Source organism: Rhinatrema bivittatum, chromosome 8, assembly GCF_901001135.1.
Source record: "Rhinatrema bivittatum chromosome 8, aRhiBiv1.1, whole genome shotgun sequence".
NCBI classification, from domain to species: domain Eukaryota; kingdom Metazoa; phylum Chordata; class Amphibia; order Gymnophiona; family Rhinatrematidae; genus Rhinatrema; species Rhinatrema bivittatum.
Genome location: NC_042622.1, coordinates 228,301,218 through 228,355,685, shown reverse-complemented (window position 1 = coordinate 228,355,685; position 54,468 = coordinate 228,301,218). Strand labels below are relative to the sequence as shown.

Sequence of the window (54,468 nt, the reverse complement as noted above, 5' to 3'; positions counted from 1 at the left end):
GCAGACAGTGGATGGATGGAGGGTTTGTCTGTATGTGCAGCACTTCCTCTCGCTGACACCCCACATTGCATGTTTGCTGCCTCTCTCTGTCTTTCTCATCCCTTTCTCCAACCTCTTCTTCCTTTTCCCTTCCTCTCAGTATCCTCTCTTGAAACAGGGCAGATTTTGTTTTGTGAGCAGAAAAGCTCCTTCTGGAAACCCTCATCCAGGGAGAGACACTCGGTCTTGGTATGTGGGTTATAATAATGAAGATTTCTGCACTTTGAGCCTCCAAACGTAAGGGATGATGCCCAGGCCCCCAACCCTACAGCTCCAAAGAGATGGTGGGGACTCCAGAAAACACCAGCCTTACCTGGCAGTCCTGCAGAGCCCATGGCTCCTTATTGCCAGCGCCTTCCTCCCGCTGACCAGGCCTGGTTTTAGGCACAGGCAACCGCATAGGGCGCCAAATATCCAGGCCAAAGGGGAACCTGCCTCTGCTTGCTTTAGGACCATGTACTGGCACAGCTTGAAAGGGACGCCGCCATGGCGCTCTGCCAGTGGGCACCAAGATCTGAAATCTGGCCTTGCCCAATGGCCTGCACTACTCCCCGCTGTGCCCATAAACACCTTATGGCTAATGCTGCAGCCTCTCCTCCCTGTTTTCAGCCCGAGTGACTCCATCTGCACAAGCAGCACTGAATAATGCAATCAGTAATGGTCTTACACTGGCCTGCTCCACCTGCTCTGCTCCGACATGCTGCCACTTGCATTGCCAGCTTCAAGTAGCTGAGCTGGCAGTAGCAGCGGAATGCACTGCTGGCGAGGCAGGCCAGATCAAGCTCCTTCGGTGGTTGCGGCTGAGGGCCAGATCAAGCTCCTTCTGCCACTGCCGCCGAGGGCTGGATGATTTTCAGCCAAGGGCTGCATCTGGCCTTTGGACCACAGTTTGGGGACCCCCTGGGTCTATTAGTTTAAAATATGAGTCTTTTTGATCCCTCATTGTTTGGATGGCAGGAGCCTGGGTCCCAGTCCCTATTTGGGCACATACTCACGCTGCAGACTTAACACCCTCCAGGGGAAAGAGTGGGGCATACATTCCTATTGTTAAGTTTAGCTCTTATGGTGACCTCTAGTGGTGAAAAACTAGTATTGTGAGAAGCTCCTGAAAGAGCAAGCAGTTTGCAGTCTATGGGTGAGTCTGGTACTGCAGCACTTGCATCTGTATGTGGGGGGGGGGAGAAGGTGCAGGAGAAAACAGGCAGGAGGGGGAGAAAGCTGGAGGCCTGTTGTCTCTGATAGGTCTCTGATGAGATCTAGATTAAAAGGAGTAAGCAGAAAAGTCTTGTAGAGGAGGTAACGTCACTTGTCACTCTTAATCTCCATGCACTCACCCTGGCGCACACTGGTCACAGAATAAGAAGGTACGGAATTTTCATCTAAGCTAGTCATGTGATAGGCTAAATCCCCTTGCTTGGGACCTTTTATTTTGTGCTGCAAAAATCACAGTGAAACTTCCCCAAAAAAACCGTGAATTCCACAGCATAATCCAGTCTGTGAGAAGGCCTTATGCAGGGACATGATAGCAAAACAATCAGAGAGGATCTGGGAGTAGTTCACGATCCTTTCTCTCTGCCACAACACATTCCGTCTGCTTAGATTATTTTTGACCTTGTGCAAATTTTTCCAAGAATTTATCATCAAACATTGTAGCAAGCTGAGGTAGAGGGACCCGTGAATCCTACAGTAAAAGCTGACAAAACCCAAATGAGAATATCTGAAGATAGAGCATGGAGGACACCATTGTGCCTAGGGATCTGTCCTACATGAGGCAGGCTGTGTTATGCACATATAAATCCCTGTCTCTTAAGCTTTGCCTTGCATAATAATATTTATCATTTTGATAGCACTGCTGGGTGTAATCAGGTGATATGTCCCTGCCTTAAACAGCTTACAATCTAAGTGGGCAACTGAGGCAATAGGAAGGTGATTTGTCCAAGGTCAAGGAGTATCAGTAGGAGAGCAGGATTTGAAGCTGGGTTTTGTTCACTATGAGCCCATTGCTCTAACCCATAGGCCACCATTCCTCATCTTTCATGGGTGTCCCTGATTGCAATGTCATTGAACAAAACCAGGCTCACCAGCTCTCCCATTCAGTGGGATCAGGGGTAAATAGAGACCACTATCCAGTTTCACTCGGGTCTGACGCTCAGAGGGTAGACAAGGGATGTCAGCTCTCCAGGAGAGAACAGGTAGTGCAAGAGCAGAGCCACACATATTGGTCATCGACCTCATTTCCCTGATGTGTCATGTAGCACTGGAGAGGCACTTGAAGGCGGCCTGATGATCTTATAGAAAACAAAACTGAGCACTCACAAATTATCTCCTTACCAGTCTTTTTTCAAGCAGGTGCCAGTCGCACTCAGGTTAGACTGTAGACTCTTTGTGATGGAGAATCCTTCAATTAGTGTACTAGTTTGACTTGTGTTACTTGTTCCTTGTGTGTCTGTACTTTTGCTGTACAGCACTGCGTATCAACACTATATAAAAGGGCACTGAGCCCAGTCAGCCTCCTAAATTCATCTTGCTAGAGGCTCCAGCACAAGCCACAGGAGACTCAGCACTGCTGTAGGCAGCCGCAGAGCAGAGACACTCGTGGTGGTCACTTTTGTTTGGATATTTTGCACTTTGGCAGGCTTAGATATTCACTGCAGCAATTCAGCCCCGTCAAGAAAACCCAATGTGCTGAAATGGGAAGTAGCACTACATAGCCTAGTACTATAAACCCTTGAGAGGCGTAAAATAACTGAACCATGAAGTCACTCCTTAGGTGTCTTTCTGAGTTCTGCAAACCAGTCTCCATTTTCCCAAGGGTATAACTCCTTAATGAACCTTCCTAAGGACACCTTGCATTGTAAGTGTCTCTCGGATAAGAAGATGTCAGACTCAAGACATCAATTAAAAGTAAAAATAAAATGACTTTAAAAAAAAAGTTACTTATGTTTCAAAGCATAGCACTATATGAGAGCACTATACCCCTACAGCTGTGTATTTCAACAGACTCTTCCCACTGGCTTGGGTGAAATGCTGTTTCCACTTGTGCTTTCTGGATTGTCTTTAACTCCCTATGTGTGTCAGAAATGTCCTAGGGACAGGATCTCAGGGCACCAAGGGATCCTCTGCATTATCAGAAATGTAAAATCAAAATTACTTCTCCCTATCACCTGCCCCCCCCCACCCCCCAAGCAAATCCATCCTGCAAACGAACCGTGTACTAAAGTATAAAAAGTAGAATGGTTTATCACTAGGTTTTCTAAAAATTAGCCTCATCAATGCAAGCAAAGATCATCTAATCTAGGATCTCCTAAATATTGTGTTCTACTGTTACCCACAAATCCTTTCCACATATCCCATTATGCAACAGAGCCTGATGCAGATGTCTGCAGCTAGTGCCGACAAGCTCCTTCTCTAGACCTGAACATCAGTGAGTCTCAAAGTGAGCAGAGTGCTCCTGCCTTCTTCGGGCCAAGCAGAGGCTCCAGCACCCTGCGCACCCCTTTGCAGCCGGAGAGCAATGACCGCTCCACAGTCTGGCGCTCAGTTGTTTTCCACCAGGCTAGCCAGGCCCTGCCGCAGCTCGCTCAGCTCAAAGATCTTGGTGTCCAGCAACTGTGAGAACTTGCTGACCTCACTCTGTGCACGGTCTCGCTCGGAGAGGGACTGGGAGAGTGCCTGTTCCGCACGCAGCAGCCTCCTCTCCAGTTCCGCATTCTGGCCTTCAGTCTCCTGTGAGGGAAAAATGCACAAAGTTCTCAGGAAATGAACAAAAAAAAAAACCCCTCCATAAGCAACACCCAAAAAGTATTAGTAAACTCTCTCAGCTGGGGTGCAATAATAGTGGCAGTGAGGGAAGAACAAGACCTAGATTCTAATCCCACTCCTGCCACCAATTACCATGCCTTTCAGCAAAACCCTTAACTTCCAAGGACTCAAACATTGTTGTTGGCAAGGAGCTCATTATCAGATCATTTATCTTCTCCTGCATTGCAGTATGTGTACTCACAACACCTAATAAACAGTAATTACAAAGTAAAGGCAGAATGTTGGCATGGAGGAGCCTAGTGGTTAGGGCAATGGGCCCTGAACCAGGGAAGCCAGGGTTACGTTTCCACTCAGTACCTTGGGCAAATTACATCTCTCGCTAGAATAAGGAAAAAAAAAGAGAAATATAATGGTGGACTTCCTCTGTGAAATGGGAACTCTCGGTTCCTGTTCTCTGGGCAAGGCTAGACAAGTGCCTATGCAGTCTCGTTGAGAAATTTGGTTACTTAAAGGAGGGAATTAGTGAATTCTAAAAGGTGGCCAATTGCATCCATAATACCGAAAAGGGATCAGTTTACCAAAGGGATGCACGCTGCACTCATAACCATGAAAAGGCAAGCACCCTTCAGTGATAACACTGTCAGGGTGCGGATTTACCAAAAGAAACGCAGATTGAGAAAAAAAAAAGGGGGCCAGTTTACCAGAGAAGCAAACCCTGCCCCAATAACACAAACAAGGCACCGATTTACTAAGAGTAGCAGCCAGATGCCGCAGCATCACTGCCTTTTGACCAGGGCTTTTGGGAGGGGGCTAAGCAGTGCCTGGAAAGCGAGCTTCCTGTTGGTACAGCAGCTCTCGAATCCTCCCTCCTCTCTCTCTCTGCCTTTCAAGCCAGGGCACTCATTACGGCCAGCGCCTCCTGCACTACGCTGAAGCACATTCCAAACCATTACTTATTAATTTACCCATAAATTTCTCGTTTCCTTAGAGGCTTTCCAAGCTGGCTTGGCAGAAGTGCCCTCTGGAGGGGGGGGGGAGGGGAGAGTCAGCATGAAATTTACTATCAGATGCCTTCCAAGGAAGAAAAGTACTTGAAATTAGGATTGGGGCTTGCTGTTGATAACCCTATAAAATTCTTGCTGGGTCAGGCTTAGGCAAACTACATCATGAGGGAGGACACAGGAGCCTCTGCCATGCTTCATGCCCTGCTGCTGCTGCTGTTGTTGTTGTTGAACTTGTATTTGTCTCTGCTGTTATTCCAGAGAGGATCAGCACCGCAGGCTGGCCCAGGGGATCCCATAACACTGTCTGTTGTTTGGGCCTCTCTCCTCTCTGGGAAGGTTGCTATCCCAGCCCAAGCAACATCAGCAAGTCAAGAGGCCAGCTGCATGCACACACACCCACACACACACAGTTACATTTCATGAAACAAAAAAAATGAAAAACCCAGAGAGATGCACAACTGAGGGGATAGGATTGAACATGGGCAGCGTTATTATACTGGACTTGATGAAGCTTTTGACAACTGAGATCTGACTCTTTCCCAAGTGCACCCTAACACTCTTAAACAATCAGCCCCATGCAAACCACCGCTGCATGCCATGCATGGACACGGCCACCCAGTGCCAAGGAACCAAACGTAAGGCAGCGATCCCCTCAAGATGTGTGGAGTTAAAAAAAGTGTATCTGAAGGTGTAGCAGCAGGAATGTAGCATGCAAGAAACCATCCCAAGCTGGAAAAAAACTATAAAAGAAAAAAAAAAAAAAGATCTGATTACTTCTTGTGTCTGAAAGCCTGACGTTAAGATGTGTTCAGATTCTATAATTCATGAGATAAACACATTTTGGTTTCTACAAAGAACAGAGGAAAGAAAGGGATGAAAAGAGAGAGACAGAGAGAAGGATGAAGGGGGAGAGAGGGGCAAAGAAAGAGAGAAGGATGGAGAGGAGAGAGGAAGTGAATGCGTGTCTTTAGTGAGGATGTGGCAGTAACATGAGTGGGAGAGAGAGAGTGAGAGTGTGTGTAAATGAGAAAGAGATTATGAGTGTGTCCATAGTGTGTGTGTGTGTGTCTGGAAAGAGTGGGAGAGAGAGAATGAGTGTGTGTAAATGAGAAAGAGATTATGAGTGTGTCCATAGTATGTGTGTGTGTGTGTCTGGAAAATGAGTGGGAGAGAGAAAGTGAGAGTGTGTGTATGAGAGAGAGAGATTATGAATGTGAATGTGTGTATGTGCGTCTTTAAAATGACTGGGAGAGCATGTGTGTGCGTGTGTGAGAGGTTGTGAATGTGTGTCTAGAGTAAGTGTATCTCTGTAATAGAGGGAATGTGTATGTCTGAGCATGTGTCTGAAGTGAAAGGGTTTGTAACAAGTGTGTGTGTGAGAGAGAGAGGAAATTATTGTATTTGAAATGTTAGAGCATGCTTGTCTGTGTATGTACTGTACATAAGAGAAGTATATATGTGTATGTGTGTGACAGAGAGAGGACATGAGTGTGTGTGAGAGAGTGAGAGTACCTCTAGTGACAGTGTGTCTGTAACGTGAGTATGTGCCTGGAATGTATGTGTGTCTATGTGCCTGTGTGAATGCATGAGAGAAAGCACAAACGAGTAAGTGCATGCAAGGCAGTTGCTGACTCTCTTTGCCTTTGGAGAAAGTGTGAAAGAGTCCCTCTCATTTTGCCACAGAGAGGGATGCTTTTTGGCTCAGTGGCACAAATTTCAGTGCAAGGCTGGTGCATGTGACTCACTTCTTCCAAACAATCCAAAAATGTCCCTACCATGACACTTACAAGTTACAAGGCTTGGGCAAGGCGGAGGTCGAGCAGCTTGCAGAAGACCAAACTGCTGCCAGTTGTGGGATTGGAACCTGGAGCTTCAGGTGCATCTCACCTCTCTGCTTTATCCCCCTAGGCTACAAACGCAGATTGAGAAAAGACATGATGGAGAGGCATAAAATACCTGCAGCTTCTGAAGCATAGCCTCCTTCTCGCTTTCCAGGTCCTGGGCATCCGGCTTCTGGTTCTTCAGCACACAAATTTCCTAAATTCAAGGACACAAAATACAAAAGGGTTTTATTCTAGGAGGCTGGAGGTGATAAATGACATCTTAAGGGCGGGGGCTGCTTCGCCGGGGTCAACTGCTGTTGGCTCAGTAATGCCTGCCTTGGAAGCTCAAGGACTGACAAGTGCTGCGTCTGCCCAGTGCTTAAATAATGCCTGGCAGTGCAGCCTTGTTCACAACTCTACCTGGGATAAAATAACCCAGAGCTATGATCAAAATATCTTCCTGCCTCCTTCTGCACTCTCTTGCTTCCTTTTCTGGCCGTCGTTCTTTCCCATCCTAACATTGTTTGGAATTTTACATTTACATGGGGTTTTTTTGGGGAAGGAATACTAGGCCTGTGGATCTGTGGGGAGGGGCCTGTATAGAACAGCGCCTCGGCTGAAGTGCAGGAGGTGAGAGTCCGGCTGAAATCAGGAGGATTCATCCTGCTCCATTTCCATGCCCTACCTCCTCTTTGGCCCTGAGTAGGCTCTCCATGTCCTCCAGGGTGCGGCCGAGCTGCTCCTTCCGGCCCTCTGCGGCAGGGGCTGGGCCCCCCTGAGATTCCAGGTCTGACACCTGCAACAGAGCCACAGATCATCAGACAAAGACAGGGACCGCCCGCTGGTGCTGGGGGAGGGGAGAACTGCTGTGTCTTCAGTATGAATCCCAGCTCTGCCACCAACTGTATAGGTGACTCCCTGTGCTGCTGTCACAGAGTCCAATCTCTGAGCTTTAGTTAGTCAGTGCTCCATCTAATATTAGATGTGTGAGAGGGGACTGGAGGGTGGTGGAGGGCAGGGGGTCTCCTCTAGTGTTACAGTACCAGGGTGGGGGGGGGGGGTTATAGGAACATTGGGCAATTCCTCTAGTGTTACAGTACAGGAATGTACTGTAATCAGATTCGCTGTTACAACAACCCTTTAAGTTACATTTGATTTACAAGTTATGATGAACAGTTTCCCTTCCTCTCTAAACAAAAGACGTGGTCTGGTCTCGCCTCTGTGGGACTTTACATTTCTGCTGCATTATCTCGTTTCTCTAATGACATCAAGGCAACCTTGGTGAAATGAGAGAAGAGCTGAGCCGAGCTGCGTCACAAGCCTGGGAACCCTCCTCAGTGCCTCAAGGTCAGTCCTCCCGACCACTGGGACTGGGGAGAAGGGGAGCATGGGTGTGCAAGACAGGGAGGGCATGGGTGTGCAAGACAGGGAGGGCATGTGTGTGCAAGACAGGGAGGGCATGTGTGTGCAAGACAGGGAGGGCATGGGTGTGCAAGACAGGGAGGGCATGGGTGTGCAAGACAGGGAGGGCATGGGTGTGCAAGACAGGGAGGGCATGGGTGTGGGGAACATAGTAAACAATGGCCGGGGACCTTCATTTTCAGCTTTTATTTTACTTTTCCTGAGAATATAATCAGAGTATATTACAATAAGAACAAACATTATGTCTACCTGGAAAAATGACAAGTCATTTTTCCCCCACTGATTTCTCCCATTTTTGTTCTTGTTTTAATAAAACAACAATAAATTCCCAGGTAAAATAAAATTAAAACTGGAAATGAAGGTCCCTAATGATGGCAGATGAAGATCAAAATGGCCCACCCAGTCTGCTCAGTGCAGTATGGGATTGGTACTGCGGCTCCATGCAGGTTCCCCCAGTGCATTCCTGGAAACACAAAGCAGCCATCGTATCACTGCTACTCCGTGCAGGCTACCTAGTGCTTTGTTCCCATCCTCTGTCTCCTCTGCAGTTATCCCACTGCTCTTTGAAATCTCTTACTGGTTTTGTCTCCACCACCCAGGCCCGGTGCGACCGCATGTGCAATACCGTGCATTTGCATGGGGCGGCACACCCAGGGAGGCAGCGGGCTGGCGGCAGCAGGAGAGGCTGTGGGCCGCTGGTGGAGCCTAAGCAGCCGGCGGCTGAAGAAGGAAAGAGCGCCGGCGACCAAAAGAGAGGTCCATCTTCCATGTATGGGTATGGGTGTGCTCACGCCCACGCACAGCTTCCGCTCCCTCCACCTCCCCCAAGCAGGAAGATTGGTGGGCCGAACGGCTCGAAGATAGCAGGAGGCCTGCAGGGCTGTGGTGGAGCTCATCCCGCCATGGCCCGATGATAACAGGAGACCATGTGTGTGAGCTATTATGTATGTATGAATGAGTGAGAGCCTGTGTGTTTCTGAGAGCCTGTTTCTATGTGCGTGTGTGTGTGTCTGTGTGAGAACCTGTGTCTGTGTGAGAGCTTGTGTGTTTGTGTATGTTTTGTGCCTGTGAGAGCCAATGTGTCCTATATAGACTCTCACAAGCACGCACACAATGTATCTGTGAGGGAGAGGGAGCCTGTGTATGTTACAGAGAGGGAGTGTGTGAGAGAATGAATGTGTTATTGTGCACGTGTGTGAGAGAGAAGATAAAATTTGTGCGGCCCTACCTCTCCCAATCCATGGCAAACTCAGGCAGACTGAAAATCTGATCCCAGGTATGGAGAGCAGATTTTAAAATCCTTATTAGTTTTAATTATTGTTTGTAATTTTATGATTCTGCTCTTTTGAAAATTTTTTTTTGGGGGGGGAGGGGGGAGAATAGAATATTTTTAATTGGATTTTTTATTCATCAGATTTTGAAATATTTTATTGGTGTTTGGGACATTTTTTATATTCTATTCATTAACTGGTTTTAAATATTCTTTTTATGAATATTCTTTTATTATTATGATTATTTTATTGTTTCTTGATTTTATTATTTAATGTTTTTATGAAAAATGGTAATGTTTGTTTTTCCATTATTGCTCTGCATATAGAGGCTGGCTTGTTGTGGGTTCCAGTTCAGTTCTTCTCAGCACATTTTTGTTTATACTTTCTGATCTCTTTTTTCTTTATTTGGTGAGGGTCTCTCTGTGTTCGGCATATGTGACCGAGGTGAGGTATTTTGCTGGCATTTAATTTCTGTGAAGGGATCTAAGGCAGCCTGGTTTCCTAATAAGAGTTTTATTGGTGTTCTAGGGCCTGGTGTAATATGTGCAGTGTGGCCTTTTCATAGATAAGGTTGTTAGGGTTGTTTTGGTATGGGAGGTTTAGTATATTGTAATGGTAATTCCATTTATTCAAGGCTTTCTGAGGGCCAAGCCCACACCTAGCATGCATTACAATAAATCTAATTCCATAGGAACTCCACGTGTCTTTTTTGCAGAGTTTTCTGGTTGGTACCACAGCAGTGCATGTAAATATAATATGAATGTTGCAAGTAATATTTTTGCCTCAGCAGACTGTACTTTTGAAAGTTCTTTTTCATGTAAAATTTGTTATAAATGCATAATTTAATTGTGTGTGTGTGTATGCGGGGCTGGCAAGTGTGCAAGGCTGTAAGTCTGCCTAGGGTACCTAATACACTTCCTTATCCATGGGTTCTGTGGCGGGGGTGGGGGATGTGTCAGTTTTAAAATATATAGGGACCGTAGCTGGATGTGCGTTTTGGACGTATCCACCACCGCTTACGCTAGAAGGGGATTAGCGCGTCCAAAACGTGCGTCCAGCCCCACCCCTCCGCCCCGCAAAACTAATAGCACTCATCACATGCAAATGATTGTTCACGCGGCTATTAGCTATCCTCTCCAGATCCCAAAAAAATGTGCACCTGACCCGCACATTTTTACGCTCAGAAATTAATGCCTCCCCAGAGCAGGTGTTAATTTCTGAGCAACCCAAAAAAAGTGTACAGAAAAGCAGAAAATACTGCTTTTCGGTACATCCTCTGACTTAATATTGTGGTGATATTAAGTCCGAGGAACCAAAACATTTAAAAAAAAACAAAACAAAACTGTGCCGGTGGTCAGGTTAGGAAAAGGGACGCTCGATTATCGAGCGTCCCTTTTCCTAACCCGTGGCTGTGCACAGGTTAGAGAAACGGACGCTCGTAACCCGCTGACAGCCGACTTCTCCTGGGCGCCCACTGCCAAGGCGGTGCTAGGGGGCACACATTTGTCCCTAGCGACCCCTCATTTAAATATTCAATCTCGGGCCCAGGGGAAGTGCTGGGCATGCTTTAGGAAAGCAGGCATGCAGCACTGAACGCCTGTTTTCCACGCTGATTTTTTTGCGTCGACTCTATAGATTGCAGGACGGAGCTGGGCTTTATTTGATAGGCCCGGGACAGGCACTGAATGAATCGGGGTGGGGGGGGGGGGGGGGGGGCAGCACAGTAATTTTTCACACAGAGCAGCAAAACAACTGGCACCAGCCCTGCCACCACTTCCTCCTGAAAGGCAATTCATCAACCTCTCTGTGAAAAACCCCCCCAACTTTATGACATTATTCCTGAATCAAGCCCTAGTGCTACAGCTACCTTTCCATTGGAAACGATTTGTTGCTTATGTATTTTTTAAACATCTTTCAGGTATTTAAATGTCTCTGTCTTATTCCCCACAACTCCCCTCTCTTCTAAGGTATACACATTGAAGTCCTTCAGTCTCGTCTCACAGGGCTTCTGATACAAACCGTGCCTCATCTTGGTTGCCTCTCTCTGGACCGTCTCTGGCCTTTCCATGTCCTTTCTGAGATATCGGCGGTAGTCCAGGGGAGGCCTTTTTCTCTATGCAGTCCCGCACTCATCTGGCCCTAGTCACCTCCTTGTCACCTTGCTTCTCTGCCTTCAGATCGTCAGACAATATCACTGCCAATCTGTGCACATCAGTCTCTTTCCCCCCCATCATCAACATACAATTCTTTTGGATTCCTAAACCCAAAATGCATAACTGCATTTTTTTTTTTTGCACTGAATCTTACTGCAAGATTTAGAACCTCCTCAAGCCTTCTTAGATCACGTCCCATTTTGTCTACTCCCTCAAGGGCATCTACTCTGCTGGAGATCTTTGTGTTACCTGCAAAAAAAAACAAAACAAAGACAAACTTCCCCCCACTAAACCCTCCACAATATCACTCTAAAGATGTTGAACAGAGCTGGCCCCAGAACTGACCCCCAAGGTCCATTAATTATCTTTCTCTCCTCTGATTGATTTTCATTTACCACCAGCTTCTGCTGTCTATCACTCAACCAGTCTGACTCCCAAGGATTCCTATAGCTCTTCTGCCTCCTGCTGTGTGCCCCCCTGAGGCCCTCTCTGGCTTATCACAATATATAGGTTATTCTGTTGCTCTGTGATTCATCCACTGCTGGAGACTGTATTTGTCTCCACTGCTGACCTACTTTGAGAAGAGTTGGGCTAGAACTTTCTAGCACTTTGTTACAGAGGTGCTGGTAATGGCACTATTTTCATAATCCCATCTAGCTCCTGTGTATTAGGGACAACATCTTTCTCTTCTGGGCAGGGGACCTTGCCATGTGCCACTACTGTGTTTTGGGTGCTGTGTTGCTTGTGTATTCCAGAAACCTGCAGGACATAGGACCAGAAAATTCCTGGGAATAAAATGTCAATATCCCTGCTGTTCGGTGACCTGTGCATTGAGGATATTAGGACAGATCTGCAGAGGGAATGGTAAACGTCGGCAAATGAGAGTTCAGGACAGACATATGTGCGGTGAAACAGCCGACATGAATGTCTAAAAGAGAGTGCAGAAAGGGACAAGTAACCCACCTTCCAGCCTGATATTATTCCGGGCCCTATCACATGCCACACTGAGGGACCACGCAAAGGGAAGGAGAGACATAAAGCTCCTAGTGAAGAGCTCTTTTGTTTTTTGATCAAGACAGAATGGAATAAAGACCAGTCTTTAGGACCACAATGAGGGAGTACGGGGCAAGAGGGATCCTGTAACCTGCTGTTCTGTGCCTACCCGCTGACGCAGTCTCTCTGTCTCATCTTGGTAAGCTGCCAGCCGTCTCTTCCACTGCTCCACGTTGGCGCTGGCCTCTTGCAGAGCTGCCAGCAGCTTGTTGTTGTTGTCTTGGAGGCTAAAGTATTCAGCTTCCCACTGTACCTCACACACCGAGCTGTGGAGAGCCCAGAACCAAAGGTCAGGTCAGGCCAGGCACTTATATCCCTTGCTTCATACAGTCCCATCCATGCATCAGAGCCTCCCTTTCAAAGCCTCCAATCCCCACCTCTCTTTCATGTACGTCTGGGGTGGCTAACAAGCTCCATGGCATATATGACTAAGTCAGTCCTGGTTTTGTGCCCATTGTTTCTAAGAACTTGTAGTTCCAGATTCATTAGAAGAACAGCAAGAACTACACGTCCATAGATGCACTGGGGTGAAACCAGTGACCTATGCAAGAATGGTGAGCTGACACACCTGACCTCGGAGATTAAACACACTCCCTTGCCTCTCGACATGAAAATCTGACAGAATCTGGTGCATGCAGGAATCTGCCTGGCCAGGAAAGTCCTGGCGAGAGAGGCCTTGGGGAGTTTGAGATCCTGGTGTCCACCTCAGGCCTTCACTGACCCTTCGGTCCCCTCAGATGGGATGACAGCTTGCTACTTAACAGAAATGTAGTAAGGACATCCAAAAGTTGCTTTAAAGTGGAAGGTTTGGGGGTTATTTAGGTTCTCTTCTCCGGTATAGTAAAGTACATCACCTGAGGAAGGGAACAACCTAGTCTGAAAAAAATGTCCAAACCCTTGTTAGCTTAATGAACTAATTTTACTACCTGGACTGAGTGCCTTTTGTAGTGGCTTAATTCACACTTACTGATTATCCCCAAATTATGGACACGTGTGTATGTGTCTGTATAGACACTCGATCACTCATGGCGTGTTTGCGTATTCTTTAGCTACACAGGTCGCTTTCTGTCTCCTTAACTTTGGCACACAGCTGTTAGAGGACAGCCTCTGACAGGGAAGGTGATTCCACTTTTCCCCAGTGTTAATCATAAAAAGCCCAGGGGAGACTGTGCCGGCAGATTTCACTGCTGCCTGCTTCTCCCCGACTCGTGCAGATTTCATTCACCAGCCCCCTGTCCAGCAGATCTCATGCCATCTCCCTCCCCTCTCCAGTCCAGCAGATGTCAACACACCATCCTCACCTCCACCCTGTTTAGCCCTCAGCTATGCCTTTTGTGCTTCTCTCCATTTCCTTTGGAAACTCCCTAGGACTTTCACCTCTTCCTTTACTCCCCAAAAGTGAAAGTAAACCACATTACAACAAGCAAAGAGAAGGGAGAGGGTTGTGGACAGATAGGGAGAGCGAGAGAGAGAGAGATGCACAGAGGGTGGGGGAGTGTCGAGTAAGAGAGAGTCCCAGGGGAATGACTACCTGAGCAGTTGGAAATTGGTCTCTGAAAGGGCTGAGCGGAGCCCAGGATTCATCGCCGTCTGTTCACTATTAGCACTGACATGACCTAGAGTCTCTCTAGAGGTCACAGCACCTGAGATGCAGTACCGACAATCTGTTCGCTTTTGGCACCATCACATATGTACACATTAATTCTCACGCATAGACACGTATACACAGCCAAACACACACGAACCCTCAGAGACACAAGTGTGCAGTCATGCGTGCATGTGCACACGTGTGCACAGCCATGCACATATGTATACTCTTGCCTACACAACCAAGTGTGTGTTAATTCTGTTCAAGTACCCACACACAAATGGAGCCTAAGAACATTCACATGGAAACACACACACGTACCAATGGAAATGCTAATATGTTGTATCCATATGTTTTATATCTGCAACATCCAAGACTGCATACTAATTTAAATAATTATATATAAATTATTTAGATCTATCCAGGTGCTTCACAGAGCAGCAGTTACTACCCTTAACAGAATACATCGGGGTAACCTACATGGAGTGGCAGTTATTACCCTTAACAGAATGCATCGGGGTAACCTACATGGAGTGGCAGTTACTACCCTTAACAGAATGCATCGGGGTAACCTACATGGAGTGGCAGTTATTACCCTTAACAGAATGCATCGGGGTAACCTACATGGAGTGGCAGTTACTACTCTTAACAGAAGGCATGGGGGTAACCTGTATGGCGTGGCAGTTATTACCCTTAAGAGAATGCATCGGGGTAACCTACATGGAGTGGCAGTTACTACCCTTAACAGAATGCATCGGGGTAACCTACATGGAGTGGCAGTTATTACCCTTAACAGAATGCATCGGGGTAACCTACATGGAGTGGCAGTTACTACTCTTAACAGAAGGCATGGGGGTAACCTGTATGGCGTGGCAGTTACTGCCCTTAACAGAATGTATGGGGGTAACCTGCACGGAGCGGCAGTTACTATCCTTAACAAAAGGCATGGGAGTAACCTGCAAGGAGCGGCAGTTATTACCATGAGCAACTTGTTGAGCAGACTGAATGGACCATTTGGTCTTTTATCTGCTGTCGTTACTACAATACTATGGTATACCTGGAAATGGACTTTTTTTTTTTTTTTTAATATATCCATATGTTGACCACAGTAAATCTATGCATGTCAAATTTTTCCCCAAGAGATTACAAAATAGGATCACCCTTCTGAACGCATTTTCTTCAGGCGTTCCTTCTCTGTCGTCAGCTCCACATCAGCGCTCTGACTCCTGAAGAACTTCTCATCCCCCGGGCCATTGGAACTAATGACTGGGGACGGCAGCACCTGGGGGGAGGAGCAAAGCAGAGACATAACACACCCCTCGATATGTTACACTCCTGTACGGATGGGCAAAGCAGAGACATAACACACCCCTCGATATGTTACACTCCTGTACGGATGGGCAAAGCAGAGACATAACACACCCCTCGATATGTTACACTCCTGTACGGATGGGCAAAGCAGAGACATAACACACCCCTCGATATGTTACACTCCTGTACGGATGGGCAAAGCAGAGACATAACACACCCCTCGATATGTTACACTCCTGTACGGATGGGCAAAGCAAAGACAGGGGACAAACAACAGCGCCCTTCCCCCCTCCCAATATATGTCACCTCTAGGCAAAGACATAAAGGGGCCGGAGCAGATCAGGGCTGCTCAGCCGAGCGCACCCTTTAACCCCTGGTTGGACGCGCGTCCACAGCCCCTTACGCTGTAAGGGGATTAGCGCGTCCAAAACCCATGCCCAACCCCCAACGAAACTAATAGCACTCGTCGCATGCAAATGCATGATGATGAGGTTATTAGTTATTCACCCCAGATCTTAAAAAAAAAAAAAAAGTGCGCCCGACCCACACATTTTTACGCTCACAAAGTTGTACAGAAAAGCAGATAATACTGCTTTTCTGTACATCCTCCGACTTAATATCGTGGCGATATTAAGTCAGAGGAACCAAAAGGTTTAAAAAAAAATGTAAAAAAAAAAAGTGCCGGAGATCAGGTTAGGGAAACAGACGCTTAAGTTAACGAGCGTCCGTTTTCCTAACCCTTGGCTGTGCACGGGTTAAGAAAATGGACGCTCGTAAAATTGAGCGTTCGCTTTCCTAACCCCCGGGCAGCCCACCTTTCCTGGGCATTCAGGAGAGGTGCCTGGGTGCGCATTAGGAAAGCGGACGCTCAAACACTGAGCACCCGTTTTCTGCGCTCGTTTATTGCATCGGCCCCCATCGTGCACATCTCAGGGCAAGCTCGTACCATCTGCCCTTTGTTTGACAGCTGTAGCCATGACTACAGGGGCCATGACTACAGGGGCCGATGCAATACAGTCGGACGCGGGATAAATGGGCGCTAATCCACCCCCTAATGCAATAGTGGGATTAGCGCCTACTTAACGCACGTCCCATGCGGAGTGAATGAGATAGCGCTCATCACATGCACATGCACGTGATTGAGCCTATTACTCATTCACTCCGCATGCAAAAAGATAAATGTGCGTTTCAGATGCACATTTATCGCTCAGCTATTAACGCCTGCCTGGAGCAGGCGTTAATAGCTGAGCGCAGGTAAAAGAAGTACAGAAAAGCAGAAAAAAAAAACCTGCTTTTCTTTACTTCTTTTTTAAAGTAAAAAAAATAAAATAACTTGGCAGACCGCCAAGTTATGAAGATAGACGCCGGTAAAGCTCGGCCTCGGTTTTCATAACCGGCCCGTCTGTTCGGCGGCCGTTTTCATTACTGGCAGACGGGCCGGTTATGAAAACCGAGGCTGAGCTTACCGGCGTCGGTCTTCATAACCGGCAGCCGCGGCGGGGTCACATAAGCAAGGAGGCGCTAAGGTCGCGCAAGCGACCCTAGCACCGTCTTCCTAGCGTGACTCCCTAATTTACATATCGCATGGTGCCCTTGCGGGAACCTGCTTGCGTTAAGAAAGTGGGTGCTGAAAAGTCAGCGCCGGCTTTCCGCAAACATTATTGCAACGGCCCCAAAGGGTCATAGCATCCCTTTCAGCCAGAGTGATGTCATTGCCACTCTCCTGCATCCTAATCCTAACTCTCTTCTGCCGTTTTCAAAAAGCAACTACAGCCTGAGGCTCTTGGATTCTTTGGGGTAGGGATGGTGGGGGGGAATGCAGAACAGACTGACACTACTATAGCCAAGAGGCTGTCGAGGTTATGCAACCCTCAAGGTAATACCAGGAGACAGATCCCTCTCCTGACTCGAGCTTTTGAAAGGAGAGGAGAATCAGTTCTGGAGAGACTGTCAAGGAAGCAGCGGTGTGTGTGTGCAGGGGGCCAGTGCTGTCTGATGTGGGAGAGCATGGGATGAAATGAAGATCCCCGTTCTTTAAACGTTCCAAAACACAGAGACGGTGCTATCCAGAGACAGGCGCCCAGCTGCTATCTGTGCAAACGGAATGCACATCTCTGGGGCAAGAAAGGTGCACTTCTGCAGACTCCAGGTTTACAGAGGCAGTTTCTGCATCCCGGCATGGCTAGCCAGACAGGAACGAAGAGAGGTAGAGAATTGTGCAGGCAGCTGTACAATTAATCCATCATGTGCAGACTGGAGTGCTACATAATTAGTGCTCCATTATGGAAACACAGAAATCGCTTCCAGTAAACTCCTCCTGGAATATTCAACAGAGCTCCATCTTGCCTTGCCTAAACAGACCATGTACCTTACCTGAAATTCTACTGTCTGGGTGCTAAGTTACAGGCAAAGGAATGAGATCTCATCCCCGTGAGCTCCTGTGCACTTTCAGTTAGGACAAGACTATGGTGCACTGGCAGGTGTGTGTGTGTATGTGTGTTCAGGATGAGGGTGTATCTCAGTAGTGGCCTAAAAGGGGACACTGTAGGGCAGGATTGAGATTTATGTACTTGGTTGGGGTTCAGACTCTCTCACATACTAATCTGATTTGGCATGCCAATACAAGGTTTTGGCCTTCACAGTCACTGGTGTGAATGTCAGAGTCAGCATGCGTGGAAAGACATTTAATAGCAGTGTTCTGCATGGTGAGAGAATACCAGGAGGCTGCGAACATTTCACCTTGACCAGTTAAGCTGGACTGACAGCTTTCACCTTTCAGCAATGTTAATTCCTGCAGGGGGAAACCCCCCCCCCCCCCCAATCCTTCCTTGTAATAGGAAAATCCTGTCTGGTTAAACAAGTGTAGCTGTGGAACATTTGACCTGTTCAGCTCTCCCACACCATAACAAAATCAGTAATGAGGCCTGCGGCTGACAAGACACAGCTCATCTGCAGAACAGCCCACTCAGACGACCTTGACACAAGGACACCGTGCTCTATGCAGATGGAGGGGGTAACTCAGCACAGCCTGTGCTCCAGTGCCATCTCTCATGAAGTCTGCAGGCATTCCACAAGTATACGAGCACATTCTGAGTGCCAAATCCTTGCACCTCTGGTTTCTTGTCTGCTCTGGGAGGCAAATATTTGCCAAGACTGGAGGAAGAGGAAGGGGAGGGGGGAAGAGACAGAATCATCAAGCAAAAATAATTAGCATAAGGTCTCCCATGTTCATTTTTTTTTTTCCTGCAGACCAACAGAAACAAGAGCCTGGTGTACCGAGTGACCAGCAATGAAACGTGAAAAGAGAAAGTGAGAGAGGCTGGATTTATGGGCAGGTGGTAGGACTTCTCTCTCTCTGGTTAGCTTGTCAGAGCTTGCGGGCAAGGAGCTGACACTGAGTTAGTTTCAGGCTGCCAGTAAGGAACTGCAGTGGGAATAGGGGGAAGGGCAGATCTGGGAGGGGTGGTGGCAACTCTCTGTGCAAGAGGGTAAGACAAGGAAACAAAGTCAAGGGGGAGGGGCGAACAAATGCTTTCAGCATTGCCCCCTTCTTTTCCATACGTCCCAACAGGAGCAGGCAGCAAAGCCCAATGTTACCATACTCGAGAGCTGGGGTCTAATCCCATCTGTGCCACAAATCATTCAGGCCGATGCAATACCGTGTGCTCAGGCTAACCCGCGGTTGGGTCCTATGCAATAAGGAGATTAGCGCGTCCAAAACGCACATCCAAACCAGCACGTAGTCAATAGCGCTCATCGCATGTAAATGCCATGTTGACGAAGCTATTAGCTTTTCCCCCCTTATGTAAAAAAAATAAATGTACGCCCGACGTGTACATTTTTACTCTCAAAAATGAATGCCAGCCCCGGAGCTGGCGTTAAGTCTTGAGGAGCCCCAAAGGTTAACAGAAAAGCAGAAAGTAAGGAGTAACGTAATAAAAAAATACATAAAAAAAAGTCAAATTTTACAAGTGTCTGTTTTCCTAACCCGGGCACAGCTACTTCTCCTGAGCATCTGATGACGAGGAGGCGCTAGGGATGCACAAATTTCCCCTAGCGCCTCCTTTTTATTAACACAGCGGCTCATTTGTCTACGGGATGGGCGTGCATTAGGTAAGCGGCCACTGAATCATGAGCACCCGTTTTTCACGCACGGATATTGCATCGGCCTGATTGTGTGTTAATGTCAGCAAATCACCCCTGTGCTCCACAGAGATTTTATAATCGGGGCATCATCTTATGAACACAGCCAGTTTTCTGTGAATGATTCTGATTTTCATAGTTATTAGAACCATAAACAAAGCAAATTCTAGGCTGAAACCACCCCTCCAGCTTAGGGAGACTCTGATGCAATATAAGTAATTATGTTATTGGATGCGTTTGCTGTTGCTTAAGCACCTTTGGCGAGCACATATCTCCCCCCGCCGTCACACAGAGTGATCGCTGGCAGGAACCATGGTGCCAGGCTTCATTAGCGTGGCTGCTGTCCAACAAATGGATCATGTTCCAGAGTGCCTCCTCTCTCACAAATGCTTTACTACAGCAGAATCTTGCAGGCCTGCGAAATACCGCATGAGGCTTCATCTAAGGGCAAGAGAGGCAAACTGCTCCTTATAATGGAGACTTTTATAAAAGGAGGCGCCAGAGTATTTTCAGTAAAACACTCCAGGCAGAATATATTGCCAGCTTGGCAACAGCAATGAAGGAACCCCAAAAGACTAAACTCAAGTCAGTAAGGTAAACACATCTGGAGCTTGTCTTCCCCAGGAGCTTGGAGGCGGATTCCCCAAATTTGCCACACACACACACACACAGGGATAGGTGAACATCTGTTGCTGGATCTTAGTTTTGCGTTTCCCCTCTCTTCTTCCTCTCCCCTTCACTGCCCTCCTTTTCTTCCAAGCTGTAGCTGTGGTATTTTAAGCCCTTCCTGCTGCATGTCATATGCTGCAGAATGATAAATGAACACAGGGACCCAGGTGGGTCCCTAAACAGCCTTCTTATGCTATATTTAGGGCAACAGCTCTCCAGCCTCCCCCCCCCCCCATATGCAGCGCCACAGATACGATCGCTGTCAGGAAAGGGACTAGCGAGAGAATGACCCATCCATGATCCGCCCCACGGGCTAAGGAGACCACGTGACTCGACAATGAACCACGCCCTCCCTGATCATGCACTAGCCAATGGCACAGGGGCTTTTCCGGTGCTCGACGGCGTCACCAAGCCGTTCTGCCACCTTGGAAGTATATTAGGAGGATCCAGCCCGGGACATGGGCCACGTGGTGCGTTCGGGTAAAAGTCTCCTGAAGGACAGCGCTGAAATTTCTTCATTAGCGCATGAAGCTGCTGCTAATCCTTATCATGGGAAGAGGGAGAGAGATGAAATAAGAGGACCCTGCTAGGGATGTGCTGGCATTTTTAAAGAGACATGAATACAGCAAACGAATGTTAAGTCGTTTGGTGCCCCGTCCCATCCGAAGCCACAAAAAGCTAAAGCAGTATCGTTTACCTCGTCTCAGCGTGCACTAAGTGCAAAATGAAATAAAGGACGTGCCTTGGGAAAATACAACATGCAGTACCAAACAAACATTTTCTTCCATGCACACCTCCTAACTTATCAGCAAAAGGCTGGATTACTCTTCCCCAGCACGATTATTCTCCAAGGCAATAAACCGAGAATGAATGAAATGGGAGAGAATGAATGAAATGGGAGCGAAGGCAAAGGAGACGAATTACCAGTTCTGGAGGGAACTGCCTGTAAAAGGAAATAGGGCGGGGGCCGTCCAGAAAAAGGCAGTCAAAATAGAGCAGGGTGTGCATCAAAAGCCCTATGAGACGAAACTTGACCTAATTATGTATACCTTGAAGGAGAGGAATACGAGAGACACATTCAAATACTTCAGAAGGTATAAACATCACACAAGAAGCAAATCATTTTCAGTGGAAAGAAATTTCTGAAAAAAAAAAGACTCAGGGGATAGACTCAGGAGTAACAGCATAAAATCTTTCTTCACAAAAAGAGTGGTGAACGCAAAGCAGCCTGGGAGAAGCCCAGATGATCCCTGATTGTGAAGAAGTGTGGGCAAAGCTAAAGATTGGCTGGGGTCTGTGGCATCACAAGAAGGAGTTATGCAGAAAGATTGGACCTGGCCGTCCTTATCTGCTGTCAGATTCTCTGCTTCCATGCAAAACGTGGCGGGGTGTCCTGTCCTGTCATTGGCAGGAGTTTTTCTTCAGGCAGGAGTGATTGTGTCCGTTCAGCAGTAAACTGATGGCTGAGAGGGAGAATAGTAAAGCTTCTGAGATTTAGTACTCTAGTTTGACTTTGGTCCAGACTGACACTGAAATCAAACGAGTTGGCAAGGGAACATCCAAACCGGTACTAAAGGACCAGAGTGGCTCTGAGACAATTACCCAATCAAAACAAGGGCACAACTTTATTCTCCACCTACACTGGTGCTGGGGCACTGGCTTGCAGGATAGAGTATTCCCACTACCCTGCTGGGATATTGCATCAGAAGGGTATTCTCCAATGTCATGCTGAGACCTAGGTCAGAGGAAAGAATGTATCCTGATATTATTTTGAGACACTGAGTCAGAGGAAAGAATGCCCCCTATAACACCATGGCAGGACTTTGGACAGATAGAGTGCCTCTTCCTGAATTATCAAAAGCCCTTCCTGCAGCTCCCTGTGTTCATGGGAGGTCTCTCATTCAGGTACTGGTCAGGCCCAACCCAGCTTAGCTTCCAAGATCTCAGAGGACTGGAATCCAAAGTGACATAGATAAACAGACCCACTAGTACACGTCCCCTCTCCCACCCACCCACAGCCCTTAGAATTCATATTCCCATTACCTGCTGAGATGTGAAGCTCAGAGCTGGGTTTGTGAGCTCGATTTTATCCTGGGACTTTTCCCTGGCGAGTCGGGCTGCCTCTTTCACCTCTTGGAACTTCTCTGCAAACTGTATGCAGGCAGGAGAATTGATTACCACATGCCAAACAGGAACCTAACATCATGGCTTCACAACAAGAGGGTGGACCAGCTGAGAAAACAACTATACATGTTGAGATTCTGCCTCGCTTGGGACTAGGCTGAGAACGCCAAACTCATTCCATCTGTGGAACAAGTCAAATTTGATTTTTTGGCTCTAAGAGGTGAAGTGGTACTACATTAACCAAGCTGACCAACTCAGCTGGTTCTCTCCGCCACTGTGATCCTCAATCTGTGGGCCAGGACAGATTCAGAAATTGGCTAAAAGAACACTTGCGTATGAAGAAAGTAAAATTAAAGAAGCCATTCTAGTAAAAAAAAAAAAAAAAAAAGCAGTATAAATAATTCAGTTGCAGTTAAACCAAGCCGAAGATCCTCTTGGCTGCTGCTGCTGATTTAAAATTCAGGAGCAAATGTTAGCACCTACAGTCCTTGAGAGCTCCTTCTACTTATCAGCGTCCTTTAAAATGAATTTAGTAAAAATGAGGTACTGCTGTGTTGATCTTTATCAGAGCCCCAACAGGATGTCACACTGATACATGTAAAGCATGAATACAGCTTGGACAGCTGAAAAGCAGACCTCTATCAGAGCCCTGTGAGGTGTCACTCATACATATAGTGTGTGAATTCAGCATGGACAGCTGAAAAGCAGACCTCTATCAGAGCCCTCCCTGTGAGGTGTCACTCATACATATAGTGTGTGAATTCAGCATGGACAGCTGAAAAGCAGACCTATCAGAGCCCTGTGCAGGTGTCACTCTGATACATATAGTGTGTGAATACAGCATGGACAGCTGAAAAGCAAACTTGGGGAAGGAAATTTTTAAGTGCAGGTGTGTTATCTCAATAAAAGGCTCTCAAGTTTTAATGTAAGAGGGAATACAGAGAGAAAATACAGTGTGACAAAAAAAAAAAAAAAGAGCAAAGACATCTTGGAATAAAAGCAAAAAAGGAAGCCATAGTGCCTAGAAATGTTGATGAATCTGGCTAACCCTGCTGTTTCAGGCACCTCTAGAGAACTCAGGAGGCACAGACACAAGCAGCCAGACTCCAGTGTTTCTGTGCTTCTTTGGTTTTTAACATAAGGGAAATGGTCAGGTCAGCTCTCCTATTACTAAAAACCTCCAAACCCTGCACATTCTTCAGCTCTCACAGCACAGATCAGGCCTCCACATTTCTGGCTTTTGTAGCAGAGAGAGGGCTACAACCTTCTTAGCCCCTAAGGGGCCGTCCGATGTATCTGAGCCCCAGCACAACCCAGGCAGCCTAGGGAGGATGAACGGACAAAAGGTGGCATCCCCAGGAGAAGGGAGAGGATGGGGTGACCAGGGCAGCCAACCTCTGGGAGGGCTAAACAATGCAAAATTGATCTCCCCTAGCCACAGTGAAGGAGTTTGTTCAGTATTAGGGGTGCTCAAGCACCCACAGAGCCAGCACCTACGGGGGGGCGACAGCCTTCAACCTTACCTGAGAAAGATGGTGCTCCGAGGCAAAGCCCAGCCCGTAGACGGTATTGGCTCTGCTGTCAGCCCACTGGCCAAACTTCTGCGAGGTTTTGGTGAAGGTCATGTTGGGGGTTATGGTGCTATTGATGATAGCCTGAGAGAAGATCAGGAGAGGAAACCTTTAGCATACAGACTCCTGGCTATACCCCGCTGTGTTAACGTTAGCCAGAGAAACACCGCTGAGAATCGGGGCTTATTATCTGGCTTAACTTAGCCAGATAGCCGACTCCACCCCGAGTTAGCTGGAGAAACAGTTATCGGGCCATCTTGAGGACTGTCAGTGCAGCGGATTCTCAACTCAGACAAATGGCGCTGAATGTAGACCTCAGAAATTATTTGAAGGGTAAGAAACAGTACTCGTTGCTCCCGTTTGCATTTTACCTCTTGGAGCAATTCAGATCCTCATAATCAGCTGAGGGCTGGAAGAGAATTCCAGCCACCCCTCAGCCCTGCCGCCTTTCAAACCATATGTGACATCTGCCAGCAAGGGCATCATCTCCACGGGCACGGACCCGAGAGATCTGAACAGAGTGGCCCTTAAAACCACACACCTTGGCCGAGTCTTCCTCCATCAACACTCAGAAAGCTAGATACAAGCTTTGCCATAGCCTCAGGGAATCTGCACAGCCAGTGGAAAGGGAGGCGACAGTGTGTGTGTGTGGGGGCGGGGGGGAAATCAACAGGTGGGGTTTTTTTTTTAACCCCATGGCCCACAAGGAGATGTAGTCCTGCTTTTCTTAGGGGAATATGAATTTCTAGTTGATGTAGGCTATGGGGTGAAAAACAGGCCTGCTTAGAAAACTTGGAGCCAAACTGGCGAGCCTAGGACTGGGGCTTTATTCACTGGTAGGGCGATACAGTACAGTGCACTCTGCTGTTGGACGCGCGTTTTCCCTTACCCCTTATTCAGTAAGGGGAGGAAAACGCGCGTCCAACCCGTGGCACCTAATAGCGCCCTCAACATGCAAATGCATGTTGAGGGCGCTATTAGGTATGCACGCGGGATACAGAAAGTAAAATGTGCAGCCAAGCCGCACATTTTACTTTCAGAAATTAGCGCCGACCCAAAGGTAGGCACCGGGAAAGTGCACAGAAAAGCAGTAAAAACTGCTTTTCTGTGCACCCTCTGACTTAATATCATGGCGATATTAAGTCAGAGGACCCGAAGAGTAAAAAAAGTTAAAAAAAAAAATTTGAATTCGGCCCGCGGCTGTCAGGCCGAAAACCAGATGCTCAATTTTGCCTGCGTCCGGTTTCCGAACCCGTGGCTGTCAGCGGGCTCGAGAACCGATGCCGGCAAAATTGAGCGTCGGCTGTCAAACCTGCTGACAGCCGCCGCTCCTGTCCAAAAGGAGGCGCTAGGGACGCGCTAGTGCCCCTAGCGCCTCCTTTTTCCCGTTTTTACCGCCCGGCCTAATTTAAATACAGAATCGCGTGCACCGGCAAGTGGCCGATGCGCGTGCCGGGAGAGCAGGCATTTGCCCGCTCTCCCGCGGACTTTACTGTATCGGCCTGTGGGTGATGTAATTGGCCAAGACAAGGTTTTCTTGGCTAGACGTTAACCTGTGGTGTGGAAGAGGCATGCAGGGAACCCAGTGTAAAGAGAAACCTGAAATCCCTCTGGGTACCTTGGTGCCGCCCACGCTGATGATTCGGTAGACGTTGCGTGTAGCATCATAGAAGTAGGACACTGTGACCGCATGCTTGCTGGCTGGGATCCAGTTCCTTTTCGTGGCAGGATCGATTTGGAAGACATGGGCTCGGGTGCTGAAAATCGGCTGCTCCCTAGAACAGGGACAAAAAGGGACAAGCGGTAACACTTTGCTTCCTCTGGCTGAGCAATCCACTCAACCTCATACCTATTTTCTCACAAAATTGTTAGGCAAAAAAAAAAAACAATAACCCCCCAAAAAACCACACATTGGCATTTATTTGAGGATCCACTATAAATATGGCCGCCAATGTGCTTCTTGGATTTTTGGCCACGCCTCTTCTTTTGCATATTGGGAGGTGAGCTCCTATTGGCTGTGTAATGAGGATGAGGCGAGAAGTCCGGTGAGAGACGCATAGAGGCAAAAATCAGGGAAAGAAGTAGCAGACCTCAGTGGGGCTGATCTAGGGATGAAAATTACTTTGATCATTTCAAATTTGAAAAAAAAAAAAAAATCATTTTCAGACAACTTCTGGGGTGGGGGGAGAGGATTCTTGCCTCCTCACCTCAGGTTCACTAAACAGGCTGATCCGCTCCTAGTTTTGTCCCATTGCATGCACGGATTTGCAGCTCTGATTCTCCCACCCCATGTCCTTCAGAAAACCAGGACCACTGCCGCTTTAAATAGCAAAGCTGACAGTGTCCGCTGCTGATGTCCGATCCAGCCTGGACGTCGACTGGCACTGTAAACCTGGGGCAAATACCAGACGTGCACTGAACAGATCTCAGCAGCAGGGGCCTGTGGCATTTTTAATTTATTGTATTGATATTCCGCCTTTCAAAGTGGATTACATTTAGGCACTGTAGGTATTAGTGAGGGCAGCTGGCTGCCAACACCTGAGAGGATGTTTCCGGGGAACAGAAAGGTGCTCCTACATTTCCGTAAACACTCAGGATTAGATGAAATGCTCTACGCTACTTCTCTCGCTGCCCCCCTTCCAGGCCCTCTCATCCTCCATCAGATTTGTGACTTACGGTCGGGGGCCGGATTTAAGATTTTATCACCCACAGGCAGAGTGCCATGGCAGCTCCCCCTTCTGAAGCTGTGCTAGCACATGACCCTAAAGCAAACAGAAGCAGGCTCCCTTTTTGATCTGAATATTTGGCACCTTCAAAATTTGGCATCCTAGGCTGTTGCCTGTGTCTAAATCCGGACCAGCTTATGGCACTGTGAACACTGATGGTGCTGTATTAATAGTAATTCTTATTGTAGGACTGTGCAATGATCTGTAGAATAATTATACATTTTTACTACACCTCAGAAATGCAACAAAGCGTCCAGCTGGCTTTTTCCATGTCACAAGACAAAGAACAGATCTGACTGCACTTCTGATTGCTGTAAGCTGTGGAGTGTGCCTGCACTAGGGCATTAGTGTGTACAGAGGGCTGTACACCGTGCCTGGGATTTGCATTCTGGTCTCAGATCTTTTCTCCCAAAGAAGGGGGTAAACAAGTTTTGAACGGAGGAGCAAGTCTATCAGTCACTACAGCCTCCATCCAGGGCAAAAGCATCCCAGTGTAAGCCGAATGGAAAAACAAAAAGACATAATACAGTACATAGGGATGGCTGTACAAGTGGTGAAAGCTGTTAGTGTAGCTGCATTTAAAAAAGGTTTGGACCCGTTTCTGGAGGACAAGTCCATAAACTATTATTAAGGTCACATGGACTTGGGGAAAAGCCACTGCTTATTCCTGGGATAAGCAGCTTGGAATCTGTCTGACCCTGGGGACCCTGCCAGGCACTTGTGACCTGGATTGGCGACACTGGGCCTGATGGACCCTTGGTCTGACCCAGTATGGCAAGTCTTAAGTGTTTATGTTCTTCAGTTACTGGCCAAGGTAGGGCCAGATTTAGTAGGGGGCAATAAAAAGGGCAGTTAGTCAGGTTACATAAGTTTTGAAACAGAGAATCTTTTGTCCAAGGATTTAATCTCCCGCAACTACCAGGAGAGAAAAGAAATTCCATAGAAAAAGGAAACACGCAGGCAAAACCTTCACAAAGCAGCCCCAGGGAATGACCCGGGGAGGTGGTTGAGCCCGGGGGCCTGGGCCCCTCCCCCCTGTGCAGTCCTGTCCTTGCTTTCTCCTGCTGCTCACCTGCATCTGATGCCTGCGTCTGAAGCCTGAACGTTCGTGCGTGGCCTGCCGGCAGATTACTGGGTGCCCCCCCATTCAGACTTTAGGGGGAAGCTGGCAAAGGAGGATGCAGATGCAGCTAAGCCCTGCTGGGGGGAGGAAGAGGACGAGGCTGCTGCTTCTGAGGGTCAGCAGCAGGCAAAGGAGGACTTTGCTGAAGACGGGCAGGACCCTGGCAGCTCTGCCAACGGGAAGGGGCCGGGGTGATTGCCCTGATTCGCTCCTCTGGGAGATGGCTTTCTTTAACTTTTCTTTTGTCTAAACTTAAATCTGGCTCTACATGGAGGAGGAGTATCCTCATAGTTGGAAGAATAGGACGAGAAGCCCGGGGTCCCTCCTCTCCCATTCCTCCTGACCTTGGATAGGTCACTTTATCTCCCATAGCCTCAGGTATCCACGTGTGAGCTCTTTGGGGAAGGGTCTTACTGTTCCAGAACTCTTATCACCATTATAAAGGTGCTGCACATATCCAGTAGTGCCACACAAATGAGAAATATTCTTAGCACATTAACTAAAGACAAGCAGTGGCTAGTAGTCAGAACAATGGCTACGAATCAGAAAACTTCCCCCACTGATGCTGCTTGTAATTTTGGGTAAGTCACATTACCGTCTGTGGCCTCAAGTACCCACAACTGTAAATTCTTTGGGGGGCATGGACTTATTGTATTAATGCGTTATTTGGAAAGGCAGGTTTAAGGTCCAAAATTATTAGGATGCTTAAAGATGCTGCATTATACCTGCCCTGCGATACCCACTTGAACCAGCTGCATTTCTGCAGGATGCAAAAAACCAAAACCAAAAACCCGATGAGATGGTGCAGAACGGGCTTTGAGGGTACAGAGCACTGAATGTACCCCCCCAAGCAGGGCAGGTTCTGAACCCAGGGCCCATACTTCCATGAGGCAGACTAGGCCGTCATCTGGCATGCTAAAATGACAGAGGCAGCAAACTCCTGCCCGGAGGGGCGCCGTACCCAGAGCCACTGCCACTGGAAAGGGAGTGCTAGGTTGGAGGAGGGGGCTGCGTGACGGGAGGTTCGCCTAGGGCACCAAATACTCTTGCGCCGGGCCCTGTCTGAACCCTTTCCCTAAACAGTGTTACCTAGATCAGGCCTCCGTGGGATCCGCACACACGATCAGGTTATACTCGGCAGACCCCCCCATGTCCATGAACGCTCTCACTCAAGTGGCCATCCCAGCCCCAGGGCACTTCTCATTACATTATGGTCTTAATGGTCAGCTCTTCTAACGAAGCCACACGTACAGCTTAATCAGAATCCCTCCTGGCTGGGAAAGGGCAGAAGAGAGACTCTCTAAACTGTGTTTTCAGGTGGTCTGATAAAAAGTTTATTAATCCTGGCTGACAGTCCAGCTCCGTTAATGGCACTGAGGCTTGAGACGCCATCACAGAACCTCGAACAATAAAAATGGATTTAGTAAGGAGTTGGCCTGCTGCCATATTAGCCCTGGAGACTGCCTGGGTTGGGCAAGGTGGTGGTCAGATCCTGGAACAGTATCTGAGCTCAGAGAGGCTCTTCTGACTGCCTGACCTATTCCGTTCCCGGAACCTTCCAGCCCCAGAGGTTCTGCATCCCCGTGTCCACTCGACAGGTCCTCCAGGGCTGGAGGTGGTTCTCTGCAACCCTGCACCCCTCCTCTGAAGTGACAGGCTCTGGCTCCCTGCCGGACGGTCCTATACAATCCATATCTTTAGTAAAACAGAGCTTTCCTGGAAGACCCTTCTTCCCTTTTGCCAGTGTCCGGCCCGTCCCCTTTAACCTAGTTTCTCCGAGACGTGCATGGAGTTGTAGTTTACAAGAGAGTGTGCCTTGTGCTGGGGGACATCTCCGTGCCTGGCCTGCAGCCGTCCAGGGTTATTTTTAGAAATGGGATTTCTTGCAAACAAGGCACACTCATCAGGCCACAGCGAGGGAGAGGAAAATGTCCTCACTTTGTATTCTGCTGGGTGCACGGAGGAGTCCTGGAGCTGGGTGAAGCCGGCGGGCCCCCACTGTTCCAGGAAAGGGAAGTGGCACGACAGGCCATGCTGCAGGGCCTTCCTGATGCTTTCATTAGGAACCTGGTGACCTTATAGTCGAGCATGCAAGCACAGAGCGATGAATCACGGGACCGTGAGCGTGTGAACCAGCCCAAGTCGCTGTCTCTCCCCGTGCCTAGGTGCTAATCCCCAGGTCTGGGGAACCCTGGGCTGGTCAGTGGTATTGAGTCAGACAGGGTCCAGCTGGCATCTCCACCAGGCTTTGAAGAGATGGGGGGGGGGGGTGTTTAGGTGAGGAGCCAGACACACAGGAACTGAACTTTCTGGCTGCAAATGTCATTTTGAATACATACAAAGTTCACTGTGAGAAGAAGAGCTTAAAGTAAAAAGTACTTATCTCGCTGCTGACATTAGTTAGAAAGGTATCAGTCGGTCATTGGCTCAGGCTAGGAGGACACAGCAGTTAGGTAACTGGCTTAGCTGGGCGGGCTGCTTTCCTCCTTCCTCTCAAGTCTTGCTGGGCAAAGCCAGGCCAGGCTCCCTTCCCTTCCCTTCCCCGGGCTGGGCTGTGCCAGGTTCCTGGCTCTCGCTGGCCCAGTCTGGGCTGCCCTCCTCCAGACTCACTGAGCCGGGCTGGGTTCCCTTCCTCCCAGTGCTGACGGGGCTGGGCCTGACTGAGTCAAGCTGGAGTGGGTGCGCTGGCCGTGCGGCACAGTCTGGGCCAGGCCCGCAGTGATTCATTTCCCAGGGAAGGAAGATGCCAGCACCTCCTCTTTGGAAGGCAGGAGCTGGCTAAGTCGAGGAGGGTTTAGCTCAGCGCGTGACGCTTCCCTTTGTAGTGAAATTCAAGTCTTTATTAAGGGTTCACTTTATTTACGATGGAAGATGCGTGCGTGTGTGTGTGTGTGTGTATGTGTGTGTGTGTATATGTGTGGGTGTGTATATGTGTGTGTGTGTATGTGTATGTGTGTGTGTGTATATGTGTGTGTGTGTGTGTGTGTGTGTATGTGTGTGTGTGTATATGTGTATGTGGGTGTGTGTATGTGTGTGTGTGTGTGTGTATATGTGTGGGTGTGTATATGTGTGTGTGTGTGTGTGTGTATATGTGTGGGTGTGTATATGTGTGTGTGTATGTGTGTGTGTGTATGTGTGTGGGTGTGTATATGTGTGTGTATGTGTGTGTGTGTATATGTGTGGGTGTGTATATGTGTGGGTGTGTATATGTGTGTGTGTATGTGTGTGTGTGTTATGTGTGTGTGTATATGTGTGTGGTGTGTATATGTGTGTGTGTGTGTGTGTGTGTGTGTGTGTGTGTGTGTGTATGTGTGGGTGTGTATATGTGTGTGTGTATGTGTGTGTGTGTGTGTATGTGTGTGTATATGTGTGGGTGTGTATGTGTATGTGTGTGTATGTGTGTGTGTGTATGTGTGTGTGTGTGTATGTATGTGTGTGTGTATGTATGTGTGTGTGTGTATATGTGTGTGTGTGTGTGTATGTGTGTGTGTGTCTCCCGAGTGCGTGCTTGCAGTATGTCTCTCTCGAGTCGCCTTGGCCACCCTCTCGGTGGTCGAGGGCACACGACACGGCCATGGCATCTAGCCTCACCCAGGTCGCTATTGGTTGGCGGGGGGGGGGGGGGTCACAGTTCCTAGCTGTAGGGACCCCTGAGGAGAAGGACAATGCAGGGTAGGATGAGGTCCGTAGGGGCAGGCACAGGAGAGGGAATGGCAATTAGGTCAGGACAGGTAAGGGATGGAGGAGGCAAAAAGGGATAGATGGGGGGGGGGGGGGGGGGGGGGGGGGGGGGGGGGAGCATGAGAAGGCGAAAGCTGTAAAATTGGCAGAGCAGGAAAGAAACATGGAAGTCGGCAGGAATTCTTGAATCCCCCCACCACACCCAAAAAGTTGTCATTCGGTGGCCCCCGATAGCATACGAACCAGAGCTAAGGTAGGGTTTTAATCGCAGCAGCAAGGCCGTGGCAACGCGCCAGCCAAAGGGGAAAGACACGGAAAACAGGGCGTCCAGGCTGCTGGTGGGTGTGGGTTTTAATTTGGTTCAAACAGATTCGCGTACTCGGACCACAAATACTGGGCGGCTGGTGAAGGTGCGAGCACAAGGTAAACAAAAATAAAAAGGATCCAGGCCAGGAATATGACAAATATACAATGGGGAGGACACAGCACAGCGCGGCCGTCCCAGGCCCTTGCCATCTTACAAGGAATGGCTCAATTAGGGAGAAAAGGTGGATAATAATAATAATAATAATGTTCCCTGTTGTAAGTGCATTTTGGTATCAGAGTTAAGAACATAAGAACATAAGAAAATGCCATACTGGGTCAGACCAAGGGTCCATCAAGCCCAGCATCCTGTTTCCAGCAGTGGCCAATCCAGGCCATAAGAACCTGGCAAGTACCCAAAAACTAAGTCTATTCCATGTAACCATTGCTAATGGCAGTGGCTATTCTGTAAGTGAACTTAATAGCAGGTAATGGACTTCTCCTCCAAGAACTTATCCAATCCTTTTTTAAACACAGCTTTACTAACTGCACGAACCACATTCTCTGGCAACAAATTCCAGAGTTTAATTGTGCGTTGAGTAAAAAGAACTTTCTCCGATTAGTTTTAAATGTGCCCCATGCTACCTGTTATGCTAGGTATTCGTTAATACATTTTTGAGGTGAATTAACACAAATGGAGGGCTGTTTATTTGGGAGGGGGAATGTGCAGTATGTCGGTGTTATGCTTTTGTGTATATTTATGTGTGCAAAAGTTCCCTTCTCTGGCCCTCTCTTCTGGATAGTGTTCAACCCACCTTGTGGAGCTTCTTTTAACTCCACTAACGGCTGGATCTCCTCAGGGAGCTCTCGTGTCCCGCAGAAGATCAAAATCCCCAGCACATCAAGATCAGTTTTTCACACACACACACACCCACGAGGGCGCGCTCTCTCTCTCTCCCTGATTTGTTGGGCAGAGGTGGATTATATATTACCAGGCCGATGCAATATCGGTGTGGGGGAAACGGGCGTCCTCATGCTATGTAAATTGGCTGCCACGGTAAAAAGGAGGCGCAGGGGGAAATTGTGCGCCCCTGGCGCCTCCTCGGCAGCGGGGGGGCCCAGGAGAGGGGGCTGTCAGTGGGTTAGGAAAAGGGACGCTTGTTTATTGAGCGTCCCTGACCTGCCGACAGGCACATTTTTGTTTTATTTTTTAAAGACTGTCCTCCTTTTTGTTCCTCCGACTTAGTATCGCCACGATATTAAGTCGGAGGAAATACAGAAAAGCAGTATTTTCTGCTTTTCTGTACACTTTTTTGGGCTGCTCAGAAATTAATGCCTGCTCCGGGTAGGCGATACTTTCCGAGAGTACAAATATGCACGTTGGGCACGCATTTTTTTTTTTTTAAATTGGGGGAGAATAGCTATTAGCCTCATTTACATGCATTTACATGTGATAAATGCCATTAGCTTCGCGAAGGGTTGGACGGGCGTTTTGGACTCACTAATCCCCTTATAGCATAAGGGGTTGTGGATGCGTCCAAAACGCGCACCCAACCGCAGGTTAACCAGTGCCCTCGGCTGGGCGCTCTGTATTGCATCGACCTGTATCTGCCTTGAATCTACTCAGGTTTCACTGAACTAAAAAAAAAAAGATATCTTTTTACAATGCAAGGGCAGAAATAGCTAATGTGGGCTTCTTTACCAGCCCTAAACTCCCCTCCCTGGCTTCACCCTTAACCTCTTCAGCTAGTCTGAAGCTGAGAAGCAGAGCTGCCGATACAAAGTTTCGGTGACTCTGGAGCCAGGGTGTGCCTGACCCGTCCCTGGAGAAATGCCAATTCAGGAATCTTCTAAATTCACAACAATCAGTCAAGTAAACCTTAAACAAAGCACTGCGCTTGCCAGAACTTGTAGCCCGAACCTCTCGCTCTGCAATGCTAGCCTCAGAGCACGAACCAAATGAGCTGAAAGGAGCCAACCGAAATGGGTGTGGGAAGGATGCACTTGACTTAACCAAGCCTCCGCCGCAGCAAGGGAGAGGTTTGCCATCCACGGGTGCGTCACAAGTGGAGCAGGTGATGGGAAGGATGATGGTCTTCCCGTGGCAGTGCCAGGCACAGGGTGAGAGCAGGGCAGAGAGGCGGGACAGGGTTTGAGAATGGCCGAGGGTCTGGCTGCTGGGGCCACAGCCGGGGCTAGCCTAATACCGTCTGTGCTCTCTGGGATAGGCTGCATGAACACCAGTGCTCGTTGGGCAGGGTTGAACAAGGAAACAATCCCCGGGGCCCCAACAAGAGCCCAAGTAACAAGCTAGAGGCAGTCAGACCAGTGTTTTCTAACTCTCTTCTGGAGGCACACCTAACCGTTGAGCTCCTGTGCGTTTGCAAATCTCTCTCATGCATATTCATTATGGATGTCCTGGAAACTCGACTTGTTAGGTGTGCCTTCAGGAGAAGATTGAGGAAACACTGAGTTAGACTACACATCTGCAAAGCTGAAGCTCTGGGTTCCAGTCCCACCACAGACACTAGTAGCTGTGTAACTTTCAGCAAACCATCTAACTTCCTTCATCTCAGACTTTGATTCTAAGCCAGTGCTTCACAACCCAGTCCTTGGGACACATCTAGCCAGTCAGGTTTTCAGGATATCCGCAACGACTATGCAGGAGATAGATTTGCAAGAACTGCCTACATTATATAGAAATCTATCTCCTGCATAGTCGTTGCGGATATCCTGAAAACCTGGCTGGCTAGGTGTGCCCTGAGGACTGATTGAGAAGCACTGTACTAAACTCTTGGGTGGGGCAGGATTTTATAATCATGCGACTTATCCTGTACAACCCACCACACGCTATGCCAGGGAGAAGACTTCTTTAATCAAGTGGGATAAAATCTCCAAAAGTTAAAAAAAAAAATGCTAATCTTCTGGCTTTGCAATATGATGTGCACAGACTAGGAGAGAGACCTAGGGGTGATAGTGTCTGGGGACTTGAAGGTGGTGAAGCAATGCGACAAGGCGATAGCTAAAGCCAGAAGGCTGGGCTGCACAGAGAGAGGAATCACCAGTAAGAAAAAGGAGGTGGTGATACCTTTGTACAGTCCTGTGTTCAGTTCTGGAGCCCATATCTCAAAAAGGACAGAGACAGGATGGAGGAGGCTGCCAAGAGAAGGGCGGCCAAAATGGTGTGGGGTTTTGTATCAGCAGACTTATGAGGAGAGGCTGAAGGATGTGAATATGTATATATATCCTGGAAGAGAGGAGGTGCAGGGGAGATATGATGCAGAGCTTTAGATACCTGAAAGGTTTTAATGATGCATGAAACTTCAAACCTTTTCCTTTAGAAAGCAGACAGTAGAACTAGGGGGTCACAAAATTTAATTCTGGGAGGGGGGGGGGGGAACGACTCAGAACCTGTGTCAGGAAATATTTCTTCATGGAAAGAGTGGTGGATGCTTGCAGTGCCCTTCTGGAAGAGGCGGGTGAGGAAAAAATAAAAAATAAACGAATTGAAAAAAGGCACGGGATAAACACCGTGGATCCCTAAAGACTAGGGTTGGAAATTAAGAAAAGGGTGCATGGGGATGACCTGCATGGAGCAGCGGTTAGGACCCTTAACCAAAGTAGCTTTCATGATTTTGACGCAATTGCAACCTCGCTCTTCACTTCAATAGCGGGGGTAAAAGAGGACTTGGATTCAGACGACAGCTAACATCGGGCCCTGACGTTTGTGGTTCAGGGTACTGATATGCAGACATCAGGGAAAAAGCACAGGACTGCTTCTACGGCCAAGTCCAAACGCAAAGCGTGTTCAAGCAGCAGCACTGTCTGAATTATCAAAGCTGCTCACCACATAAAAGGTTTACTAGCAGTATTACTACCCTTAACCTGGGGGGGGGGGGGGGGGGGGTAACCTGCACAGAGCGGCAGTTACTACTATAAAAAACTTGCTGGGCAGACTGGATGGACCATTTGGTCTTTTTCTGCTGTCATTCCTTTATGCCACCCACTTACAGTTAGGCCTCCCCATGTCTGCCTTGGAGGCATAAGCACAACAGGAACACGAGACAGAGGAATCCACTGTCACAGCAGACCTATCCAGGAAACAGACCCCCCCTATTTTGCCTTCTCAGGAGGCCCCCCAATTTCCAGATAACTGCAGGTGGTACAAGAAACTCAGCGACAGTACGGCAAGGTTTGTTTGCTATTGCAATGTGTGTGCACAGGGCACATTCTCTATGTGTGGCTGGGAGGGCGAATGTGTGTGGTGCATGTGCTTGGCTGGCTGCATGCATGCAATGACCATGGCTGGTTGGGTGTACTCGAGCAGGTAACGGCTCTGACTAGCTAAGGGGAGGGGGAGGGTAAGGGTACGTGTGCGATGCATGAATCTGATTGGGTGCACGTGTGCAGTGTACATGCCCGGCCTGGTGTACGCACGCACTGCATGTGCCTGGCTAGGTTGATATGCCCATGCAGTGCACATTTCTGGCTGGGTGTATGGATGCAGTGCACATGCTTAGCTGGGTGAGTTTATGCATGTGGTGCATGCGCCTGGTTGGGTACGTGTGTGATATAAATTCCTGGCTGGGTGCTAAGAGGTTATGCATGCGCATCCAACCGTGGGGTTAACTTGGGCGCTAGCCTGAGTGCAGAGTATTGCATCGGCGTGTACAGGTGCAGACACAGCTAGGCACCTATACTAAGCATGCAGCTAATAGCTCTCATCACTATAAAGTTGATGCCTAGTAATCTATTATAACTAATGTATTTAATGTATTTATCATATGTAATTAACGTTAATATATTCTTCTTAATTCTTCCTTTATTTTCCCTCTCCCTCCCCTTCCCTGTTTGCATTCCCTGATCCAATTTTTCCTTGTTATAATCTCCTAATGTCCTTTCTAATGTTGAATATTAATTGTAAAGCACTGCCGCTTTTTCTATCTTTTCCAGCGCTGCTGCTAAAGTTTTGTTGAATGTACACCGACATGATGTTACTAAACGAATGTCGGTATATAAAGAACCTCAAATAATAAATAAATAAATAAATAAATAAATCACATGCAAATGCCATGTGGATGAGGCAATTAGCTATTACCCCCTTATATAAAAAATAAATGTGCGCCCAAAGTGCACATTTTTAACCCTCAAAATTAACACCAGCCCCGGAGCTGGCATTAAGTCTTGAGGAGCCCCATACGTTTACAGAAAAGCGTGATATTAAGTCAGAAGAACTACAGGGGAAAAAAAAAAAATGTTCTTGCCGGCAGTCAGGTTAGGAAACGGATGCTCAGTTTATGAGTGTCCGTTTCCCTAACCCGTGACTGTGCACAAGAAAGGACAACGGAAGCTTGTAAAATTGAACGTTCGTTTTCCTAACCAGCGCACAGCCACTTCTCCTGGGCGCCCGATGCCACGGACGCGCTAGGACCGCAAAATTTATCCCTAGGGCTTCATTTTTTAGCGCAGCGGCTCATTTTCCTATTGCATCGAATGTCCAGGAGAGGTGATTGTGCGCGCATTAAAAAAAGTGCGTCCAGTTTGGACGCAAGTTTTTAGCGCCTCAGTTCTGCATCGGCCTGTCAGTTGTACGTGCCTAGCTGGGTTCCACATGCTGTGGATGTGCCCGATTCTGTGCTGAGTGGGAGGGTCCTTTCCCCACTGCTTGTAGGGAGATATTTTGGTACATGGAATCAGCAGCGTTCGCAGTTCTCTTTCATGATATTTGAGCGCTTGCTGGATGCAGCTGTGCTGCTAATCACACAGCCTTTTGCTTTCCAGCTCTGTCTGCCAGCAACGACCATTTGACCTTGTTCTGGCCTCCTATTTACCAGAGCTGATAAGTGACCCAGCTTTGGGTAGGTCCTGACTTTCTGAAACTTCCTCCTGATGCATTCTGGAACCTGTGGAAGCAGGACTACAAATCCAATAGTGCATTAGGATGCAACTTCAAACCTCAGGAATGACTCGCCTCCCTTCTGAAACCAGGTCAGCATGGCAAGCTCTGACCTCCTAGATGTGAAGAAATGAGAGGGGGAAGCTAGAGGTCCGTAGGGTCTGTGACATTGCACCAGGAATGAAATTGGCAAAACAAGATGGGCCTTCCGGTGCTTATCTACTGTCAGATTCTATTTTTTCTACGTACTAATGTCTGAACATCCCAGGCAATCAGAAACCCAGATAGGTTCATTCAGCCACACGGTGGTTGCACTATGGACTTGAAGCAAGCACTCAGGGAGCGTTCTGATGGGATGTGAAATATAAAACCACTTTTGTTTATCTTTAGAACACAGATAGTAATGCCTTTCTATGCTCCTTGTAGAACCCTTCTCCTGTCACTCAGTGCTATTACTTATACTGAAAAGTTGCCCCACTTTCATTTTCTGTCCTTGATATGGAGCAGGGCGGGGGCCAAGAAGTAGGGAGTGGCTCCTCATAGGGCTCGCTGGCTACAACAAAAGTTTCAGTGTTAGCCCTATCACTCAAAATACCAACTGGTCAGTTTCAGGATCAATCACATCCCTTTGGATTTTATTCTTAGACCATCTTTCCTTTTTTTTAAATTGTATTTTTCATTTATGGTGTTATTAAATAAATGGTATGTCCTTTTCGTATGCTCACACTCCCATTTGTAAAACCCTCTTTCGCCACGGTATTCACATTTTATATGCAACAGTCTGGTGCCTGCTTGGGCGTGGGTTTCTGATGACGAACAGTACTGCAGCACCCTTGAATTATTTAGCATCACAATGGTGGAGAGGAGAAGGTTTATTTCTTCTCTGTATTCCAAAAACTTTGAAACCCAATGACAGCAAGAGGAAGTGGAAAAGTGGGGCTAGCAGAAACCGTGTGCCAAGAATCCCAGGGCTACCCATCCTACTCAGAAGCAAGTTGTCATAGAGTCTGTCAGTCACGGATTAGCCTCAAAAGTCGTCTTCAGATCCACAAGCAGGAAGCTTGTTCTTTCGACCGCCAGGGATGCTAAAGAAGATATTCCGGAGGTAGAGACACTGTACCCTGGTTGGCTCTGGAAGCGGGTCACGTTGAAATGTTCCTTGAAAGTGCCCAATGCACGGCGCTGAAGAGCAGTGATCTGGGAACTGCCTTCAGATGTTGTGTATCTAGACGTCCTCTGGCCCCTCTTGCTAGGCTAGGTCAGAAGCTGTTGTGGAATTCTGATAGGTTCCAAAGGAGCTGGGAGTGCTGCTGGGAGGGAATTCGAGAGTCTCACCAGAGAATGCAGCTTCAAGTAAAAATGTTCTGGTCTCCTGGGCATACAGGGTTTGGACAGCCTCATGGAGCATTCCAGCTTTGCAAACTGTTGGGGGATATCTCTTTAATAAGACTTCATATCCTGCAGAAGTACAAGGGTCTGCAAGTGATTCGGAAGGCGTGCTGCCCCCCCTTGCAGGGCAGATGGATCTGAATCCATCCAGCCCCTGTCATTGTAAAGGCAGAACTCCTCAGCTGAACAGTCCCAGCCCTCTCTCTCCCCCCCCCCAGAGGGACCGGGGATGATGGGGTGGTGGCCTTGTCATCTGTCAGTGGCACTCGGATGCTCCATCAGTCAGGCTTCAATCCTGCTAAATGGTCAACACATAACGGAGCACACAGACAATGCCTAAGCTGCAAATCACAGGAAACCGGTTCACCCTTCTGAAAAGGTTTGTGCTCAGCCTGGATGCAGGAGTGAAGGTACTTAGACCGGGCACTTATACTAGGAACCGGAAAAGCAAGCAGCTAACAGCTGGATGCATCCAGTGACAAGTTACAGAAGTGGCATCGGTTCAAATAGAGAAACATAGGATATGACGTAGATAAGGACGGACGGCCAAGGCCCATCCAGTCTGCCTACTTTACTTGCTGGTGCAATGTCACACATCCCAGTTGATCTCTGGCTTTCCCCTCATATCTGTAATAGCAGGGCTCCTCTGTGCTTGGTTTAGGTTTAGGGAACTTTCAGCCCACACAAAGCAACAGATAAACCATCCCTGTCATGGAACTTGTGCCATCGGGACTCGGTGTATATAAGATCATTTGCAGTTTCAACGTTACTACAGCCAATAGATGTTCTTATCTGTAAAGATGGGGGTTTTTTTTTACACCTGATTCCATTCTTGTACTTGTAGGAAAATCCCCACACTGAAGGGTTTAAAAGCTCCCTGTCACACCCTCTCCTCCACAGCTGGGTGCTAAACCTCCTGAGGAAAGTACCTACAGCCTTCAGTGTTAATTTGCTTTCCATAGCTCTCGCATCTTGATTAGCAGTGCTCTAGTACTGTACAGTGCCGTGTACACCGAAAGCGCTTCACCTTCTACTAGCGAGGCTGTGCTGTACAGCGCTGTGTACACCGGCAGCACTCTACAGTTAATTGTATCGATCCGTGCTCCAAATGTCCTACATTAAGCTGTTAAAATGCAGCAGAGGGATCAGGGTTGCCTTGAATTTTCCCTCCCAGAATTTTTGGCTGCTATTTGCCCCTGATCCTTTTTTCCCCAGCTGAGACCCGTGCCAACCTCTGGTCCCAGCCCCAGACAAATCCATTAACCGAACTCACCAGCAGCCAAAGCGACTTGGAAAAGCAACAACCTTCCCGGGCTTCAAAACTTTGTTTTTAATCGATTTCTCTTCCTCCCCCCACCACTGATCCTTCTTGCTAAAGACTTTAATACCTCCAGACAATATTTCTTTCTTAGTTAAGAAACCGAATGCATGCTCACCCCATTTCCTTGCAATGACGTTTTAAATTCTTCTTCCTTTTTTTTTTTTTTTTTTTTTTTGCGTGTGGCTCCTTCTCCGGATCTTCTTTTTAGATTTCCCCTTCAAATCCGTAGTTTCAAAAATAATTAAAACATCTTTTCCCTCTCCGGGTTTCTCATAGACAGAAAACAAAAAAAAAAAAAAAGTGCTGAGATCGGAACCAGGCAAGTCCAGCGGTTTTTATCTCAAACAACTTTAAAGCACTTTTCCAGGCAAATGTTGCAATATCTTGTCCGGCCAGTTTTGTTTTTTTTTTGTTTGTTTGTTTCATCCAGACACCGACAAGAGTCGCTTTCCTTTTCTGCTGCACCCAGCCTCGGAGCTGTTTTTAATTTTTATATTCTGCATGAATGTCTGTGTTTTTTTGGCACGGCTCGCTCCTCGAAAGCGACCAGGAGTTTCGGAACCCTGGGCTCGCCAGCCACTTTCCTCCTTTTCACTGCATCTTCTTTGTTCTCTCTTTTCTCCCGCGTCCCTTTTTCCTTTCCCCGGCTCTCCAGCCCATTCACATTCTTCCTTTCCCCCTTCCACTCGCCTGTATTTCCAAGGAGCTGAAGAACTCGGTGTCTCCCCCTGCTGGCTCTTCATGCAGCTGCCACAAGCTAAATTTATCATTCAAAAAAAAAAAAAAGATACCCAGGACCTTCCAACTTTAGTTCATCAGATCTAAATGACATTCCTCCTCCCCCGCTTTTGTTTCATTGACGACGTAATCTCACTTTAAAGAGAACGTTTTCAATATTTTTTTTCCAAATATTTCAATTACGAGTGTATATGAAGGATGTGCTAATGGAGAGTAGCCAGCGCTGAAACCTTGACACTGGTGCTGTTGCTCTCTCCTTCCAAGCTGTGCCAATTCAGCCCTTTCTCTTTTATAGTGTGGGCTTTTTCACTGAATCCTCTCTGCCCCAGCATTTCCAGCACCTACCTTGAACCCTTGCTGGAATAACTACCAGCTTCAGCACCCCAAGCATGAAAATCACCCAAATGTTATTAATTTAGAAGTGCCCCTTATGTGTTTTCTTTTTCATAAAATAAGTTTCTTATATTGTCCAGTATAGTTTTTGTTTTTAAGTGATTTTAATTAGTTGTTCGTTTTTAGTTTTTTTCATATTTTTTACAGAATTGGAGAGTGTTGTTGTTTTTCATTATAACATTGCGGCATAAGATATTACAATTCACCAGAAGTACATTTATTGATATTTCATGATCACGCAAAGGTTTTTAATAGATAGCTTTTATTTTTAAACTTTGTTTCTTTTAACATATTCACAGACCATTTGATACATAATCATAACTTTCAACCCGGTCACTCAGAAATTCCAAAATGATTAAGCTGAGGTAAGGCAATACATTTTTATTAACATACATCCAATATTTTCCCATATTCACAGTCTTCATACATATCACTTTTCAAGTTTATATGTTACATCACATATATATCTATATATATATATATCTATATATATATATATCTATATATATGTTACCCATTTTATATGTCCATTTTTTAAATTGTTTATTATAATTTCTGTTTTATTATGATTTCTTTATTAGTATGTCTTATTTGTTTATTATGTTGTAGCCCCTGATGCAGCACCATTGTAAGAGGGCGAAACTCTGTCTGAGTCGGGCTTGTTAAAAGATATTGTCTCTGTCCAATAAAGAAGCCAGATCGGACATTTGGCTTCTAACTCTGTTTTAAGGTGAGTATGTGACAAGTGCTTGTAACTCACTAAGCCTTTGAGCAGATGTAATGGCTACTAGGAAGAGAACTTTCCATGTAAGAAATTTAATATCACAGGAGTGCAAAGGCTCAAACGGGGAGCGCATGAGCCTTGTAAGTATTACATTTAGGTCCCATTCAGTGACTGGTGGTCATAGAGGGTGCTTAAGTTGTAATAGACCCCTCATAAACCTACTCACAAGGGGTTGCGCTGTTATCGGGGCATCCCCCACTCCCTTTTTTCACTCAACGCACAATTAAACTCTGGAATTTGTTGCCAGAAGATGTGGTTAGTGCAGTTAGTATAGCTGTGTTTAAAAAAGGATTGGATAAGTTCTTGGAGAAGAAGTCCATTACCTGCTATTAATTAAGTCGACTTAGATAATAACCACTGCTATTACTAGCAACGGTAACATGGAATAGACTTAGTTTTTGGGTACTTGCCAGGTACTTGTGACTTGGATTGGCCACTGTTGGAAACAGGATGCTGGGCTTGATGGACCCTTGGTCTGACCCAGTATGGCTGGGTCAGACCAAGATGGCACTCAGGTGTACCCTCACTAAAGAAGTCTGGAGACCAGAGTCCGAAAGGTGCCAGACATAGTCTAATAGAGATGGAGTGAGGCGGGAAAAGGGGTCGATACCTTTTTGCGTGCACCATATGGTAAATCTATTCTACTTAGAATGATAGGATTTTCGTGTGGAAGGCTTTCGTGAGGCTACAAGCACTTGAGGGACATCAGTTGAAAGGTTGAGCAGTTGGAGGATCAAGCTTTCAACATCCAGGCTGTTAGGGTGGATCCTTGGGTCAGTGGCAGATGACCACACCCCCGGGGGAAGATCCCAAGAGGGACCACCAGTCAGGCTCAGAGTATGGAGACAGACACACACACTAGTTCTTTTATTAAACAGTATATTGTACCACCAGAGGTGGCAGTAGTGAGCTGGAAGTGCCCGGCTGGGCTTAGTCCCTCAGATACTGGAACAGCGATCCTGGATAACTGAGCTGTAGAGAAACTGAATATAGTGAGTAGGCAGGGTATGCAGAGTTCAGGAACAGAACCTTGATGGTAACAATCACACAATAGTCTCTAGAAGTAGTCCAGCTGTTGGAATGAGTTAGGCCCTTGAGGAGCGAGTACCTGGTTCCAGAGAAAGCTCTGAGAGAGAGAGAGAGAGAGTAACTCACTGGTGTAATAGGCAGCGGTGACTTCCAGGCAGAATAAGTATTCAGCAACCAGTCCGGGAACATGGGCCCTCGAGGAGCGAGTGCCGGTTCCTGACTGTTACCTGAAAAACAAAGAGAGAGCGAGGCCCCCAAGGAGCAGGTACCCCTGGTAAGTGCGAGGAGCAGAGCAGCTTAGGTAGTGTAACCCCTTGTACCATAACCTTTGCTAACTCGATTAGTTAGCGATTTCTAAGACCTCATATATCCGGTACTGCTGACGTCATCTCAGGGGATGCCTCTGAGGTTTGCACCATTGCTGGTACATCAGTCGGGGCCGCGCCGCGCGCGCGCCCTTAGGCCCTTGTGAAACATGGTGGTTTGCAGCGTCGAGCCGCTCCGGAGATGCCGAAGGAAGACGGCAGAATGACGCCACGGCAGCCAACCTTCCACTTGACAAGAGGGAGTCGCCAAGGAGGTGAGGAGGGCGGAGTGGAGACATCGAGCACGGAAGGTCGCTACAAATACGGGGCTATGAGTATCATTGACCCTTTGTCCTGTTGTAGCTTCATGAGAGTTTTGGTATCAGCGGTATCGGGGGATAAGCGTATAGGAGGCCTGTGTTCCAGGGGTGAGCGAAGGCATCCATGGCCAACGTGTTCTGTTACCTGTGCAGGGAGCAGAATTTGTCCACTTTGTGATTCAGTTCGGATGCAAAAGGTCTATTGTTGGTTGACCCCAACGTTGGAAGTTTCTGGTAGTTACTACAGGATCCAGAGACCACTCGTGGGGATGGAACTGTCAACTGAGGCGATCTGCCTGCCAGATAAGTGGCCCGCAGATGCATGGAGTATGCAAGGGCCCAGGCCCATATCTGTGCGGCTTCTTGGCAGAGGAGATAAGAGCCTGTGCCGCTCTGCTTATTCAAGTATCACATTGCAACTGTGTTGTCTGTTTGTATGAGAACAGTCTTGTGTGAAAGGCAGTCCTTGAACACATATAGAGCATAAGGTATAACTCGAAGCTCTAGGAAGTTGATCTGAAACGTTGCTTTGAGCTGTGTCCAAGTACCTTGAGTTTGAAGATTGTTCACATGAGCTCCCCAACCCAAGTTGGATGCGTCTGTGGTTAAGGTTACTTGCGGAACTGGTTGCTGGAAGGGTAGACCTGTTAGCAAGTTGACTTTGTTGGTTCACCAGAGAAGCGATAACCATAGCTGGTGGGTTACATGAATCTGGTATGAAAGAGGTTGAATGGCTTGGAGCCACTGCGATTTCAAAGTCCATTGAGTTATCCGCATGGCCAACCTGGCCATAGGAGTGACATGGACCGTGGAAGCCATGTGGCCCAGCAACATTAGGAATTGATGGGCTGAGGCTGTTTCTTTTGTGCGCAGAGACAAAGCTAGCTTGGAGAGTGTGACTGCACGGTCATTGGGCAGGAAGGCCTTTACGACTGGTGTCCAAATCTGCTCCGATGAAAGTAAGGCGGTGGGATGGAGTCAGGTGGGATTTTTGGTAGTTGATGAGAAATCCTGAGTGTAGCAGATTGATAGTGAGCTTGAGAGCATCGAGAGCTCCTGTTTGGAATGGCTTTTGATCAGCCAGTCGTCCAGGTAAGGAAACAAATGTATATTGTTCTTCCATAGATGGGCCGCAGCCACTGCTAGGTACTTTGTAAATACATGGGGTGCCGAGGCAAGACCGAAAGGCAGAACCCAGTACTGAAAATGTTGATGTTCCACTATAAAACGCAGGTATTTGCGGTGATGTGAGGATATTGGTGTGAGCATATGCATCCTGAAGATCCAGAGAACAGAGCCAATCTCCTTTTTGCAGAAGGGGAAGCATGGTGCTCAGGGACACCACCCTGAATTTTTCTTTCTGGAGAAATTTGTTGAGATTGCGGAGGTCTGGGATGGGGCAGAGGCCACCTGATTTCTTTGGAATGAGAAAATAGCGGGAGTATAATCCTCTGCCCTGCTGTGCCCGGGGAACAGCTTCAACAGCCCTGGCACTCAGAAGGATGGAGAGTTCTGACTCTAGAAGGTTTGTGTGATCTTTTTGGATCCACAGCAGATTGGGTGGTGAATCCGGGGGTACCGTGGGGAAGTTTAGATGGTATCCTTGGGTTATAATGGATATAACTCATTGGTCTGTGGTAATGCTGAGCCAATTGATTATGAAGTGGTGAAGTCGACCTCCCACCGGCAAGTCTGATTTTGGATTTGTGGAGTGGCTGCTGTTCTCTGGATAGATTTCAAAATTCAGAGGCTTGGCCTACTTGAGGAGGTGGCTGAGGTCTGGATGGCTTGGGTTGTCGTGGATATCCTCTTTGAGGTGGTTTGGATGGTCTCACGCAAGACGTAGGTGGATAGTACCTGCGTGAGCGATAAAATAGTCTTCTGGGGTCCCTTCTCGCAGTTCTTCTTGCAGAGGAGGGGCCTCCCTAGTAACTGTGGATTGCTGACGCAGAGTCTCGTGATGGTCTTTCAGTTGAGCCACTGCGTCCTGTATTTTGTCGCCGAATAGATTTTCACCAGTACATGGTAGATCAGCGAGCTTGTCTTGGACTTCAGCTCACAAGTCAGATGCCTTAAGCCAGGCCCAGCTTCTGACGCTGATTCCTGTCACTGATAATCAAGAAGCAGTCTCAGAGGAATCATAAGCTGCCCGTACCTCATGTTTTCCTGCCTCAAGGCCTTTCTGAAGAATGGTATTGAGATCTTCTTGTTGTTGTTGAAGCAGAGAGTCATCTATGTTTCCACAGATTCCTTTGGTATTGTGTCATGTATAATTGATAGGCTGCTATGCGTGACACTAACATAGAGCCCTGAAAAACATTTCGACCCAGAACATCCAAGAATTTTTGGTCCTTTCCAGGGGGTGCAGAAGAATGTGGATGTAATCTTTTGGCTTTCTTCTGCACAGATTCCACCACAACTGACTGGTGAGGTAGCTGTGGTTTCTGAAACCCTGGAGCATGTTGGACTAAATAAGTTGCATCTGTCTTTCTGTTAACTGGTTGGACAGTACAAGGGTGCTCCCATAGGCGATGCTGGAGGTCCAGGAGTACTTCATGGATGGGAATAGCCATAATTTCTTTGGGGGCATTCACAAATTGGAGGACTTCCAATGTCTCTGAAGTGTGTCTTCCTTGGTGACCAGGTCAAAGGGGATTGTCTCTGACATTTCCTTTATAAAATTAGCAAAGGAGAGGTCCTCTGGTGGAGACAGTCTCCTTTCTTCCCGGAGGAGATGGTTCTGAAAGTATGTCCTCCGTAGAAGTGTCAATGTCAACATCCTCCCACGGGTCATACGGGTTCTCTGGCTGAGATAACGAGGGAGGAAAAAGACCTGGTACTCCTGGATGTGTTGGCATTGATGGATCCCTCGATGGCATCAATGGAGGATGTGGTGGCACCGTTGAAGATTTTGGCGGCATCGAGGGGAATCGTGGGCGTCTCGATCCCGAGAGCCCAGACGGACCAGGAACCGGTTCTGGCATCGATGGAAGCAGCGCTGGAAGAGGACTGGAGTCTGTGCCTTCGTCTTCCAAGGACCCCAGAATGGGTATCGGGGGTTTCGGAGACTCAGTAGGTCGTGTCGGTACAAAAGGCCCAGCCTGGGTTGGAAGGGCACCGATGACTGTGTCCAGGCGGTCGAGTATTGGTGCGAAGATTGATAGCTCCGGTATCAGTGCCGGTATGGGGGCCAGCATCGATGGAGGATGAATGCTCTGGAGGGCATCGAGGACCGCCTGTTGGACAAGCATGTCCAGCTCCTCCATGGAAGCTGGCATAGGTAACACAGCTACAGGGGGAGGCAGGCTAGGTGCTACTGGCACCTCCACAGGAGTCTGTGGGGGCTCAATACCCGGCACCGATGTCGGTGGGGATCGCCTCAGTATCTCAGGTAAGGAGGAGGTTGGAGGCTCCTCTACCCGTGTCCTTTTTGGCATCAGCTCGATAGCCATTGAAGCCGATGCAGTGCCGGTGCCGGTATTTCCCTTGGTGCTCGACCCGGTCTTTCTCCAGCACCAAGGAAGAAGATGCCAATGCCCTAGATGTCATTGGTGACGGATGGCCACCGCTGCCTTGCTGCTCCCGGCGAGGTTTGTTGATGGACTTTGTCGATGCTCCTACCAGTGATGATTGGGTGGATGTCGATGGAGTTAACTTTATTTTGAAAAGAGTCTCCATTTTGTCCAGTCTGGCATGCCTGCCCTTCGGGGTCATTTGAGCACAGCTTGGGCATCGACGAACATCGAGTGTTGAGCCGAGGCACAACACACAGACATCACGCGGGTCTGTAATTGACATCGTACACAGACACTCTGGACATTTTCTAAAGCCCATAGCCATGTTAGAAAAAAGGGCCGTGAAAATGGTTGGTGGCCTGCAGGAACCAAGGGTAAGGTAGCCGGACCCGACCGAAAAACTGTGGAATTTACTCACGAGCGTCGAGGAAAACGATGTCACAATGGGAGACCCCTATGAGGAAACGTTTTGTGAAGAAAACTTCAAGTTTTTCCGTGAGGAAAAGTAGTGAGAAAATTCTCACAGAGCTCCTAACCACGAGGCAAACTGCAGCGTGGAAAAAAAGAGACTGAAGGGAGACCCCTGTGGCTACAGGGATTATGGCATGCTGGACATGCTCAGTGTGCCAGTCAAAAGTTCTAGAAACTTTGACAGAAAAGTTTTCCGTGATAGGGCTCTGTCCAGTGACGTCACCCACATGTGAGGACTACCATCCTGCTTGTCCTGGGGGAAAAGAGTGACTAACTGTTGCCCACACATAGCAGATATATGTTCAGCTACTTTTTGCCAAAATACTTGAGTGTCCCGGCACTCCTACCACATATGACAGTAAGTTCCCAACTGCCCATACCCTCTCCAGCAGTCAGGATTAACACTACCAAATTCAGCATAAAAAACAGAAGTACGGTATAATCTATTTAACAATTTAAACAATAATTCTTGACCCTTACTACATATAGTGATGTGCTGCAACCTCTTCCAGATTGACTTCCAATCCCTAAAATCCAGTTCAACATTCAAATCAGAGTTCTGTGCCTGAATAATATTTTGAGATGTTTCCATGTCACATACTGAGGATTGATTTGTCTTATATAACACTGATATTAAATGACTCACCCTACGTGTGCAACTCGGCACCTCCTTCCATCCCTTTATTTTCTTCAATATCCAGATGTTCCCTAAGAATATCTGTAACATCCTTGCGTATATAGAGATACAAGAATCAGGTCATGGATGATATCTGATATTCACCCATCAGTTCTGTGAAAGATTTAATACTCCTCTCATTAGATAATTGTCCTAAACATCTCAGCCCTTCCACCTCCCACAAGCCTATATCTGGCGAAAATGTGTGCTTGGAAAGGTTAGGGTTGCACACTATAGAGGTCAAATAAGATCAAGAAGCATCTATGACCTTCACCTTTCAAGTCATTGACTTCCATACTTTGAGCGTGTGGGCAATTATAAGATGCCCCCGCATTATCCTTCTATATGTATTGGACTAACATAGCATATGCAGCTAGGAAGCCAAACTGCAACCCTTCGGACCTTCCTCCTCTAGCAAGAGCCATGACTGCAGAGGGTCTGTACCCACCATATTCGCAGGCACGATAATCTACAAGCCCAATAATACTATAGGAAATGTGGCAACCCAAGCCCTCCTGCTTCTCTAATTTTAACATTACATCATACGTCAACCTAGGTGGTCTCCCTTGCCAAATAAAACTTGTAATATCTCCCTTTAAAATTTGTAAGGCCTGTGTGGGAATATCACATGGGAGGTGCATATAAGGGTACATCAATAGTGTAAGCATAACCATCTTAATCAGATTAATGTGCCCCAGCAGCAACAAAGGCAGCGATGACCACTGCCATAAATCAGCTTTGATCTTACTAAAATAGGTAAATAATTGTCTTTATATATTAGTCTACCATAATCTCTGGAGACCCAAATACCAAGATATTTGAACCCCCCCCTCTTTTAAATTGGCCAACCTCCGGTGGCTATTCCCTCTCTGGCCCCAAAAACAACTATTCTGATTTTGTATAGTTAATCAAATAACCTGAAAGTTCCTCAAATCTGTTTATAAGCGCCATCAATTCTGGTACAATCTAGACAAATTAGTTATGAACAATAGAGTGTCATCCGCATAAAGCAAAATTTTGTGACGCTCCTTGGCCCCTGGAAAACCCCACTATCCTCCTAGAACACCGTATAGCCTGAGCCAAAGGTTCTATGACCAAGTCGAATAGCAGTAGGGACAGGGACAACCTTGACTTGTTCCCCTTTCGATTGCTAAAGGGGCAGAGACCATGCTATTCGTCAATATTCTCGCAATGGGCTTTTTTTTTTTATATAAAGCCTGTATCTAGGTTAAAAAATCCTCAGGCATTCCATACTGTTTCAGGACTATAAACCTATAAGACCAGGAACCCCGATCAAACGCCTTATCTGCATCTATAGAAAATACTACTCCATGTATCTTCTTTTGTTTAGTCCAATGCAGGATATTGAACCACCACCTGGTATTATTTGTAGAGATTTTCCCTTTTACAAATCCCATTTGGTCATCATGTACCAAAGTGGGCACAATATCTTCCAACCGATTCTGTAAGATCTTAGCTAATATCTTCATATCAGCATTTATGAAGGAAATTGGTCTATAGAAGGACCATTCCAACAGGTCTCTGGCCACCTTGTAAATCAGCACAATTAAAGCTTCCAGAAGAGTACCTAACCTTGTATTTGGAGTTCTGAGGTAATTAAACGATTCACTTAACATGGTGTTGCATCCGTCTGTGCTAGTCGGCTTCGCCCCGTTTGCCCCACCTTATTCACGGCTTCTCCCGCTTACCTAGGAAAGATGGCTACCACCGCGTCTACAAGCCGACCTCTCCGGCATCCCCGGAATGGCTATGGTGCTGCTTCCCGCCATGCTCCTCCCAGGTACCTATCAGGGTGCGCATGTCACCCACGTCTTTATGCAACCCTTGGCGCGAACCTCGGGGGCGTTCCCCCATACTGACGTCACCCATCCGGTATATAACATCTTCTATTTTGCTACCTCGATGAGTTAGCAAGGACTTGACTCTGGAATCATTCCGTTCCTGTCTACGCTACTTTGCTGCTTCCGTGCTGCTGCTGGAAGCTCTCTCTCTGCCCTTCGGGGTAACTTCTAACCTGGTTACCCGTCCTCGGGGGCCCTCTGCTTTATTTCATGTGCTTTACAGGGAACAGGTACTCGCTCCTCGAGGGCCTGCTCTCCCTGCCTTGGTGCCTGCACTTACTTCTACAACCTGGTGGAATCGCCTATCTACAGCAAACACCTAGTGAGTACACTAACTTTCAGTCTATCTCATCCACAGTACTTCCTTGCTGGGAAACCTGCTTTGGAACCTCCCAATACCAACGGGGTGAGAAGGGCTCCCTCTGCTGAGGTCCCTGAGACTGCAAACTACCAGACTGCCTCACTACTGCCATGGTGGTACTCTTCAAAGCTGTCTAATAAAGAACTAACTGTGTTTGTGCGTTCTGAGTCTAGCCTAGTACTGTGGCTCCTCACGGGGCTCCTCCCCGTGGGCATGGTCATCGGCCCCAGTACCCAAGGATCCACCCAAACACCGCTCATTCATAACACATGGGAACCAGTTCTTCCATGAAAGCCTTATAGAATTCTAATGGATAGCCATCAGGTCCCGGGCTTTCCCACCTCTAGTGCTTTCAGAGCCCGTAGAAACTCCTCCATTGTGATGCCCGCAGATTACCTGCCTGCGTCTGCCACCTCAACATGCAGTAATCTCAAAGGAGAGAACCACTTGTTCATCCAGATCGGGTTGGGCCTGATGGAAATTGATGAAATGCAAGGCAAACAAAGCATTTATATCTTTAGGGGTAGATTAAAAAAAAAAATGCATTCACACACATGGATGCGCACATGGACGCTGGTGCGCGCATGTTATAAAATCTGGGGCAGCACGCACAAGGGTGGGTGAACTTTGGCAACTTTCGTGCGGCGACACATCGGAGCCTTCCACAGTTCCCTCCCAGTCCACTCCAATTAAGGAATGGACTGGGAGGGAACTTTCCTACTCCCTACCCTAGCCTCCTTCCCCTCTCCTCCCCAGCCCCTAAACCTAATCTCCCATATCTTTTTTTTTTTAAGTTGCTGCTCCCCCAGCACAGCGGCAAATGGCTGCTGTACCGGCACCTCCAGCCCTGCCCCTCCCCACCCCCAGACCACCCCACCCCCAGGCCCCGGCACCTACTCATGTACTGGGGTTTACATGCGTGGCCGGGCCCGTTTGAAAATTGGCCCGGTGCACGTAGGGCCCAGGATTTACAGTCGCCGGGGGTTTTAAAATCCGGCCATTAGGTATTTGCTTGACCATTCCCTGTTTCTAATGCTCTAAATTATTGAACTCTTTCTTTGGGCCTGTATCACTCTAGCCAACAAGGAAACAGCCTTATTGCCATGCTCAAAATATCTTTGTTTTGAAAACCATATAGATTTTTCAATAACATCCACTTACAATGCTTTAAGTTTATCTCGCATCCCACACAACCTCTTATAAGCCCAAGGCAAGCAGTTTACTTTATGCTTTTGTTCGAGTAATTGATTTTGCTGTTCCAGCTCCTCCTATTTTGCTTTTCTTTCCCTGTTCTTGAAACTAGCATATCATATCATATGCCCACGGACTACCGCCTTTAAGGATTCCCACCTATGGTCGGGTTAAAATCCTCTGGGGAATTATGCAATGCAAAATCCCATAACTGTTTTATTGTATCCCTGAAATCCTGTTTACCTAGTAGAGACCTCCATACCCGGTGACTCTTACCCACATTGTGGCTTAAACAAGAAGGAGATCGTGTGATGATCAGATATGGTGCTACAGAGGAAAAAAATCAATTCCACTATAAGTCTGGAATCTAGGAGAGAAGTATATGTAATTCCTACCACTAGGATTCCTCATCTGCCATATATCCACCAAATCAAATGTTTGCATTAGATCCACAATCCCTCTCCCAGTATCTTGCTGCACACTTCTCACGCCAGATCTAACTAAAGTAGATTATATACAAGAGTTCCAGTCTCCATCAATGCAGACCCTAGTAGTATCATATCCCCTTAGAATCTCACAACTTTCCATAGAATTCTGATTGTCCAACATTAGGCTCGTATACATTTATAGATGTAATCAATTGTCCCTACAAACTACTCTCCAGGATTACATAGTGACCCTCTGGATCGCAAAAGAATCTATGTAGTTGCAGAGGAAGATTTTTATGAATTAGAATGCACACTCTGCATTTGCCCCACTCAGGCCCTCTTTAATTTAGCATGCTCACTAGCCACCAGGTGAGTCTCTTGCAAGAAAGCTAAGCTTATACCCTTCTGTTTTAAGAACTGTAATATCCATGATCGTTTAACTGGGTTTGATATACCACACACATTCAATGATACAATTTTCACATCAGCCATCCTCTAAATATTTATGAACACAGCACAGATATTAACCTTGGATTTTGCCCCTCTCATCATCAATAACAACAAATGGACAGTGCCCATACCATAATCCCATTACCACCAAGCCATCACCTTCAAATATAACATGCTCATCCTGCATTATCCTAACACTGTCTCCTTCCCCTACCTTCCCATCCCTCCATAGTATCAATCAATTCTTTGTAACCTTCTTACCCCCTCACATAATAATCCCAAACCGTAACCAGCAGAAATCTTAACATTTCCTGGAATGAAAAAAAGTAAAAAAAACTTTGGTGCATCAGACTAAACAATACAGAACATGCAAGTACAGCAAGCATGAATATACCTCACCATTTATCCCTGTATTTCAGCAGACAAAACTGAATTGCAGCTATCTCTGGAGGTTGCACGCAGACCCAGGGAATACCACTCTGTACCAAAGGCAAAAAACTAAACTTAAAAATAAAAAAAAAAAGATAAAAAGGTCCACCAAATGAGAGACAGGAACCCAAAAAAATAATACAGGTTAGTGAGTACACAAATTAGGCAGTCTACAACTATCACTGGGACTTGTGACTTGTGGGTTCTGAAAGCAGGTCCACAAAAAAAATAAAAATGATAATAACATTGGCAGTCTGTCACCGGCTACGCGCCCAATGCAGGATGTCCAACTGACATCAGCCGCTCCCAGTTCCATCGCACTTTGTAGTTAAAAAACAAAACAAAACAATGATAGTCTAGAATAAACCTGCATCGCACTATAGTTAGGCCCTGTCCTTCGAGAACAACGTCCAACTCAGATCTTCCGGCTAACAGCCCGCAATGCAACAGTTTTGTTTCATGCCCACTGGTCTCTGTGTAGCAATCACAGTCCCGCCCAATAAACATCCTGTTTCAGGGTGGGCCCTTACAGATGAAAAAAAGTACAAATCAAGCAAAAACAATTAAAAAAACTCTTACAGCAACCCAAGGGGGGTAACAGACCATTCAGCGATGGTAATCTCAGTGGCTCGACTGCCCCTCTACCCACATTTTGCTTCTCTCACGCTGCACCATTTCACCAGCTTTGCACCACACTATTTCTCCTGGACTTCCCTGCATTTATCTCATCAAGAAATTTTTTTGCAGTGTCAACTGTATTGAAAATTGCAGATGCTTACCATCCATCACTTTGAGGTAAGCAGGCCCATGACCAGGCCTACTTACCTCCAGCGCCTGGTTCCCGCACCTGGCCCGTCCTCACTCGCGGCGTTAGGCAGCCGCCTGGGCTTCCGCACCCCGTTGCCTCCTCGGGTGTTCCTGGCTCCTCTGTGAACCTCTTCAGCTCCCGGCGGGTCTCCCCACGTGTGCCACAGGGAGATGCCACCGTCCAGCATCCTGCCTCTCTCTAGGCACGCGCGTGCGCCTTGCTGCCTTTATAGGAGCCGCAGCGGGAAACTAACCCTCGGCCCTGGATGTTGACATCATTGGACCCTGCTACTTAAGGCAGGGCCCGCCACTCATCCTTGCCTTGGCAACAGGTCTT

The 54,468-nt window shown here is 47.5% G+C and overlaps 1 protein-coding gene across 2 annotated transcripts; it reads right to left on the bottom strand.

The window, feature by feature from the left end:
• Window positions 1–1,435: 1,435 nt before the first annotated feature.
• Window positions 1,436–40,862, bottom strand: LOC115097810 (homer protein homolog 3-like). Of its 2 annotated transcripts, XM_029613891.1 has the most exons (9): window positions 40,488–40,861; window positions 25,552–25,708; window positions 23,886–24,017; window positions 22,282–22,389; window positions 15,276–15,397; window positions 12,637–12,793; window positions 7,314–7,424; window positions 6,762–6,842; window positions 1,436–3,765 (listed from the first exon to the last, which is right to left on the bottom strand). In XM_029613891.1, the coding sequence occupies exons 1-9, from the start codon at window positions 40,490–40,492 to the stop codon at window positions 3,577–3,579; spliced, it is 1,062 nt and encodes a 353-aa protein (XP_029469751.1). In that variant the 5' UTR covers window positions 40,493–40,861; the 3' UTR covers window positions 1,436–3,576. The 2 variants fall into 2 exon arrangements, with proteins under 2 accessions (XP_029469751.1, XP_029469752.1); XM_029613892.1 differs by lacking the exon at window positions 7,314–7,424 and having other exon boundaries at window positions 40,488–40,862.
• Between the last annotated feature and the right edge of the window lie 13,606 nt (window positions 40,863–54,468).

What these genes read in the sequence shown, in the direction of transcription:
- LOC115097810 (XM_029613891.1), bottom strand. An exon ending in CGGAGCACCATCTTTCTCAG is followed by an intron (nt 22,390 to 23,885) that starts GTAAGGTTGAAG and finishes GCCTGCATACAG; the next exon opens with TTTGCAGAGAAGTTCCAAGA. An exon ending in TGAGCTTCACATCTCAGCAG is followed by an intron (nt 15,398 to 22,281) that starts GTAATGGGAATA and finishes TCCTCCCCCCAG; the next exon opens with GTGCTGCCGTCCCCAGTCAT.